This window comes from Pseudophryne corroboree, chromosome 1 (assembly GCF_028390025.1).
Source record: "Pseudophryne corroboree isolate aPseCor3 chromosome 1, aPseCor3.hap2, whole genome shotgun sequence".
Lineage (NCBI taxonomy): Eukaryota > Metazoa > Chordata > Amphibia > Anura > Myobatrachidae > Pseudophryne > Pseudophryne corroboree.
Window position 1 is genome coordinate 849,784,140 of NC_086444.1, and position 72,089 is coordinate 849,856,228.

The 72,089-nt window shown below is 44.0% G+C and overlaps 2 pseudogenes; one reads left to right on the forward strand and one right to left on the reverse strand.

Moving 5' to 3' along the window:
• Positions 1–18,870: 18,870 nt before the first annotated feature.
• LOC134953689 (5S ribosomal RNA) lies at positions 18,871–18,988 on the reverse strand (annotated as a pseudogene).
• Positions 18,989–23,481: 4,493 nt separating this feature from the next.
• On the forward strand, positions 23,482–23,599 carry LOC134953700 (5S ribosomal RNA; annotated as a pseudogene).
• Positions 23,600–72,089: the final 48,490 nt, after the last annotated feature.

The window sequence follows — 72,089 nt, forward strand, 5'->3', positions numbered from 1 at the left end:
GGAAAGGTCAAACCGGGAAGCTTATCTGCAATAAGCATTCTTGAATTAAGAGCTATTTACAACGGAACATCTTCTTCGCGATCTGCCCGTCTTAATTCTGTCGGACGACTTAACAGCAGTGGCGTAAGTAAGTCGCTAGGGCAGGACAAGGAGAAAAGCGGCAATGGCAGAAGCCGCATAAATTTTCCGCTGGGCAGAAAGGCTTGTAAACGCTCTATTAGCGGTCTTCGTTCCGGGAGTAGACAACGGAGAGGTAAACTTTCTCAGCAGACATGATCTCCATCCAGGAGAGTGGGGCCTTCATCAAAATGTTTTCACAGAAGTGACAAGTCTCTGGGGAATTCCTCAATTAGACATGATGGCATCTCGCCTCAACAGGAAACTTCAGGGATATTGTTCCAGATCAAGGGACACTCAAGCAAAAGCAGTGGACGCCCTCGTGACACCATGGGTGTTTCAGTCGGTCTATGTGTTCCCTCCACTTTCACTCTTTCCGAAGGTGATATACATAAGAAGAACAAAGGTTCCGGCGATCCTCATTGTTCCGGTCTAGCCAAGGAGGGCTTGGTAGCCAGATCTTCAAGACTTACTCATTGAAGATCCCTGGCCTCTTCCTCTACGAGAGGACCTGTTACAGCAAGGACCGGGCATGTATCAAGACTTACCGCGGCTGTGTTTGATGGCATGGCAGTTGAACGCCATATCCTAGCCCGAAAGGGTATTACCGGTGAAGTCATTCCCACATTGCTTCAGGCTAGGAAAGGAGTAACGGCGAAGCTTTTCCACCGTATTTGGAGGAAGTATGTGTCTTGGTGTGAATTCAAGAAGGCTCCTACAGAAGAATTTCAGCTGGGTCGTCTTCTCCATTTTTTGCAAGCAGGAGTGGATGCAGGCCTAAAGTTAGGCTCTATTAAAGTGCAGATTTCGGCCTTATCAGTTTTCTTTCAAAAAAGAATTGGCCACCCTTCCGGAAGTTCAGACTTTCGTGAAAGGAGTGCTGCACATCCAACCTCCATTTGTACCCCAGTGGCACCATGGGACCTTAACGTGGTGTTGCAGTTTCTTATGTCACACTGGTTAGAACCTTACAAAAGGTTGAGTTAAGCTTTCTCACTTGGAAAGTGGTCATACTGTTGGCCTTGGCGTCCGCAAGATGGGTGTCGGAATTAGCGGCTTTGTCTCACAAGAGCCCTATTTGATCTTCCATATCGATAGAGAGGAATTTAAAACTCGGCAACTATTTCTGCCGAAAGTGGTTTCTGCGTTTCACATGAACCAACCTATTGTGATGCCTGTAGCTACAGAAGCTTTGGCTGATTCGAAGTCTCTCAATGTAGTCAGAGCTTTGGATATTTATGTCGCCAGAACGGCTCAGATTGGGGAAACAGAGGCTCTGTTTGTCCTGTATGCTCCCAACCAAATTGGGTTTCCTGTTTCTAAGCAGACTGTTGCACGCTGGATCTGTGATACAATTCGGCATGCTCATTCTACGGCTGGATTGCCGTTACCGAAGTCGGTGAAGGCCCATTCTACCAGGAAGGTGGGCTCTTCTTGGGCGGATGACCGAGGAGTCTCAGCGGTTTAACTTTGCTGAGCAGCTGCTTGGTTGGGTTCAAACACTTTTGCTAAGTGCTACAAGTTTGTTACCCTGGCTGATGAGGACCTAATGTTTGCTCAATCGGTGCTACAGAGTCGTCCGCACTATCCCGCCCGGTCTGGAGCTTTGGTATAAACCCCATGGTCCTTTTGGAGTCCCCAGCATCCTCTAGGACGTATGAGAAAATAGGATTTTAATACCTACCGGTAAATCCTTTTCTCTTAGTCCGTAGAGGATGCTGGGCGCCCGTCCCAGTGCGTACTGTATCTGCAGCTATTGGTGGTTACACTCAGGTGGTGTTTCTTTTCAGTCAAGTCTGTTGCAGAAGTTATTCATACCATGACATGCGGTATGCTATTACTGGTCGTGTTTACACACAGGTTGTGTCACATTTTCGGTCAGCATATTGCTGTATATTTTTCATGCCATCGGCTGGTGTTCTTTTGAATGCCACGTTCTGCGGCATTTTCGAGGTGTGAGCTGGTATGACACTCACCGTGTTTAAACAATAAATTCTTTCCTCGAAATGTTCGTCTCCCTGGGCACAGTTCTCTAACTGGAGTCTGGAGGAGGGGCATAGAGGGAGGAGCCAGTTCACACCCATTCAAAGTCTTATAGTGTGCCCATGTCTCCTGTGGATCCCGTCTATACCCCATGGTCCTTTTGGAGTCCCCAGCATCCTCTACGGACTAAGAGAAAAGGATTTACCGGTAGGTATTAAAATCCTATTATTATTATTAATAATAATAATAATAATAATAATAATAATAATAATATAAATTATTATTTGAATGAAAGATATTGGATATTTGTGACTTTTTACAGAAATATGTGCACCCATTTTATCTACAGCTAAGGTGCTACAAGCTGGTGTTTTATGTTCTGGCCACTGTTTAAATGCACCTGTGTCTTATACTGTATATACTGTAAACAGTTTAGTGATTTTACTACTGTATGTCCATAAAGTCAGAAGCACAGATCCATAAAGTAGTGGGCACACTGGTAACTTGAGTAATTGAGTGGGCTAACTAATTCAAATGCATTTTTGTATAGAGAAGTTGGCCCTTTAAGTTGTTCCAAACCACAAAAACTGTCATAATATATAATAATAATATTTATTTTTATATCTGTCTATAAAGCTATAGTTCCGTTCTTTGAACTGCACCTGGACAATCTGCAGTTAGGTTTGTGGGTATGCAGATCCAATGGGAAATACACATACTGTACTAGAAAAAGAAAAATGTCACTTGGAAGTCATACTTATTAACACTTAGGGACCATCCCCAAGCTGAATTTAGGCCTTTCCATTTTTTACTCCTAGCGGGAGATTCAAATGTTTGAAAAGTCGGTTGGGAGTCTATTTTTTCCTGTCTATTAGAGAGGAAAAAACAGACTCCCAACTGACTTTTCAAACATTTGAATCTCCCCCCTAAAATGCTACCTGTTCTAGTCTTGTTTATGTCCAAAATTAGGAGACTTTATTTCATGTGTTTTACTATGCTTGTCTAAATTGGCCTATAAATGTGAAGTCCCATAAAAGGCAACCATGGACAGAACTGGATGACTTCTGACTACCGGGATACCTGTAAAATTAAACTCCAGTTAAAGAGAGTAAAGTATATATGCCCCACCCCAGTAAAAATGGGAATGTCCGCTAAATATAATTTACATACAGTACAGTACCAAATAAATCTCACCACATAAAATGAAATATCATTTGTGCATATGGGTGCATAAGTAGGGCCATTTGTGCATATAGCCCTTGCACAGCAAGGAACATCCACAGTCCTCCAATCATAAAATGCAAAGTTTAGCATCACAGCAGATGCCGCCAACTTGACCTGCCAGTCCATGCTGTTACAAGGCAGACAGGGGGTAAGAAGGTGATTTGAGGGCCTTGTCTGTACAGTTCCTAGAATGGTGCTGTCTGAGGTGGGATTTTAACCTGGTTTCCTTAGGAACAGCCCTAACTAGAATGGTTAGAATGATACAACTGGTGAGTCAAGTGAGTTAATTGTTACAACAAAGACTTCACCTCTGCATGTAGTCAAAAACTTCCATAAAATTTAGTGGATTCTAAACGATCTGTATGATGGGGATGGTATCCTGACCGGATACCGTCTGCCTTAAATGTCCTCCTTTTACTTTTCTTTCTTTCGCTACAGTAATTGCAGAAGTGAATGCAGTGCGTACTTCCTCCTGCAATCCAGTACATTAGCAAATAGGACTGATAGTGGCAGGGCTGGCTCCAGGCCTACTAGCACCCTGAGCGAGAAAATGTAAAAGCGCCCCCCAACCCCTATGCGCGCGCTTCGGGGAAAGTGGGCGTGGCCTCCTGGGAGAGTGGGTGTGGCCTCGTAACTTCATATTATCAAACTATAAATAAATATATATTTTCACACCCCCTCTATGCACACAATTAGCAGCCTTACGCAGAACAGCCACAGTAGTGTTCCTTACACACAATGTCTCCAGTGTAGTACCAGATACACATAATGTGCAGTGCCAGCTACACATGACATGCCCCGCAGCAGTGCCAGCAACACATGACATGCCCCGCAGCAGTGCCAGCTACACATGACATGCCCCGCAGCAGTGCCAGCTACACATGACATGCCCCGCAGCAGTGCCAGCTACACATGACATGCCCCGCAGCAGTGCCAGCTACACATGACATGCCCCACAACAGTGCCAGCTACACACAATAGGCCCCCCAGCAGTGCCAGCTACACATGATAGTGTTCACGTTTTAGGGCAGGGTGCTGATCACAAGGAGGGCACATTTTTAAGTAAGGAGGGCAAAATGATGTACATACTGTAATGCTTGGTGCTCCTCCACCCACATGCAGAAGCAGGGACAAAAAAAAATAAAAAATTTTAGGGGCGTTGCTTCGTGGGGAAGGTGCATGACCACAGAATAGTGGCAATTCGCATTACACCACATAGTAGTGCAGCTAATGCACATTGCACCAGGTAGAACCTCCTATACACTTTGCGCCAGGCAGAGCACGTTAAACACTTTGCGCCAGGCAGAGCACGTTAGACACTTTGCGCCAGGCAGAGCACGTTAGACACTTTGCGCCAGGCAGAGCACGTTAGACACTTTGCGCCAGGCAGAGCACGTTAGACACTTTGCGCCAGGCAGTGCACGTTAGACACTTTGCGCCAGGCAGCGCACGTTAGACACTTTGCGCCAGGCAGCGCACGTTAGACACATTGCCTAGCCACAGACGCCTAGTAGATACACTACATGATATGCCCCCCAGCAGTGCCAGCTACACGTGACATGCCCCCCAGCAGTGCCAGCTACACGTGACATGCCCCCCAGCAGTGCCAGATACATAAATGGCCACACAGTGCAGATATGCCCCCAGTGCCAGATACATAAATGCCCCCACAAAGCCAGATACATACGTGCCCCCACAGTGCCAGATACATAAGTGCCCCCACAGTGCCAGATACATAAGTGCCCCCACAGTGCCAGATACATAAGTGCCCCCACAGTGCCAGATAAATCAGTGACCCCACAGTGCCAGATACATAAGTGCCAGATACATAAATGCCCCCAGTGCCACAAAATATAAATGCCCCCACAGTGCAGATATGCCCCCACAGTGCCAGATACATAAATGCCCCCCGTGCCACAAAACATAAAAGCCCCCACAGTGCAGATATGCCCCCACAGTGCCAGATACATAAATACCCCCAGTGCCAGAAACATAAATGCCCCCCAGTGCCAGAAACATAAATGCCCCCACAGTGCCAGAAAGTAACATAAATGCCCCCAGTGCCAGAAACATAAATGCCCCCACAGTGCAGATATGCCCCCACAGTGCCAGATACATAAATGCTCCCAGTGCAGATATGCCCCTACAGTGCCAGATACATAAATGCCCCCCGTGCCACAAAACATAAATGCCCCCACAATGCAGATATGCCCCCACAGTGCCAGATACATAAATGCCCCACAGTGCAGATATGCCCCACAATGCCAGAAACATAAATGCCCCCACAGTGCAGATATGCCCCCACAGTGCCAGATACATAAATGCCCCCCGTGCCACAAAACATAAATGCCCCCACAATGCAGATATGCCCCCACAGTGCAGATATGCCCCCACAGTGCCAGAAACATAAATACCCCCACAGTGCAGATATGCCCCCACAGTGCCAGATACATAAATGCCCCCACAGTGCAGATATGCCCCCACAGTGCCAGAAACATAAATGCCCCCACAGTGCAGATATGCCCCCACAGTGCCAGATACATAAATGCCCCCCGTGCCACAAAACATAAATGCCCCAACAATGCAGATATGCCCCCACAGTGCCAGAAACATAAATGCCCCCACAGTGCAGATATGCCCCCACAGTGCCAGAAACATAAATGCCCCCACAGTGCAGATATGCCCCCACAGTGCCAGATACATAAATGCTCCCATTGCAGATATGCCCCTACAGTGCCAGATACATAAATGCCCCCCGTGCCACAAACATAAATGCCCCCACAATGCAGATATGCCCCCACAGTGCCAGAAACATAAATGCCCCCACAGTGCAGGCATGCCCCCACAGTGCCAGAAACATAAATGCCCCCACAGTGCAGATATGCCCCCACAGTGCCAGCTTCATAAATGCCCCCACAGTGCAGATATGCCCCCACAGTGCCAGAAACATAAATGCCCCCACAGTGCAGATATGCCCCCACAGTGCCAGAAACATAAATGCCCCCAGTGCCAGAAACATAAATGCCCCCACAGTGCCAGAAACATAAATGCCCCCAGTGCCAGAAACATAAGTGCCCCCACAGTGCCAGAAACATAAATGCCCCCAGTGCCAGAAACATAAGTGCCCCCACAGTGCAGATATGCCCCCACAGTGCCAGATACATAAATGCTCCCAGTGCAGATATGCCCCTACAGTGCCAGATACATAAATGCCCCCCGTGCCACAAAACATAAATGCCCCCACAATGCAGAAACATAAATGCCCCCACAGTGCAGATATGCCCCCACAGTGCCAGAAACATAAATGCCCCCACAGTGCAGATATGCCCCCACAGTGCCAGATACATAAATGCCCCCCGTGCCACAAAACATAAATGCCCCCACAATGCAGATATGCCCCCACAGTGCCAGAAACATAAATGCCCCCACAGTGCAGATATGCCCCCACAGTGCCAGAAACATAAATGCCCCCACAGTGCAGATATGCCCCCACAGTGCCAGATACATAAATGCTCCCAGTGCAGATATGCCCCTACAGTGCCAGATACATAAATGCCCCCCGTGCCACAAAACATAAATGCCCCCACAATGCAGATATGCCCCCACAGTGCCAGAAACATAAATGCCCCCACAGTGCAGATATGCCCCCACAGTGCCAGATACATAAATGCCCCCCGTGCCACAAAACATAAATGCCCCCACAATGCAGATATGCCCCCACAGTGCCAGAAACATAAATGCCCCCACAGTGCAGATATGCCCCCACAGTGCCAGAAACATAAATGCCCCCACAGTGCAGATATGCCCCCACAGTGCCAGATACATAAATGCTCCCAGTGCAGATATGCCCCTACAGTGCCAGATACATAAATGCCCCCCGTGCCACAAAACATAAATGCCCCCACAATGCAGATATGCCCCCACAGTGCCAGAAACATAAATGCCCCCACAGTGCAGATATACCCCCACAGTGCCAGCTTCATAAATGCCCCCACAGTGCAGATATGCCCCCACAGTGCCAGCTTCATAAATGCCCCCACAGTGCAGATATGCCCCCACAGTGCCAGAAACATAAATGCCCCCACAGTGCAGATATGCCCCCACAGTGTCAGAAACATAAATGCCCCCCACAGTGCAGATATGCCCCCACAGTGCCAGAAACATAAATGCCCCCACAGTGCAGATATGCCCCCACAGTGCCAGAAACATAAATGCCCCCACAGTGCAGATATGCCCCCACAGTGCCAGAAACATAAACGCCCTCACAGTGCAGCTATGACCCCACAGTGCCAGATTTTCACTTACATGTCACTGCGGTGCTGGGAGCCGGGAGGGGGAGTACTGCTGTGGGCGCAGGCGGGTGGGCGGACGGATGAACACTTCTGTATGCGCGCTATGCGTGCTGCGCGGCGCCGGCGTCTAACGTCAGACGCCGGCGCCGCACAGCGCGCTGCATAGTGCGCACACAAGCGGCCGGGACACTGATTGAAGGCTGGCTCCATGCAGGAATATGGCGGCCGCAGCGTGCGGCGCCCTATAAAAGTGGCGCCCCGCGCGGCCGCTCTAGTCGAACATGCCTGGAGCCGGCCCTGGATAGTGGTACGAGAAGCCCCCCCCAGTACCTCTAAAACTGATGCTGGCTCCTTCACCAATAGCGCCATACCTGGGAGACAAATAGAAGGTGACCTGTATTGTTATTTGTTCCCTCATTAAATTAGCATTAGTGACTGAAGAGAAACCAGGAAAAAGGATTATTGGAGTGCTGGGGGCATCAGCTTTTAAGCTGGTATAAATTGAAGTAATTATCCTGTCTGTAAGCAACATGATAAATGTATACATTAATGGCAGTATGAATATTGGTGTTATTACCATTTTGGAATGGAATGACGTCACTGTTGAAAATCTTAGATTTTTGTCTTCAGGGCAGCATGAGGTCAGGACAATAATACACTGGAGTTCTACATGGCCAGCTGTGTTTAGATGACCTGGCATACTTTACGGTGACAGTGACGCTCTGGAAAAAAAACGCTGTTCTGGACAAGCACATATCACATTCAGTGAACAGTATGTCTGATACCAAACCATAAAAACAAATGCGTTTTACATTATTGGAATTATATGAGGTCATGGAACAATCTAAACAGTAATTTAATGACATTGCACTCATAGCTTAGCATTGATTCCGTCTGACCTCAATTGTGTTTGTCTGGAAACTTCTCCTAGTTGATAGTGACAAAGGCAGCCAAATAATTGCAGAGGGAATGCTGTGTGCAGGCAAATGGTGATCTCACTATTCAATATAGGTGTGAATAAAATGTCAGCCTTACATTTTGTGACATTTGTATGAAACTGTGCTTCCATTTGCAAATGACATACAAATATAAGCCAAATTGTTGTACTGTAAGGCTGTTGTGTAATCTACACTATTTTTTACTTTGGGTTTATACATTTTAGCATTGTCCCTTAAGACAGAATTTGACATCACTTCCCTTTACCCACCATGCATCTCTCCGTTTATCAGAACAGAAGCTACATAACCGTAATGATCATGTTTGCGATTGCTTTCAAATATTAGCATCAGGAGAATCAGACAATAATTATTAATGATCTTTAAAACTTACTAAATCATTGTAATCATTTACATTGTAATATGGAACATGCTGTAATTGTGATATTTTATCAGTATTTCAAAAAAGGACATTTATCAAGTTTCACAAAAGGCTCAAAATGATTAAATACATGAAGTATAGGAGCTTGGTGTAAAGTGGTGAGTTAATAAAATTCTGCTATGAAGGCCTTTTAAGCTAATACTCTAAAATTTTCAAGGCAGAAATATGCTTTTAGAATATCTCCTCTTAGCGAGTACTACCAAACATTGACCTGGCTAATCTTGCATGTTTCCATCTTACAGTTCACATAGAAATGTTCTAGTATTCTTGTTTGAGCATTTCAACAGCATGAAACCATTACTGCCTCAGCGGCACTCATCAGAATGAGCATTTGAAAGGACTCCATTCAGCGCTGCACAGAAGTTGTGTTTTGACAGCTGTTAATATTTTGTTCACTTTCAAATCAAAAGGATACTGTTAATTTCCTACAAAATATATATTGCTCTATGCGTTCACATATTGTTAGTCTTCCTTTCTTTCTATCAAGCTGTACAACCAGTAAAACAGTAATCTAATGTTCCTTCTAATGTAATATGTTAAAGAGAGGTCATTGAGATGGAAACTACCTAAGACTGCTCAGGTGGGAGGAAGTCTGAACTCTGCTGTGTTCCAGATGTGAGAGGCCCATGACCACTAAGAACAATTTAGGAAGGTGGAAAATAAGCAAGTCAGACCACCTGTAAAATGCTGAAACTATGTAGCGTACAGTAAGTCATGTAAAATGTTTGTGAAGGGATACAGAATCTGCAAAATGGTTATTGGACTTCGAAATGTGTGCAAGACGGCTTTCACAGACTAAATTCCCAAGGTGTCACCACACCCAGCACAGATATTTAAACAAAAAGATGATAGGGAATTCTACGTCTATATACTGTAAGCTCCATATAATGGAACAAGCATATAAAAATAAAAAATAATGTTACGCTCCTTGAGGGTTTTTCTAGTAGATCTTCTGCTATTCCTTGGTTTTATTCTTTTATTTCGGACAGGTGTCTCTCAATCCCCAATAGATATGTGGAAATAAATTAAACAGACTAAAAATACAATGTGTAGTATTGTTTTATAATATGTATGGCCATTCAAGCACCATATTTCTCCAAATCCAGAATGGAAGAGGGAGAGTTTAGATGTAGAAGTATGTTCGGCACAAAGGGCGTACCCCAACTCACAGGAAAGTCTCCCAGTAAGTGTATATAAAGGTATCTTTTAGTCTTCTAGATCCCATGTGTAGCCTTCACCAAGATAGAATGAATGGTGGGTACCTAACTCACTTTTAACACAAATCAATTAAAAACATAAAGGTATATTTTTCCTTATATAGTAGTTCAATGTTATGCGTACCACACTCACGGGGTTAAAATCATAGAGGGACTCCTATCTGGGTTTCTTTTGAGTCACAATCACCTCCAAATTTCTTTCCCAAAGGTTTGGAAGATATATCTCCCCACCAGTACATGCAAAAATTGAAGACGTAAGTGTGTCAGCCAGACCATGTGTATGATAAAAGAAGTTTATTTTTTACATAAACCCCATAGTTGGGGTATACTTGACAAAGACAAAAAACGTCCAAACAGTAAAAAGGTAAAGGTTTAAAAGTCCACCAAAAATATATAAAAAAAAAAACACATTTATCCAAATAAAAGGTAGCAATGGATTTACCTTAGATCATCAAGTTCACTTAAGAAAGGTGGTGTCACAGTGCCCAGTTTTGTTGACGCATTTCGGCTCAATTGGAGCCTTCCTCATGACATGACCAATATACAATATTAGGAGATTTTTTGCAATGAGCATACTCTGAAACTAAGCGTGCACAAGTAGTGATGCCGAGTGGTACACAGTTCAAGTATTTCTCCACTAATTGCGAAAGATGCGAAATCAGGCTGTACTGAAGCATTCTCATGTATGGAAAGTTCTGTCAGGATGTGTTGATGAAACTAAGGGCCACGCTGTTGGTCTCAAGTGTAAAAACACTTTCAAGGCATATATTTTTGCAAAAAGTAGAGGCTGATGTGCGATGATGATGATGATGAAGATGATGATGAAAAGTAGTAAACCTAACATACAGTACAGATAGGGGATGGGCGCACTACAAGATCCGTACAACTGGGTATATGGGTTAATATACACATTTTTTCTGATACACTCAATGCAGGAGCACATGCACACAATATCTGTCTAACTTAGCATCACGTCCAAAAGACGCACCTTACCTGAGAACTCCTTTCTGAGTCAGGCGGTTGGTGTTATGCCAGTTATCCAAACAATAAAATATATTGATTGCCTTTCAGTTATGCTTACAGTAAATACAATTTAAAAATCAGTAGCATGTGTGCCTCACACAGATCACGGGTAAGAACACAGAGGTCATAACGAGAAATTAAGTTTTATTTTTAAGAATAAGAATAACGTCATAGCTTAAGGTGCATACACACAGTAAGATATTGACTATCTACGATTTTGATTTTGCGATTTCCCCTGAACTCCCTGAATCACCGATATTGACTATCTTTACTTCAGATTTTGACTATATGAGATTTTGACTAAGTGCCAATTTTGTCTATACTGTCCTAGATTGTACACAATATAGTCAAGATTGACTTGCGTGCACAGTCTATCTTTTCTTTTGCAATAACGACCCCCAAGGGGGTGCGAATCGATATCGCAATCGTAACGTTACATCGTACCGTGTGTATGCACCTTAGCATTAACAAAAAAGATAGTTACAAAGTATATCTGATTATATTTAATTATATTTAAAAATACACACAGATTACGACTTCAGAGAGAAATAAAAGGATTAAAGTTTCAGAATTTCCAGAACTTACTAAAAAGACCTTAGGAGCTCCGTTGTGGGAGCTTCACAGAGATAGGACGTATGGTGCGCCCTCAACGCTTGGTTGTCCCCACACTGGATACACTTAAACATTCATATTTTTCTCAGAAGCAATTACTCATGACTCTCCCACCCTTCTAAAGTTTAACCCATGCAAAACCAGAATTGGTTGTATGTGGGTATTTGAATGACTTCCTGGTCAAGTGTGCAGGGTTTTTTTGTTTGTTTTTTTCATAATATTTTTTTTTTTAAAGTTAGGGTTTTTATTGAGATTGATCAATAACCAAAACAATATCGAAGTTGTACAGGTCAAGATATTGAACATGCATATAAAAGATTTTACAGGCTGCATTAGAGTAGAATATACAGTTCCATGACAATACAGGCTATCAAGTAATAGCAGTATGTACCCTGTGTAAATTCAAGCATGTACATGATCAGTCTCATTTTATTTTTCATTTATGGTATAGGACCTATACCAAAACAGAGAAAAAACTTATTAAAAGTAAAAAACAAAAAAGAGAAAGAAGAAGAAATAAAAAACAGGAAAGAGTAAGAAATAGTACAAGAGTAAATGCAAAGACAATAGAAGAGGAAATAGCAGAGGTGTTAGAGGTATTAGCAGAGTCCGGGTATTAATAAAGAACGCGCGAGGTACCATGGGGATCAAATGTTGTGGAATTGGGCCACTGTGTTATTCCTCAGACTGGTAATATATTCCATATTGGCTATATAATTAATCCTAGCCATCAGTAATGCCTTGGAGGGTGGTTTATGGTCCTTCCAACATTTAGCAATCAGAGATTTAGCCGCCATGCAGATTTGTATAGCAAGCTTATCTTGGATTTTGGGTAGTGACGATATGGGGGCATGAAGTAAAGCGATTTCAGGAGAGAGATCCACGTTATGTCCGCAAGTTTGGGCGATGAGCGCTCCAACTGTGTTCCAGAGGGGGCGAATAGAGGGGCAGGTCCACCATACATGGAAAAAGGTGCCTTCCTCTCCACAAAGTCTCCAGCATAAATTCGAGGTTGCGGGGAAAATGGAATGAAGTCTGGAGGGGACTAAATACCATCTGGTATAAACTTTGCAACATGTCTCCCTGATTGCCACACTAATAGAAGCTTTAGCAGTGCGCAATCTAATTTCTTCCCATTGATCATCTTCCAACGGATGGGAGAGATCTGATTCCCAGGCTAGTTCATGGGGTTCACGGGCAGGAGGATCTGGAGTCAAAATAGAGTTGTATATTGTTGAGATATTCCCCTTTTTGCCAATCGAAAGTATACACATATGTTCAAAGGAGGTGGGTGATCTCAAAGGGGTAGTTTTAAGCTGAGATTTAAGAAAGCTAATAATTTGAATGTAATGGTAATAACACGAGGATGGAATACCGAGGCGCTCTTGAAAATCTCCAAAAGAGGTCGGTGCTGCGTGGCCTTTAACATGGATAAATCTCGTGACACCCTGAGATTGCCATGGGGCTGCTATATTTCGTTCGCTGCCTGGGGGGAAGGCAGGGTGACCCCAGATAGGTGACAGAGGTGAGGGGTATGAAGAAAGATTATAAGTGGTGCGGAGTTTGTCCCACAATCCAAGGGTGAATTTAATTTTGGGGACTGAATAGGCCGAGGCTGGTCTGCAGGACCTGGGGAGCCACAGAAGAGAGTCGAGGGGAATACCCTGATATATTGAGTTCTCAATATCGACCCATTTTCTAATCCCTCGGGGGGAATGCCAGGACACTACGTGGTTAAGGTGACAGGCGTTAAAATAAGCCTGAAGATTAGGATATCCCAAGCCGCCAGAAGTTGTACTCTTGGTCAACAAGGTTCGTCTTAATCGAGATTTACGATGAGCCCAAATAAATTTGTTGCACAGGGTCTGCAGGGAAGCCAAAGTCTTTCGGGGCACCATTATCGGAATGGTCTGGAACAGATAAAGAATACGGGGAAGGAAATTCATTTTTAGGGCGTTAATCCGTCCAATCCATGAAATGTATAACCGATCCCATTTATCTAGGTCTTGAGTGAGAGTTTTAATTATAGGAACATAATTAGCCTGATAGAGGCTAGAGTAGGATTTAGTGATAAATATGCCAAGGTATTTGATAGCAGAGGGTCTCCAGAGAAAGGGGAAAGAGGAGGTTAAAATCAAATTAGTATGGGATGAAACATTAAACGCGAGGGCCTCAGATTTGGTATGATTTATTTTATAACCAGAGAGGGAACCATACAAAAGTAGTTCTTTCTGTAAATTAGGAAGAGAGATCAGAGGGTTAGAAAGAGTCAAGAGGACGTCATCCGCAAACAGAGATATTTTATACGAGCTCTGTCCCACAGTAACACCCCTAATATCAGCGTTGAGCCTAATACGGGCTGCGAGAGGTTCAATACATAAAGCAAAAAGTAGGGGTGAGAGAGGGCAGCCCTGTCGAGTGCCATTCTTTAAACTAAACCGAGGTGAGCTTAATCCATTAGTCAGGACCGTAGATGAGGGGTTAGAATAGAGGGCCGCTATTGCAGTGATGAAATGACCATGGAGGCCAAACGTAGATAATGTAGAAAACAAAAAAGGCCAAGAGATGCGATCAAACGCCTTTTCGGCATCAAGCGCCAAGGCAATCGCTGGTGTTTTCGTCGATTTTATATGATGAATTAAGTTAACAATACGTCTGGTGTTGTCCGAGGCCTGGCGGCCGGGAATAAATCCCACTTGATCAGGGTCAATTAATGACGGCAACACAGCATTTAGGCGAGACGCCAGTACTTTGGCAAAAAGCTTGAGATCAGTATTTATCAAAGAGATGGGTCTATAATTTGAGCAATACGAGGGATCCTTTACGGGTTTCGGGATTACTATAATGCGGGAGTTCGTGGAGTCAGTGTGAAAAGGAGTGCCCTGCATTATTTTGTTAAACAAGATGACCATATGAGGAATGAGCTGAGGGGCGAAAGTTTTGTAGTATATCATCGGGTAGCCATCCGGGCCTGGGGCCTTAGAAGGTTTCTGGGTTTTTAGTGCAGCTTCAATTTCTTCAGCAGAAATATTAGCATTGAGAGCAGAGTTAGTTGCCTCGTCTAAACGAGGAAGAGCGCACGAATCTAGATAATGTTGAGCCTGGTCGGCATGTGTCAAGGGGTCGGACGGGGGGTCAAGGTTATAGAGTGCTCTATAATAATCAGAAAAGATACCATTAATTTTCTTGGGGTCATAGGTAACGTTGCCTGAGGGTTCTTTAATAATATGGATGCATTGGTTAGCCTTCTTGGCACGTAAGCGATTAGCCAACAAAGTATGAGCCTTGTTGCTTTTGTCGTAAAACGATTGATTAGCCCATCGAAGTGAGCGCTCAATATTTTCCGCCAAAAGAGATTGTAGATCATCACGAGCCTTAGAAAGTTCGGCTAGTGTTTTCTTAGAGTGTGTGCGTTTGTGTTCCCGATCTAGCGTTGCAATGGTGTCTGTTAACAGAGCAATTTGAGTTTCCTGGCTTCTCTTACGGCGGGACGCAAATTGAATAATGGATCCTCGAACCACCGCCTTATGGGCTTCCCATATCGTAGCTATACTGCAGTCGTCTTCTACATTAATGTCAAAATATTCCTGAAGCTTAGTTTTAATTAAGTCCTGAAACTTAGGGATCTTCAATAGGGTTTCGTTAAGTCTCCATGTCGGTCTACCGTCAGGGTTATCAAATATGTCAAATGTCGCAGCTAAAGCCGCGTGGTCAGTCCAAGTAAGTGGGACTATCGAGGAAGCGCGTGCCGTCCGGGAGAGAGGTGCACAGCTCAAGAACATATCAATGCAGGAGTACACATCATGCGGATTGGAATAAAAAGTGTAGTCCCTGGTGGTCGGATTAAGAAAACGCCATACATCGAACAAACCAGCCTCGGCCATACCCCTGTGTAGTACCGAAGAGTTTGTGGTTCGGCCACTACGTAAGGGACCGGATCTATCCATGTACGTGAGAGCCATATTGAAGTCTCCACCGACAAGTGTCTTACCTCGTCTATATGAATAAAGGTCGTGGAAAAACTTGCGGAAGAATTTAGATTGGGCCGTGTTTGGAGAGTACAGATTAGCCAAAGTAACCTCCTCATGTCCAATTTTTCCTCTCACCATTACATAACGACCTTCAGTGTCGCATTTACAGTCTAGGAACTGGAAAGGAACGGATCCTCTAACTAAGATCGCTACCCCATTTCTTTTTGCAGCATTATTGGAGTACCATGCCATGGGAAATTGTTTAGATGTCAGGGAGGGATGGGAGGCCGATTTTAAATGTGTCTCCTGTAAAAAAATCACGTTGCCTTTTAAAGTTTTAAGAGACCTGTGGAGATGAGAGCGTTTCTGGGGGGTGTTCAGCCCCTTAACATTGATGGACAGGCACGTTAGCGGTATAATTGAAGAACGAAGAAGCTACTAGAAACCGATAGGGCCCCGGACTCTGCTAAAGTGAATGAGAGTGAGGGGAGGGAGAGAGAGAGAAGAGAAAAAATAATAATTTACAATTCAACACACAAACAACAGTATAAAATAAATGGATATATCAAACTGTGAATGCAGATGCGTCAACTTACACTCAAACTGTAGCAAGAATCTAGAAAGGGAGGAGAGTGATAATAAACAAAATGAGAAAAGCAGACGTAGTATCCAAAAGGCAGGATACCGGACTGCTAAGATAAAGCTCTAAAAAAAAGAAAAGGGAAGAGCTCACTGGTGGGACACAAATACAATGGAACAGATGAGGGTGTGGACCCAATATTATTGGTAATATCTCTAATCCCTAGATACTGGGGGAGGAAGTGTCAAGCCAAGGCGCTGACACCCCCCACCCAAAACTAATCTGTAATAAAGAGGGCGGACCTTCGATCAGATAGCAAACAGTATCAAAAAAGTAACATTAATAGATCAAATGGCAAAGTCGCAGAGCAGATCGATAGCCAGAGGCAGGCCCCACGGTGTCGGAGTAGGGATCTATTCCCATGTCCCATCCATAGGGCAGTGCCTCCGAGCCACCGACCAGAACAGCGAGATAAAAACATAGCGATACAAAGAGTACATATATCTGAGGAAAAAAAATAATTAAAATAAAAGTAAAATAAAAAACGGTTCGAAGATAAGGTAAATGGGCTTTCGTATATGAAACAGTATCTATTATAAAGTCAACAGAACATCTGAGCAAGAGTGAGAACAAAATTATTTAAACTAAACGTTGGTAAAAGTTAAATTTTAAACATGGGGAGCTTCACATCTGAGATGTAGCATCGGGGGACAGGTGAAGTTTTCGAAGCAGCTTGTCCCCGTCTTCAGGAGAGCGAATGATATGAACTTTGCCATTAATTTCCACAATGAGGCGAAAAGGAAAACCCCAGCGGTATTTGTAACCACTATTGCGCAGTGTAGAGGTAACAGAGCGCAGGTCACGCCGTTTAGCAATGGTCACTGGCGACAAGTCTTGGTAGATCTGAATCCGGGAATCTTCGAACAGAATGGAAGTCGAATTTCTGCATGCCATTGTAATACTGTTCTTAATCTTGAAAGACAAAAACCGGAGGATAACATCGCGGGGAGGATCAGAGTCCTTTGGTTTAGGCCTCAGGGCACGATGAGCTCTCTCTATCAAGATAGCAGATTCCGAGAGCGACGGGACCAAGTAAAGAAACAGACGTTTGAGGTAAGGTTCCAATTCGGAGGCCGACACAGATTCAGGTACATTGCGAATGCGTAAATTATTCCGCCTCTCGCGATTTTCGCTATCCTCAACCTTATCCTTAAGGAATTCCAATTCGCCGGATAGGTAGCTCATGTCCTCACCCACTTGTTTGCGGAAATCCTGTTGTTTTGCCATTTGTGATTCCAGTGAGCTGGTGCGGGAATCCAGAGCCGCCAGGTCGGATTTCAATTCACCAATCGCTGACTGGAGAGCGGAGGTAAAAGAACTCTTAAGGTCCAAAATCATATTCTGGAGGGATTGAATATCCGCTTTGGTTGAGGGTGACTCCGTCGGATCCATGGTAGGGGTGGACAGCCGAGAGGACGGGGATGGAATTTCAGCTGGCTTTTCCCGGCGTGAGAAGTGTTGTGCAATATCTTGTGAAGTTCCCGTTTTTTTTGCTCGGGTGTTCGCTCTGCTCATAGTATCTGATGAGATAGAAGTGCCCATTTAGGAAGTGATTACAAGAAAGATCCACCAAAATGTTGCGGGCTCATCAGATGATTTGGGTGGGGGGGAAGTCAGGCACTTGTGTGTTTACATCATTCAAGGGGTCAGGGCCCCAATAATCTGTTAAAACAGTGACAGGGATCCACAGGAGAGCGTCCCGGAGTAGGTGAAATGTATAACAAACACCAGCAGGGGGCTCTGAGAGTCAGGTTCTGCAGGGTGCACTGTATATACAGTAAAAAGAGGAGTGAAATAAGAATGTACAGTATAGTGCTGTGCTTGCAGGTAGTTATTTGCGCAGAGCAGATGTGCTAGAGTTATTCGAAAGAACAAAGTTGTGGATCTGCACCAGCTTTACAATTAAGTGTTTGAGATTGTACGAAAAAATGAATGTATGTACCAAAATACTGACTATTATTTTACATTGTAAATAGTACTAAACTTTGGCGGTGCTCCCATGGATTTTGTAGTTAACCTACAGACAACAAACAAGAGAAAGACAAAATAACCTTGTGTGGAAGCACTCATTAATTGGATATAGAAAAGAATGTGAAAGGAGTATATGGTTGAGGAGGTGACCCCTTAGAGTCCTACCTCAAAAAGGATTAAAAATTAGCTTTTATTGATTATCTTATTAAAATTTGCTTGGGTGAACAAAAAGTGAATAATAGTATAACAATTGATTTTATCTAGATTGCCGTTGTACCAAATATGGTTCTAGATATAACAGGTGAAAATGTAGATGTAGATATAATTATGGTATAATTATTTGAAAGAAACAGTATATATGGGTCACAGACCAATCGGAATATCTAGTAAGCTTTGAGAAAACAAGAAGAGAGGATAAGATAGGATTTTCCTGATAGGAAAAAGGCCCACAGCACCTAGTATTCCCTGGAGGTCTCCCATCCACGTACTGACCAGGCCAAACCTGCTTAGCTTCCAAGATCGGACGTGATCGGGCGCATTCAGGATAGTATGGCCGTGGGCCAATTGTATCAGGAATTTAAGTATTTGTTGGGTTACTTTGAAAATTAAATAATCCACTAAGGAGTTCCAATCAATAGGACTGGTGTGATAATTGCTTAATGACTGTGGATAAATAAATAAATAAATTGAAACCTGAAGGGTTGGGGGTTGCCACTTTGAGAGTGTCCACTGTAAATAGGCAATGAACTTTGATTGGGTTGCACAAACTTGATGACAAACGTTCTCTTTTCTCTAATTAGAGATAATTACAAATGATCATGCAATTCCTAATTGGTGGTAACCGTGGGTACTGGATTTGTCAAGTCCCACAACATAAAGGTATAAGTGTCCTTTTTTAATACTGACAAGGTTAATAAAATTTCTACCTCCTGTGTGAGTTTTGCATCCTGTAAGCTTGCTGAAATAAATACAAAGTGGCAAACATTAAATGCGAACAGCAAAAATTGTTGCCTTTGTCCCCATGTGGGAATAATGATTGCAATGTTGGTATTGGCAACTTACAATTTAAATCCTTATGAAAAAATACGTAAAAAATGAAAAAAATGAAAAAATAATAATGAAAAAGAATTGAAAAAGATGGAAAAAATTAGAAAAATGAGAAGGTATAAATGAAAGTCTTATTTTTCCATGTGCTTACAATGTTATTCCTTAATTAGAAATTAATAGGTTCATTCCTAAATATACATGTGGAGCAGGCATTTAGAGTAATTAGACCCAAATTAAAGGTCTTTAGCGCTACTGAAGTACAGATGTAGCATATACAGTACATATGGAGCAGGCATTAGAGTAATTAGACCAAATTGAAAGTCTGTAGCGCTACTGAAGTACAAATGTAGCATATACAGTTACCGCTTCCGGAGATGTGAGTGTCCCGGCAGCCGATCGGTGTAACCTGCTAAACGAAGCTGACCGTGCTCCGAGGTCTGAGACCGTGCGGCCGCCCGTTCCGGAGAGGGCGAAGCCGCAGAGACGTCACTGTCTGGACGTCCTTGTTCTGACGTACGTTTCACCTGTGGAACAGGCTTGTTCACAGAAGCCCTGTGTGGTCCGTAGCCCTGGTTTCCTTTATGTTGAATATGCGGACCAATAGACTGCTTGGGAATTGATGATCAGTAAATGTTGCTCAGCTGGACTGGAATCATTAACGGGATTGATAACAGAAATTTGTTTAATAAAGATGATGAATAGATAATGAATAAATAATGAATGGATTCACTAGCAATATAAGGAAAGAATGTGGTATTGCGGACATGCCAGTATATTAGGTGTCCTGAGCAATTGGGATGAGAAAGATAAAATGAAATTAGGAATAAGAATAGAGGTAAACTTGGAATCTAAATTAAATATGAATGATTGACTGAGAAAATCATATATTGATATAAACATATGATTGGAATGATAATGAAAATAAATATAAATATAAAATGAATAATTGAATGTATATGAATGTATAAATAAAAAATAAATATAAAAATAAAAATAAATATAAAAATAAAAATAAAAATAAAAAATAAATAATAAAAATAAAAATAAAAATGTATATGGATATGAGATTGAGTGTATGATTTTGTTCTGGACCTTTGACAGTATTGGGATTTATGAATTAGTGGGAATTGATGTATGATGATGGTAAAAATATATAATATTGTGAAAGTTATATAGATTTGTGAAAATAAAGTTGTGAAAATAAAGTGGTAGGAGTGATGCTCAGTTGTGTGACCGTTGGTGAAGTGCAGATTTTGTAGATGATGAGGAGTGAAGGGTATAGGTGTGGTTGTGAGGAAGGGAAAAATAATGATTGGTTGGAGATTAGGGTGGGGTGGCAGGGAGAGAGAGGGAGAGGGGAAATGGATGTGGGGGGGTGCCAGAGTGAAGTGAAAGGGTGTTGTGGTGTAAGGTAGGGAGGTGGATGTGTGGCTGTCTGGGGAAGGAAATATTTTTTGTGAATGTGGAAGATGAGGAGGAAAGGAAGAGAAATGAAAATGAGATGAAGTAAATTTGAGTAAAATGGAGATTAGTGTGAAAAAGAGAAAGAAAAAGAAGAAGAAGAAAGAGAGAGTGATTTGGGTGAGAGATGATTGGTTGCAAAAGAATGGATGTTGGAAAAAAGAGAAAATAAGGGAAAGAAAGAGGGAGGAAACATTTTATGAGAATTAGGGGATGATGATTATATTGTGGGTGATGAAAGGACGTACCATGGGTGATAGCTAAGGAAGGTGACTCTGTGCTGCGGAAACCCCCCCCTTTTCCCTCTCTCACTCCAGGTTTCCGCAGCACAGAGTCACCTTCCTTAGCTATCACCCATGGTACGTCCTTTCATCACCCACAATATAATCATCATCCCCTAATTCTCATAAAATGTTTCCTCCCTCTTTCTTTCCCTTTTTTTCTCTTTTTTCCAACATCCATTCTTTTGCAACCAATCATCTCTCACCCAAATCACTCTCTCTTTCTTCTTCTTCTTTTTCTTTCTCTTTTTCACACTAATCTCCATTTTACTCAAATTTACTTCATCTCATTTTCATTTCTCTTCCTTTCCTCCTCATCTTCCACATTCACAAAAAATATTTCCTTCCCCAGACAGCCACACATTCACCTCCCTACCTTACACCACAACACCCTTTCACTTCACTCTGGCACCCCCCCACATCCATTTCCCCTCTCCCTCCCTGCCACCCCACCCTAATCTCCAACCAATCATTATTTTTCCCTTCCTCACAACCACACCTATACCCTTCACTCCTCATCATCTACAAAATCTGCACTTCACCAACGGTCACACAACTGAGCATCACTCCTACCACTTTATTTTCACAACTTTATTTTCACAAATCTATATAACTTTCACAATATTATATATTTTTACCATCATCATTATCATACATCAATTCCCACTAATTCATAAATCCCAATACTGTCAAAGGTCCAGAACAAAATCATACACTCAATCTCATATCCATATACATTTTTATTTTTATTATTTATTTTTTATTTTTATTTTTATTTTTATATTTATTTTTATATTTATTTTTTATTTATACATTCATATACATTCAATTCTTCATTTTATATTTATATTTATTTTCATTATCATTCCAATCATATGTTTATATCAATATATGATTTTCTCAGTCAATCATTCATATTTAATTTAGATTCCAAGTTTACCTCTATTCTTATTCCTAATTTCATTTTATCTTTCTCATTCCAATTGCTCAGGACACCTAATATACTGGCATGTCCGCAATACCACATTCTTTCCTTATATTGCTAGTGAATCCATTCATTATTTATTCATTATCTATTCATCATCTTTATTAAACAAATTTCTGTTATCAATCCCGTTAATGATTCCAGTCCAGCTGAGCAACATTTACTGATCATCAATTCCCAAGCAGTCTATTGGTCCGCATATTCAACATAAAGGAAACCAGGGCTACGGACCACACAGGGCTTCTGTGAACAAGCCTGTTCCACAGGTGAAACGTACGTCAGAACAAGGACGTCCAGACAGTGACGTCTCTGCGGCTTCGCCCTCTCCGGAACGGGCGGCCGCACGGTCTCAGACCTCGGAGCACGGTCAGCTTCGTTTAGCAGGTTACACCGATCGGCTGCCGGGACACTCACATCTCCGGAAGCGGTAACTGTATATGCTACATTTGTACTTCAGTAGCGCTACAGACTTTCAATTTGGTCTAATTACTCTAATGCCTGCTCCATATGTACTGTATATGCTACATCTGTACTTCAGTAGCGCTAAAGACCTTTAATTTGGGTCTAATTACTCTAAATGCCTGCTCCACATGTATATTTAGGAATGAACCTATTAATTTCTAATTAAGGAATAACATTGTAAGCACATGGAAAAATAAGACTTTCATTTATACCTTCTCATTTTTCTAATTTTTTCCATCTTTTTCAATTCTTTTTCATTATTATTTTTTCATTTTTTTCATTTTTTACGTATTTTTTCATAAGGATTTAAATTGTAAGTTGCCAATACCAACATTGCAATCATTATTCCCACATGGGGACAAAGGCAACAATTTTTGCTGTTCGCATTTAATGTTTGCCACTTTGTATTTATTTCAGCAAGCTTACAGGATGCAAAACTCACACAGGAGGTAGAAATTTTATTAACCTTGTCAGTATTAAAAAAGGACACTTATACCTTTATGTTGTGGGACTTGACAAATCCAGTACCCACGGTTACCACCAATTAGGAATTGCATGATCATTTGTAATTATCTCTAATTAGAGAAAAGAGAACGTTTGTCATCAAGTTTGTGCAACCCAATCAAAGTTCATTGCCTATTTACAGTGGACACTCTCAAAGTGGCAACCCCCAACCCTTCAGGTTTCAATTTATTTATTTATTTATTTATCCACAGTCATTAAGCAATTATCACACCAGTCCTATTGATTGGAACTCCTTAGTGGATTATTTAATTTTCAAAGTAACCCAACAAATACTTAAATTCCTGATACAATTGGCCCACGGCCATACTATCCTGAATGCGCCCGATCACGTCCGATCTTGGAAGCTAAGCAGGTTTGGCCTGGTCAGTACGTGGATGGGAGACCTCCAGGGAATACTAGGTGCTGTGGGCCTTTTTCCTATCAGGAAAATCCTATCTTATCCTCTCTTCTTGTTTTCTCAAAGCTTACTAGATATTCCGATTGGTCTGTGACCCATATATACTGTTTCTTTCAAATAATTATACCATAATTATATCTACATCTACATTTTCACCTGTTATATCTAGAACCATATTTGGTACAACGGCAATCTAGATAAAATCAATTGTTATACTATTATTCACTTTTTGTTCACCCAAGCGAATTTTAATAAGATAATCAATAAAAGCTAATTTTTAATCCTTTTTGAGGTAGGACTCTAAGGGGTCACCTCCTCAACCATATACTCCTTTCACATTCTTTTCTATATCCAATTAATGAGTGCTTCCACACAAGGTTATTTTGTCTTTCTCTTGTTTGTTGTGCTAGAGTTATTCCCTGCTGAAATAGAGAACTGTTTCCTTTAAAAGCACAAAAGGGACAGCACAGTATAGGGAAGCTGCTTTGCCTCCTCCAAGATGGCCGCCGTCAGTAAAATTTAGTATGTCCCTTCAGTGGATTATTTTATAATATTCGTTGGCAGGGGTAGGGACCAGCCGTCACCCCCACTGTCTTCAGTAAGACCCCCCTGGTGTGTGTGTGCGTCGGGCGGGCCGCTCGTATAAGCGCAGCGCTCGCGCTGCACTCACTGCCTCACCCAAGATGGCCGCCGCCACCGGACCTCCGCCGCTCGGTTCAGCGCCGGACTCGCAGCTCCAGGGGCTCTTCTCGCCGCTTCCACTGCTCGGCGGGGACCCCCAGGTAGGAGAGGTGCAGTGGGGCAAGCCGTGCAGCGGCTCGTGACGGCCGGTTTTCGTCCGATCTCAGGCGGGGGGAGGGTTCCAAATCGAGGCCCCGGCTGCAGCACGAGGGGAAGGCCGCAACCTGCAAGCACAGGACAAGCCTGTGCTCCGGCTCCGCAGCTCACCCCCAATGTACACAAAGCAGCAAGGGCTGCAATAGGAAGCTGCAGGAGGGGGACAAACAAGGGCAGGACAGCCAAAAGGGGGTAAAAGGGTTTAATCTCTTTTCATAATATTTTATTAGAGAACTGTACATGTATATAACAAAACACATATGTTACAAGTGAAGATGTAACAAGATCCAAACAATATAGCATAGATTAATGTACTGTAGAATGCATTGTGGATGTCAAAATTCACGTCATGTAAAACAAAACAAGGAGATCACACACATAATAGAGCATGAGTAGCAATATATATTAGCACGAGGGATACTCGTTTAGAAAGGAGGACTACCAGATGCAAGTATTTCAAGGTTATACCAAGAGGTCAATGAAACTGCTGTTCTTAACGAATCTTTGATTTACAAAGGCAAAGAGTGAACATGGGGCAGCCAGACATTAAAAAACTTTTCAGCCTGCTTCCCTTTATTAAGAGACATCTCGAGCCAATCCATTAAAAAGAGGTATGACACCCTAGGCAAGAATAAAGATAATGTGCAGGGTTTTTAAAATCTCTTTATTTGTGGAAAGTAGAAGTGTACAACACAAGTGGTCAACATAAAGCAATGGCAAAATACAATTTGATGCACCATGACACTTAAAACAATAAAGCACATTCCAAATGCAACCAACGCTGTCAAATCCACTTATTTTTAATTTTTATTTTTTTAGGGGGGGGGGGGGAATAGCAAAACGAATCTACAGTATAGCAACAACTATATAAGGGAACTAGAAGGGGAAATGGGAATGGAGGGGGTGGGGAGAGGGGGGAACAATACTGCTGCATGCCACGCTGCTGAGGGTAGAGCAAAGTAAATGGGGGTAAGGAGAGCATGCGCATGGGTTTTTAATTATTTGCTTCAGTCTGTTTGAAGCCTTTGGATCTGGAATGTTATGGCTTTGGTCAGGAAGGACTGACCAAATGCCCTTATTAAGATATTCCTGTTGTCTTACTTCAATAGCATTTAACACCTCAGTGGACAGCCAGGAGAGTACACGTACATTTCCCTTAACAATTAAAAGGTCTCCAGACTCAGCTCATCAGCTGGAGTTTACTACAGAATAGCACTTTGGCACACAGTTACAAATGACATGTTCCATATGGAATATACTTACCTTGATACAACATGCAATTTGAATAATACAATTTTTTGGGGATCAGATCCATGATGGATCATGATGCCCCATCTTTACTCTCTCAAGTAATATCATACTGTGGGGGATATTCAATTACCCGCACTCACTGATCGGGTATAAAAGTATCACCGGGGAGCTATTAAAATAGCCCTGATAAGCCGGCACGTGCCACGTCTTTTCTGGGAAAACGGGGCTGATTCTACAGAAAACACACAGGTTTCGCTGAAACTGCTTGTTTTCGGGTGAAAAGGATGCTTTATTCGGGTGAAAAAACATCAGGAAATATCACCCGAAGCGTCATCGACGGTAATTGAATATCCCCCTGTATATCAGATGTGTCAGTCCACCTCCAAACTCAGTTATAATCATACTCCAGATCTGACAGACCCGTTCCTCTCTTAATTAAAATTATACCACACCTTACTCAAAATCTCCATTTAAAATCAGACTTCTATGCCAGTGACCCAATACATTTATTCAGCCCTTCAGGTACAGTCGATCTGTCTCTCTCCCAGCTCTCTTGCAGCTTTTTTTGGTCGACTGAGAGACCGCTCCAGACATCCACAAAACAGTGGGCCTAATTCAGACCTGATTGCAGCAGCAAAATTGTTTTCTAATGGGTAAAACCATGTGCACTGCAAGTGGGGTATTGACTCTGCACAGAAACAATATAACCCACCCAAATCTAACTCTCTCTACACATGTTATATCTGCCTCCCCTGCAGTGCACATGGTTTTGCCCATTAGAGAACAAATTTGCTGCTGCAATCAGGTCTGAATTAGGCCCTGTGTTTCGATACTTACAAGAAGAGGTAATTCATTTTGTTCTGATAAGCTAAGAAACTGTACAAAATCTGCTATATTTTCTGTGTAAATGTAATGTAATGTAGAGAATAGTGTAGTCTGGAGTTGCTTTCCAGGAAGGAAGTCATCCAGTTGCAATAACTGTTTCTTCTTTCGCAGTCACATTGGTTGTGTTTTTGGTGAGGAAACGGTTTTACTGTGAAACATATTGCAGATTGATTTAAAGTTAGGCTACAGTATGTATATTTTTTACCTTGACTACAGTACATTTTTGCTGAGTCTTCACTTTATTTAAGATAAGTTCAACTTCTCATGAACTGCCATTAGAGTATCTGCTTTCTTTGTGTGTGTGCATGGGTGTAGATAAAGAGGTACAGTATATTAGGGGATCGATGCTTAGACTAGTAATTAAATTAAATAGATGCTTTATGAGGAATAATAAAATCCATGGCTGGAATAAATAAAGGAGGTGATTATTGTGAAAGTAAGGAGAGATAGTTGAAGGAACAGTAAGAGAAAGACAGGAAACATTCCAGGTAAAGATGGAGAGAAGTAACAGTGAGAAAGCAGGAAAAAAGGACAGGGCGACAAAGAAAAGAGAGATAAAGAAGGGAAGTTTCCTTAGAATGAAAAACACAATAAAATATATGCATATTAAACTACTGCTCAACATCACCCAGTGTCATTTTAAGAGGACTTGTTGGGCTCAGGATGCGGTCAGGATCCCGACAGTCAGAATTCCCATGTATCCCTATGGTAAGTACTAGGGTTAGGGTTAGGCACTAGTGGGAGGGTTAGGGATAAGCTGCAGGGTGGGGGACATTTAGGGTTAGGCTGTGGGAGTTGGTGGTTAGGGGTAGGAGTAAGGTTAAAATACTTACTGGGATCCATCAAGATTCTGAACATAGGGATGCCGCTGTTGGCATTCTGACTGTCAGGATCCTCACCACCAGGACTACGATACCATCCTGTTGGGATCATCAAGGGATCAATCACAGCTGCGATATAGTGCATACATACTTCAGTGGATAGGATCACAAAATGGCTAATTTATCCAAACCTTAGTAAACATAGAGGGATGCGTTTAGCAGCCCGGCTATCGAGATGCTGGCGGTCATGTGACCGATGCCGGAATCCCGACAACACTCAGGAGACCGGCACCGGAACACTGACAGCCAACATCCCGAAGGTAGCAGGCTTAGGGTTAGGGCCTGGGTGGAGGGTTAGATTGTCTGATTTATGGGATTTTTTGGGGTTATTTTTTTTCTATAATGGGGCAAACATTAACAGGGCCAGGGTAGATAGTGCTGGTGAGGGTTATAGAATATATGTGGAGAAGGGGAATAATAGCCATTTCTATAACCTCATTTATTTATTTACTATAATAAGAACGGAATTTGTCTAGCACCTACTGAAGATAATCTTGCCTCATTTTTACTGTTCCATGAGTCTACATGGATCCATGGGCCAAATTGTTAGGATCTCCTGCTCTGTGCTGCCACGTCGAAATGGCAACCGGGAGGCAAGTGTTAGCGAAGTAACCTGAGCGCAGCTGATACTCCGGTCCGGGTTTTTACTGTGTAGTGGTTACAGGCTCTGTGCACGGCAGGGAATCCGGCGCTGGTTTTGTGCTCACAGTCTGTGAGGTCTGAGTGGGGCGTGGACAGCACCTGCTATATAAACCATCCTCTCAGGCTAGGCAAATGCTGCTGAATCTTTGTTTGTTAGTCAGTTCCAGAGAGTTAGCTAGTACTGTTTGACTTTGTATTTACTTGTTGCTTACTGCGAATAGGCCTTGGGATTCGGTACTTCATTCTGCCAATCCGGACCTAGCAGTAAGACTGGAGTCAGTTGTTTGACCTGCTGGGGTTCTTTTGCTATTCTGTGAACCCAGCAGGTTTGCGGCTGTACTCTCAGACCTGCTTGCTTAATCCTCCCTCACTGTGCAGGGCGTCCAGGTGTCAGTTTAGTGGCAGTAAGCTGAACCTGTGCCCTGCAAGTGGGGGTTAGGATTGTGGATACTCTCCTTGTGTCTATATTTCTATCTCTGACCAAGGAGTTTATTCCCACACCCGTTGGTAACCCTTTGGGGTTTTTTCTGTTGCTCTTAGCAACATCATTTCAGGTGCTCCACATGTTAAATCACTACACCTCGCTTCATTGTCCGCTCTATTCCATCTGAGCATTCCTGACACTAGGGAGACACCCAATTCCTGAGCCTTTGGGCTTCTCCGTTCACTTTGTGTTTATTAGTTATTGCATTACCTCCTGTGTATGTAATGTTATACTGTCTGTGAGTTCGTTTGCTTCGCTTCCCTCTCTGTTCATACACCGGTATACTCCTGTTAGCACTGGTGTGCGTAACATATTCAGCAGCCTTACTCCTGTTGAAATTTTGTGGGAATATGGAGCATACCCCTCAAAATACTTTGCAACAGGTGGTCGATCAGGTGCAGGTCCTGACTCGACAATTTAATGAGATGGCCATTAAAATGAACACCCCGCAGGCCGCTAGCGGAGCTCCCGCAGCAGCAGCGGCAAGTTCAGGGGTTAAGGAGCCGAAAAGTAAATCTCCCGGATCGTTTTTCTGGAGATCGCTCGCAGTTCTTTTGTTTCAAGGAGAGCTGTAAGCTATATTTCAGGCTTAGGCCCCAGTCTTCTGGGTCGGAGGTTCAGCGGGTGGGCATGGTGATTTCCTTGCTACAAGGAGACCCACAGGTCTGGGCATATGGGTTACAGCCTGACTGTCCGTCGCTTAAAAGTGTTGATGCTTTTTTTACGGCACTGGGCATTTTGTATGATGACCCTGACAAGATGGCTTCAGCCGAGGCTCAGATTACAGTTCTTAAGCAAGGGCGACGGCCAGCTGAGGTTTATAGTACGGAGTTTTGGAGGTTGGCTCATGATACCCAGTGGAATGACCCAGCCCTGAGAAACCAGTACCGAAGGGGCCTTTCTGACCAGATAAAGGACCAACTGGTACAATATCCCTCGCCTGATAGCTTAGATCAGCTCATGCAGTTATCCATCCGGGTGGATTGACGGCTGAGAGAGCGTAGGCTTGAAAGGGAGACCGCAGTTTCCTTTTTTCCCAAGGGAACCTCAGACTCTGAGGAATATTCCGAGGAGCCTATGCAGATTGGGGCTACCCGCCTCTCCTCGCGTGAGAAGACGCGGAGGAGACAGCAGGGTTTGTGTTTGTACTGTGGGAATAAAGGTCATGTTGTAGTATCATGCCCAGAAAAAACGGAAAACTTCAGGGCCTGAGGGTGATGGGAAATATCCTGTCAGGCCAGAAGTCAGAATTTCCCAAAAAGACTTTTCTCATTCCGGTGACTTTGGAGATCCTCGGTCAAACTGTCAAGACTGAGGCCTTTGTTGACAGTGGGGCCGATGGGGTTTTCATGGACCGTCAATTCGCCCTGGAACACTCTGTTCCCTCAGTACCTTTGGCATCAGAGATTGAGATCTGTGGGTTAAACGGGGAACCATTGTCCCAGGGTAAAATTACCTCCTGCACCAGCCAAATTCCTTTGTTTATTGGAGCCACACACTCTGAAAAATTGTCTTTTTATGTGACTGTCTGTTCTTTTGCCCTATTGGTTTTGGGGTTACCCTGGTTAAGGGCCCATAACCCTCAATTTGACTGGGTCTCTGGGGAGATTCTTAGTTGGGGTAGTGATTGTTTCAGGAGTTGCTTGAGCCTTCCAGTCAGGCTCTCGCAGCTAAGTTTGCCAGGATTGCCAGGATGTTATGCAGATTTTGCGGATGTGTTCTCCAAAAAAGTTGCGGAGGTACTACCTCCCCATCGCCCCTATGACTGTGCCATTGATTTGTTGCCGGATGCTAAGCTTCCCAAGAGAAGGTTGTACTCCCTGTCACGTCCTGAGACTCAGGCTATGGCAGAGTACATTCAGGAGAACTTGGCTAAGGGATTTATCAGACCCTCACAGTCCCCAGTTGGGTCAGGGTTCTTCTTCGTGGGTAAAAAGGACGGTTCATTGCGACCCTGCATCGACTTCAGGGAATTGAACCGTATCACGATTAAAAACTCGTACCCACTGCCTCTCATTTCGGTATTGTTTGACCAGCTTCGTACTGCCACAATTTTTTCTAAGATTGACCTACGCGGTGCTTACAATCTAATCCGAATAAGAGAGGGGGATGAATGGAAGACTGCCTTTAATACCCACTCAGGGCATTATGAATATTTGGTGATGCCTTTTGGGCTCTCTAATGCCCCGGCTGTCTTCCAGGAATTCATGAACGATGTGCTCAGGGAATATTTGGATAGATTCTTAGTTGTTTATCTAGATGACATCCTAATCTTCTCTCATTCCCTGGAGGAACATCGGAAGCATGTACGCTTAGTCCTCCAGAAACTCAGAGACCACCAGCTTGGGGCGAAGCTGGAGAAGTGCGAGTTTGAAGTCCAGCAAATCGCATTTCTAGGGTATATTATCTCCTCAGAAGGTTTCCAAATGGAGGGTTCTAAGGTACAGGCAGTCCTGGCTTGGGTGCAGCCCACTAGTTTGAAGGCGCTTCAGCGTTTTCTGGGCTTTGCAAATTTTTATAGACGGTTTATCGCTGGATTTTCGTCTATAGTGGCCCCCTTGGTGGCACTCACTAAGAAAGGGGCGGATGTTGCTCACTGGTCTTGTGAGGCCAAAGCGGCCTTTGCCCGTCTCAAAAGGGCATTTGTCTCGGCCAAGGTGCTGCGACACCCAGATCCAGAGCGTCCTTTTGTGGTAGATGATCGCCTTCATCCCTGTGCTTACTTTTCCCGTAAATTTTCGTCTGCCGAGATGAATTATGATGTGGGTAACCGGGAATTGTTGGCTATAAAGGATGCACTCGGGGAGTGGAGACACTGGCTTGAGGGGGCTAAGTTTGTGGTCTCAATTCTCACGACCATAAGAATCTGGCATATTTAGAGTCAGCTAAGCGGCTCAATGCCAGGCAGGCATGATGGGCTTTGTTTTTTGCTTGCTTTAATTTTTTGATAACATATCACCCTGGGTCAAAAAACATCAAGGCTGATGCGCTCTCGCGGAGTTTTGCTCCAGTTCAAGAGACCACCGAGGAGCCATTGCCCATTGTGTCCCCATCATGTATTAAAGTGGGCATTACCCAGGACCTCTTGTCATTAGTCCTTAGAGCACAGGAGCAGGCTCCTCAAGACCTTCCGGTAGGTCTCTTGTTTGTGCCTCCTAGGTTAAGACAGCGAGTGTTCCTGGAATTCCATGCCAAGAGGTCGGCAGGACATCTGGGTATTGCCAGAACTCGGGAGTTGTTGTCTAGGGCGGTGTGGTGGCCCTCGGTGGCTAGGGATGTGGATCAGTGGGTTCGGGCATGTGACGTTTGTGCCCGAAATAAAACTCCTAGAGGGGTTCCTGTCGGCCCATTACATCCACTCTCTATTCCGTCTAAGCCATGGACCCACATTTCCATGGATTTTGTGGTGGACTTGCCCAAATCCTCGGGGATGACAGCCATTTGGGTTGTCGTTGACAGGTTTTCGAAGATGGCGCATTTCGTTCCACTGGTTGGGTTGCCATCGGCCAGACGCCTGTCTGAGTTATTTATGCAGCATGTTGTGCGCCTCCACGGGTTGCCACTTGATGTGGTCTCTGACCGTGGATCCCAGTTTGTGGCCAAATTCTGGAGGGCATTTTGCTCTGATCTCCAGATTTCTGTGAGCTTGTCGTCAGGCTACCATCCACAGTCTAATGGGCAGACTGAGAGGGTGAACCAGTCCTTGGAGCAGTTCCTCAGGTGTTATGTCTCCAAGTGTCATACTGACTGGGTTGCTCATCTGTCCATGGCGGAGTTTGCCTATAACAACGCGGCTCACTCTGCTACAGGGATCTCTCCCTTCCTTTGTGTGTATGGGCATCATCCTAAGGCCAATTCTTTTGACCCCCTGGATTCCACGCCTGGTGGTTCCTCTGTCGTTTCGGTCCTTAGGGGTATTTGGAGGAAAGTGAAGAAAGCCCTTGTGTCTGTGTCATTAGTGACCAAAAGGGTTTTTGATAAGCGGAGAAGACCCTGCAGCTTCAAATTAGGAGACTTCGTCTGGTTGTCCACCAAGAATTTGAAGTTGAGACAGCCATCTCATAAGTTAGGCCCACGGTTCATCGGCCCTTATAAGATCACCAGGGTTATCAATCCGGTGGCATTTCAGTTAGATCTGCCCCGTTCATTGGGTATCAATAAAACATTTCATTGTTCCCTTTTAAAACTGGCGGTTAGTAATCCTTCTTCCAGTGGAAGACCTTCTCCTCTTCTGATACGGGGTCAGAGGGAGTTTGTGGTTGAAAGGGTTCTTGACTCCAAGATGGTTCGGGGTCGGCTGTCATTTTTGGTGCACTGGAAGGGGTATGGCCCGGAGGAGCGGTCGTGGGTGCGCAGTTGTGATCTTCATGCCCCCAGACTGATACGCTCTTTCTTCTCGCAGTTCCCCAATAAACCCGGTGGCAGGGGTTCTTTGACCCCTCGTCAGAGGGGGGGTACTGTTAGGATCTCCTGCTCTATGCTACCACATCGCCATGGCAACCGGGAGGCAAGTGTTAGCGAAGTAACCTGAGCGCAGCTGATACTCCGGTCCGGGTTTTTACTGTGTAGTGGTTACAGGCTCTGTGCACGGCAGGGAATCCGGCGCTGGTTTTGTGCTCACAGTCTGTGAGGGCTGAGTGGGGCGTGGACAGCACCTGCTATATAAACCATCCTCTCAGGCTAGGCAAATGCTGCTGAATCTTTGTTTGTTAGTCAGTTCCAGAGAGTTAGCTAGTACTGTTTGACTTTGTATTTACTTGTTGCTTACTGCGAATAGGCCTTGGGATTCGGTACTTCATTCTGCCAATCCGGACCTAGCAGTAAGACTGGAGTCAGTTGTTTGACCTGCTGGGGTTCTATTGCTATTCTGTGAACCCAGCAGGTTTGCGGCTGTACTCTCAGACCTGCTTGCTTAATCCTCCCTCACTGTGCAGGGCGTCCAGGTGTCAGTTTAGTGGCAGTAAGCTGAACCTGTGCCCTGCAAGTGGGGGTTAGGATTGTGGATACTCTCCTTGTGTCTATATTTCTATCTCTGACCAAGGAGTTTATTCCCACACCCGTTGGTAACCCTTTGGGGTTTTTTCTGTTGCTCTTAGCAACATCATTTCAGGTGCTCCACATGTTAAATCACTACACCTCGCTTCATTGTCCGCTCTATTCCATCTGAGCATTCCTGACACTAGGGAGAAACCCAATTCCTGAGCCTTTGGGCTTCTCCGTTCACTTTGTGTTTATTAGTTATTCCATTACCTCCTGTGTATGTTATGTTATACTGTCTGTGAGTTCGTTTGCTTCGCTTCCCTCTCTGTTCATACACCGGTATACTCCTGTTAGCACTGGTGTGCGTAACACAGATGTACTAACGTGCGGGATGCCGGCCAAACTCAGATGCCTTTTTAAAGGGGCTATCACTTACAAGGCCTGGTTTTGCCTGCATGGCTGCCGAACTGAGGCGATATTATATCTGGCCCTAAACCTGTTCTAGAGGCTACCAGCCTTGCAACAAAAAGTGCTTGACTCTTTTAGACACCCATGTTCAGAGGGTGTCTGTGTAATAAATTATTCTGAACACAGGGATGCCAACTTTACTATCACTGATGTGTGAATAAGCATTTTTTTATTTATAGCATTATTATTATTTATATTATTTTGTTGGTTTAGTTCCACGTTACATATTTACCTGGTTTCATTTATTATAGTTGGTAGTAATTTGCTATTACTTCACAATGTAAAATAGTTCACATTTCTAAAGTCAGAGCTGAGCCTAAACTATTTATTTGAGTACAGTTTTGAGAATCAGTGATTTATTAATGTAAGCTGATGCTATATTCACTTGACTAAAAGTTACAGAGCATGTGGGAAATCACTGCTAATGGCTGATACTTAAGTTAGGTACATATGGGAAGAATACAGTATATGGAAACTGCCCAGGATTTATGTACCTCTGCACCCACCCATGAGGACAAGAGTAAGAAAAGCACTTATTGAGTGCAAGGCTTAAGGGAACTGTATAGAAAGTTAAACTCTATGCTTTTAAGACAAAGGTCAGAGGTGAATCCGGGATTGTTGAAGTTAGATTCCAAATGTTACAGAATATAAATCATACATGGCATCACAAGGAGTGCAGCACGACTTGGCATACTGGAACCATTACCGCTGTCAGGTCACACTGCAGTAGTTTGTAAGCAGACTTGACTGTATTACATTGTCACCTTAGCCTGCCTGCACATACCAGGCATTTCAGTGCCCTTTGAATTGTCAAAGTGGGCACTGCTTTGCATTAATAATATAACTATGAATATCCATGAGCAATATAACTGCATTTGATGTTCCAATCCGTGCTAATATATAATATAATATATAACAAAAAGATGGCTTAACAAAAAGATTAAGGAACTTATGGGCAAGAAAAGGCGAGCATTTAAAAAATACAAATCTGACGGGGAAGCAGATTCATTTCAGCACTATAAGGAATGTAACAAAATTTGCAAAAAGGAAATAAGAGCGGCTAAAGTAGAAACTGAAAAACTAGCAGCAAAGGAAAGCAAAGCGAATCCCAAAAAATTATTTAAATACATTAATAGCAAGAGATTAAAGAAGGAGAGTATAGGCCCTTTAAAAGACAAGTTGGGAGTCTTAAGCAAAAATGATAATGACATAGCGGACACACTAAGTAAGTTTTTTTCAACAGTATTCACTAGAGAGGACCCAATTCAGGGACTGACACACAATCTCAATAATGAGAATATCCCACTGATAGGTACTTATTTAAGCGAGGAAGTAGTCTGTGACCGATTAAAACATTTAAAGATTAATAAATCACCAGGGCCCGATGGTATTCACCCAAGGGTTCTAATGGAGCTTCACTCTGAACTGGCAAAACCGCTATCTTTGATCTTTAAGGATTCAGTTATATCAGGTATGGTTCCCAAAGACTGGCGTATAGCGGAAGTAGTGCCTATATTCAAAAAGGGAAGTAAAGCTGAACCAGGTAATTATAGACCAGTTAGTCTTACATCTATAGTGGGGAAAGTATTGGAAGGTATTCTAAGAGATAGTATTCAGAAGTTCCTTGAAGTCAATAAGGTCATTAAAAGGAATCAACATGGGTTTATGAAGGACAGATCCTGTCAAACCAACTTACTTGGCTTTTATGAAACAGTAAGCGCAAACCTAGATCAGGGTAAAGACGTGGATGTAATCTTTTTAGACTTTGCCAAAGCATCCGATACTGTACCACACATAAGACTTATCTACAAGCTACAAGAATCAGGGCTAGGAAGCACAATATGCACTTGGGTCAAAAACTGGTTGGATAATAGGGAGCAGCGCGTTGTGGTTAATGGATCTTTTTCAACTTGGACTGAAGTGCTAAGTGGTGTGCCGCAAGGCTCAGTATTAGGACCGCTATTGTTCAATATTTTCATTAACGATCTAACAGAAGGTCTAGAGAGCATGGTGTCAATTTTTGCAGATGATACCAAATTGTGTAAGGCTATAAATACAGAGGAGGATGCCGAGTCTCTTCAGAACGACTTAGTTAAATTAGAAGCATGGGCAGCCAAATGGAGAATGCGCTTCAACACAGACAAGTGTGAGGTAATGCACTGTGGTAACAAGAACAAAAATTACACCTACCTACTAAATGGGGTAAAATTAGGGGATTCTGTACTGGAAAAGGACTTAGGTGTCCTCATAGATAGCAAACTAAGCAGTAGTACCCAAAGTAGGACTGCAGCAAAGAAGGCTAATAAGATATTAGCATGCATAAAACGGGGTATTGATGCTAGGGACGAGAGTATTATACTCCCGTTATATAAATCACTAGTGAGGCCACACCTTGAATACTGTGTACAATTCTGGGCACCGTACTACAAAAAGGATATCCTGGAGCTAGAAAAGGTTCAGAGGAGGACGACCAAACTAATTAAGGGCATGGAGACGATGGAATACAATGAAAGGCTTGAAAGACTAGGCATGTTTACATTGGAAAAGCAGAGACTAAGAGGGGATATGATCAACATCTACAAATATATAAGGGGACAGTACACAGAGCTTGCGCGGGACCTGTTTTTGGTTAGATCAACACAGAGGACTCGTGGACACTCGCTCAGGTTAGAGGAAAGGAGATTCCGCACAATACGGCGTAAAGGCTTTTTCACGGTAAGGACAATACGTGTTTGGAATTCCTTGCCTGAGGGAGTTGTAATGGCGGAATCTGTCAACACCTTTAAGAATGGGTTAGATAAATTCCTAATGGATAAGGATATCCAGGGGTATGGTGCATAGTCATGCATTATAGTTACTATAAATAGGGATAAAATGCAACGGCTGACAGCAGCATCAGTCAGAAATTTTAGTCAAATCATCATGCATAGGAGACCACAAATAGGTTGAACTCGATGGACAATTGTCTTTTTTCAACCTCAGATACTATGTTACTATAACGTTGCAACTTTTGTTGATGTGCAAGCCACACCCATTTGAAAACCTATTAAATAGTTACTTGCATTTATCCTTGCTTTTTATAAAAGATGACATACAGCTATAAATATAGTGGCGAAGTCACAATTAATGCAATAAAAATGAATACCCAAAATATTATGCCTATTGCAAAAATTTGCCCTGCTCCAAACGGCCTGTAAAAAAATTAGAGATGTGCACCGGAAATTTTTCGGGTTTTGGGTTCGGTTCCGTGGCCGTGTTTTGGGTTCGAACGCGTTTTGGCAAAACCTCACCGAATTTTTTTTGTCGGATTCGGGTGTGTTCTGGATTCGGGTGTTTATTTAAAAAAACCCTAAAAAACAGCTTAAATCATAGAATTTGGGGGTCATTTTGATCCCAAAGTATTATTAACCTCAATAACCATAATTTCCACTCATTTTCAGTCTATTCTGAACACCTCACACCTCACAATATTATTTTTAGTCCTAAAATTTGCACCGAGGTCGCTGGATGACTAAGCTCAGCGACCCAAGTGGCCGACACAAACACCTGGCCCATCTAGGAGTGTCACTGCAGTGTCACCCAGGATGGCCCTTCCAAAAAACACCCCCCAAACAGCACATGACGCAAAGAAAAAAAGAGGCGCAATGAGGTAGCTGTGTGAGTAAGCTAAGCGACCCTAGTGGCCGACACAAACACCTGGCCCATCTAGGAGTGGCACTGCAGTGTCAGGCCGGATGGCCCTTCCAAAAAATACTCCCCAAACAGCACATGACGCAAAGAAGAAAAAAAAGAGGCGCAATGAGGTAGCTGTGTGACTAAGATAAGTGACCCTAGTGGCCGACACAAACACCTGGCCCATCTAGGAGTGGCACTGCAGTGTCACGCAGGATGGCCCTTCCAAACAATACTCCCCAAACAGCACATGACGCAAAGAAGAAAAAAAAAGAGGCGCAATGAGGTAGCTGTGTGACTAAGATAAGCGACCCTAGTGGCCGACACAAACACCTGGCCCATCTAGGAGTGGCACTGCAGTGTCACGCAGGATGGCCCTTCCAAAAAACACTCCCCAAACAGCACATGACGCAAAGAAAAATGAAAGAAAAAAGAGGTGCAAGATGGAATTGTCCTTGGGCCCTCCCACCCACCCTTATGTTGTATAAACAGGACATGCACACTTTAACCAACCCATCATTTCAGTGACAGGGTCTGCCACACGACTGTGACTGAAATGACGGGTTGGTTTGGACCCCCACCAAAAAAGAAGCAATTAATCTCTCCTTGCACAAACTGGCTCTACAGAGGCAAGATGTCCACCTCATCATCATCCTCCGATTCATCACCGTGTACATCCCCCTCCTCACAGATTATCAATTCGTCCCCACTGGAATCCACCATCACAGCTCCCTGTGTACTTTGTGGAGGCAATTGCTGCTGGTGAATGTCATCTTCTCCACATTTTCTGGAAGTAACCTCGTACGCCGATTGCTGACAAGGTGAGCGGCGGCACTTAACACTCTTTCGGAGTACACACTTGTGGGAGGGCAACTTAGGTAGAATAAAGCCAGTTTGTGCAAGGGCCTCCAAATTGCCTCTTTTTCCTGCCAGTATACGTACGGACTGTCTGACGTGCCTACTTGGATGCGGTCACTCATATAATCCTCCACCATTCTTTCAATGGTGAGAGAATCATATGCAGTGACAGTAGACGACATGTCCGTAATCGTTGGCAGGTCCTTCAGTCCGGACCAGATGTCAGCATCAGCAGTCGCTCCAGACTGCCCTGCATCACCGCCAGCGGGTGGGCTCGGAATTCTGAGCCTTTTCCTCGCACCCCCAGTTGCGGGAGAATGTGAAGGAGGAGATGTTGACAGGTCACGTTCCGCTTGACTTGACAATTTTCTCACCAGCAGTTCTTTGAACCCCTGCAGACTTGTGTCTGCCGGAAAGAGAGATACAACGTAGGTTTTAAATCTAGGATCGAGCACGGTGGCCAAAATGTAGTGCTCTGATTTCAACAGATTGACCACCCGTGAATCCTTGTTAAGCGAATTAAGGGCTCCATCCACAAGTCCCACATGCCTAGCGGAATCGCTCTGTGTTAGCTCCTCCTTCAATGTCTCCAGCTTCTTCTGCAAAAGCCTGATGAGGGGACTGACCTGACTCAGGCTGGCAGTGTCTGAACTGACTTCACGTGTGGCAAGTTCAAAAGGTTGCAGAACTTTGCACAACGTTGAAATCATTCTCCACTGCGCTTGAGACAGGTGCATTCCACCTCCTATATCGTGCTCAGTTGTATAGGCTTGAATGGCCTTTTGCTGCTCCTCCAACCTCTGAAGCATATAGAGGGTTGAATTCCACCTCGTTACCACTTCTTGCTTCAGATGATGGCAGGGCAGGTTCAGGCGTTTTTGGTGTTGCTCCAGTCTTCTGTACGTGGTGCCTGTACGCCGAAAGTGTCCCGCAATTCTTCTGGCCACCGACAGCATCTCTTGCACGCCCCTGTCGTTTTTTAAATAATTCTGCACCACCAAATTCAAGGTATGTGCAAAACATGGGACGTGCTGGAATTTGCCCAGATTTAATGCTGGCGTTGTCCGATGCCACAAATCCACAGGAGAGTCCAATTGGGGTAAGCCATTCTGCGATGATCTTCCTCAGTTGCCGTAAGAGGTTTTCAGCTGTGTGCGTATTCTGGAAAGCGGTGATACAAAGCGTAGCCTGCCTAGGAAAGAGTTGGCGTTTGCGAGATGCTGCTACTGGTGCCGCCGCTGCTGTTCTTGCGGCGGGAGTCAATACATCTACCCAGTGGGCTGTCACAGTCATATAGTCCTGAGTCTGCCCTGCTCCACTTGTCCACATGTCCGTGGTTAAGTGGACATTGGGTACAACTGCATTTTTTAGGACACTGGTGAGTCTTTTTCTGAGGTCTGTGTACATTTTCGGTATCGCCTGCCTAGAGAAATGGAACCTAGATGGTATTTGGTACCGGGGACACAGTACCTCAAACAAGTCTATAGTTGGCTCTGCAGTAATGATGGATACCGGAACCACGTTTCTCACCGCCCAGGATGCCAAGGCCTCAGTTATCCGCTTTGCAGCAGGATGACTGCTGTGATATTTCATCTTCCTCGCAAAGGACTGTTGGACAGTCAATTGCTTGGTGGAAGTAGTAAAAGTGGTCTTATGACTTCCCCTCTGGGATGACCATCGACTCCCAGCAGCAACCACAGCAGCGCCAGCAGCAGTAGGCGTTACACTCAAGGATGCATCAGAGGAATCCCAGGCAGGAGAGGACTCGTCAGAATTGCCAGTGACATGGCCTTCAGGACTATTGGCATTCCTGGGGAAGGAGGAAATTGACACTGAGGGAGTTGGTGGGGTGGTTTGCGTGAGCTTGGTTACAAGAGGAAGGGATTTACTGGTCAGTGGACTGCTTCCGCTGTCGCCCAAAGTTTTTGAACTTGTCACTGACTTATGATGAATGCGCTGCAGGTGACGTATAAGGGAGGATGTTCCGAGGTGGTTAACGTCCTTACCCCTACTTATTACAGCTTGACAAAGGCAACACACGGCTTGACACCTGTTGTCCGCATTTCTGTTGAAATACTTCCACACCGAAGAGCTGATTTTTTTGGTATTTTCACCAGGCATGTCAATGGCCATATTCCTCCCACGGACAACAGGTGTCTCCCCGGGTGCCTGACTTAAACAAACCACCTCACCATCAGAATCCTCCTTGTCAATTTCCTCCCCAGCGCCAGCAACACCCATATCCTCCTCATCCTGGTGTACTTCAACAGTGACATCTTCAATCTGACTATCAGGAACTGGACTGCGGGTGCTCCTTCCAGCACTTGCAGGGGGCGTGCAAATGGTTGAAGGCGCATGCTCTTCACGTCCAGTGTTGGGAAGGTCAGGCATCGCAACCGACACAATTGGACTCTCCTTGTGGATTTGTGATTTCGAAGAACGCACAGTTCTTTGCTGTGCTTTTGCCAGCTTAAGTCTTTTCATTTTTCTAGCGAGAGGCTGAGTGCTTCCATCCTCTTGTGAAGCTGAACCACTAGCCATGAACATAGGCCAGGGCCTCAGCCGTTCCTTGCCACTCCGTGTGGTAAATGGCATATTGGCAAGTTTACGCTTCTCCTCCGACGATTTTATTTTAGATTTTTGAGTCCTTTTTTTACTGATATTTTGTGTTTTGGATTTTACATGCTCTGTACTATGACATTGGGCATCGGCCTTGGCAGACGACGTTGATGGAATTTCATCGTCTCGGCCATGACTAGTGGCAGCAGCTTCAGCACGAGGTGGAAGTGGATCTTGATCTTTCCCTATTTTTGGTACCTCACCATTTTTGTTCTCCATATTTTAATAGGCACAACTAAAAGGCACCTCAGGTAAACAATGGAGATGGATGGATACTAGTATACTTATGGATGACGAGTGACTGACGACACAGAGGTAGCTACAGCCGTGGACTACCGTACTGCGTCTGCTAGTATAGAGATGATAATGATATAAAAAATATATATATATATCACTACTGCAGGTATATATAATATAATGACGGACCTGCTGGACACTGTCAGCAGACTCCTACTACTAGTATGAAGAAGATAGAAAAAAAAACCCCACCACAGGTAGGTATACAATTATGGACGAGCACTGACGACACAGAGGTAGCTACAGCCATGGACTACCGTACTGCGTCTGCTAGTATAGAGATGATAATGATATAAAAAATATATATATATCACTACTGCAGGTATATATAATATAATGACGGACCTGCTGGACACTGTCAGCAGACTCCTAAACTACTAGTATGAAGAAGATAGAAAAAAAACCCCACCACAGGTAGGTATACAATTATGGACGAGCACTGACGACACAGAGGTAGCTACAGCCGTGGACTACCGTACTGCGTCTGCTAGTATAGAGATGATAATGATATAAAAAATATATATATATCACTACTGCAGGTATATATAATATAATGACGGACCTGCTGGACACTGTCAGCAGACTCCTAAACTACTAGTATGAAGAAGATAGAAAAAAAAACCCCACCACAGGTAGGTATACAATTATGGACGAGCACTGACGACACAGAGGTAGCCACAGCCGTGGACTACCGTACTGCGTCTGCTAATATAGAGATGATAAAGATGATAGAGATGAACAAAAAAAATATAACACTACTGCAGGTAAATATTTATATAATATAATGAATGACGGACCTGCTGGACACTGTCAGCAGAATGCGTTTATAGAATAAAAAAAAAAAACACCACAGGAGTGTTTAACTTTTTCAGGCAGACAATATACTGGTGGTCACTGGTCAGTCACACTGGCAGCAAAAGTGTGCACTGTACTCCTGCTATAACTGCACCCCAGTCTCCCCCACAATTCAGCTGTGTGAGCAGTGAGCACTCAGCACAGTCAGATATACATAGATGATATTATCATGCAGCACACTGAGGCTGAGCACAGATATGGTATGTGACTGTGTATCGTTTTTTTTCAGGCAGAGAACGGATTATATTAAATAATAAATAAAACTGGTGGTGGTCACTAGTAACTATCAGCAAAACTCTGCACTCTGAGTGCTCCTAATGCTCCCCAAAATTACTAAGTTAGTAGTAAATCAACTCAAGTGTCTCTATCTATTCTAACGGAGAGGACGCCAGCCACGTCCTCTCCCTATCAATCTCAATGCACGTGTGAAAATGGCGGCGACGCGCGGCTCCTTATATAGAATCCGAGTCTCGCGATAGAATCCAAGCCTCGCGAGAATCCGACAGCGGGATGATGACGTTCGGGCGCGCTCGGGTTAACCGAGCAAGGCGGGAAGATCCGAGTCTGCCTCGGACCCGTGTAAAAAGGCTGAAGTTCGGGGGGGTTCGGATTCCGAGGAACCGAACCCGCTCATCTCTAAAAAAAATGTATGTAGAATTATAAAAACCTTGGACACAAAGAGACTTACTGACCAGGGCATTGATTTCAGGAGGGTTGTAGTTACCCATATCCTCAAGCAATTGAATCCTGTCCTGGCATATTACATCACATAATAAATGCTGGGCAGATTTGGAGAATTAATTGATTGGTGAGAATTTGTTAGAATTTATACAGTGGCTTCAAAAGGGCTTATAATAATGGTCTCCACATGTCCAACTGCCCTTTGACATTAATACAGAATGGGCACACCTTCTTTTTACCCCTGATCTGGATGATGATATGGCATCTGAGCTGAGAAGCCGCTATGATCACACACTTTCAACACATAATTAGAAGGTATGCTCCTTGGTCCTTTGCAGAAATCCAGCAAAGATATTTAGCAGTTTCTTCAGATACGCCTTTTTGTCTGCACTTCCCTTTACGTGGCTCCATTGCTACAACTTACCTAAATTGAGCAGACTTGCATGTACAGCCCTGCAAGGGCACCATCTCTTTCCTTTATCAGGCTATCTTGCACCATGACAGTGTGATGCTGACCCTCAAGTTTTGGCCTGGGCACAGACATAGGAGATACCATCAAGGAGCAGAACTTGGGACAAGATACAATTCAGAGTCTCTAAAGACTCCATTAATATAACTATAAAAGAGAATGTGGTCCATGAGCACCGCCCACCCTCCACACATCTACTCTGCCACATCTAACCTGTGTTGCAATAATTGTAGTCATGTAGGCAGCTTTGTATATATCTGGGAGTCTTGTCCAGGGATTTCTCTTTTTTTTGGAGTATGCCCTGATAGCATAGGGCAATTTTGTTTTAAACAAAACACAAAAGAAATATGCCTATGCTCGGTTTTACCCATATTATAAAAGGTTAGTTGGGTGTAGCTCACAAACCTGCCCTTGTATAGATATTTCCTTCAGTATCTGGGATGTGAGCACATTTAACTGCAATGTAATGGTGTGCTGGGTATATTTGCATAGGGGCTTGCAAAAAATGTACATTCCGTGGCGATGGGCTGCAAGCTTAAATGTTTTGATCAAACCGAATATTCAAAATGACCATCCTGGATGGTAAATGCTATTTCATAATCATCTCCTTGTCTATTTCTGATAATATTATACAACCAGCCATAAATGCAAATTTGTGAAAATCCTGGCCTTCATGCCCCAATCTGAAAGCTCTGAATTTACTAGCAGAATTTAGTAATTCTTGATAATTGTAATTGCGTTTAATCCCTGGTACTAAATTCAGGGTATTAATCCCCCATCCATCTTTTTGACAAAGAAACAAACTCGCACCAGCAGGCGAGTGAGAGTTGCAAATGAACTAACGTTCCAAATTCTCAAAGACACAGCCTGGATTTCGGGCATGGTAAAAGGGAAAACACTTTCACAAGGAGGTACACCCCTGGGCAGTAAATTGATTGAATAGTCCCTTTCATGATGGGAAGGAAGCTCTTAGGCTACATAGTACTCAGTCAGTGCCAGGCAGTGGTGCAAGTAGAAAAAAATGTCTTACACGCGCAAAAATGGGTGTGGCCAAATGCCACATGGGGCGTGACCAATGAAAATAGGGGCATGCTACACATATGGGGGGAGGGGCAGATACACGTATGACCCCAATAGTGCCAGACATACACTGCCCCACAGAGACAGATATACATTGCCCCACAGTGCCAGATACACATTGCCTCACTGTGCCAGATACACAAATGCCCCCAGAGTGGCAGATACACAAATGTCCCCAGAGTGCCAGATGCACATTGCCTCACAGTGCCAGATACACAAATGCCCCCAGAGTGCCAGATACACAAATGCCCCCAGAGTGCCAGATACACATTACCTTACAGTGCCAGATACACAAATGCCCCCAGAGTGCCAGATACACATTGCCTCACAGTGCCAGATACACATTGCCTCACAGTGCCAGATACACAAATGCCCCCACAGTGCCAGATACACAAATGCCCCCAGAGTGCCAGATATACATTGCCTCACAGTGTCAGATACACCCTGCCCCACAGTGCCAGATACACAAATGCCCCCACTGTGTCAGATATACATTGCCCCCCAGTGCCAGATACAGAAATGCCCCCACAGTGCCAGATATGCCCCCAGTGCCAGATACAGAAATGCCCCCAGTGCCAGATACACAAGTATGCCCCCAGTGCCAGATATGCCCACAGTGCCAGATATGCCCCCAGTGCCAGATACAGAAATGCCCCCAGTGCCAGATACACAAGTATGCCCCCATTGCCAGATATGCCCTCAGTGTCAGATATGCCCCAGTGCCAGATACACATGTCCCCCCAATGCCAGATATGCCCCCAGTGCCAGATATGCCCCCAGTGCCAGATACACATGTCCTTCCAGTGCCAGATATGCCCCCAGTGCCAGATATCCCCCAGTGCCAGGTACACAAGTCCCCCCCCAGTGCCAGATATGCTCCCAGTGCCAGGTATACATGCCCCCCAGTGCCAGGTATACATGCCCCCCAGTGCCAGATATCCCCCAGTGCCAGGTATACATGCCCCCCCCAGTGCCAGATATCCCCCAGTGCCAAGTATACATGCCCCCCCAATGCCAGGTATACATGCCCCCCCAGTGCCAGATATCCCCCAGTGCCAGGTATACATGCCCCCCCCCCCAGTGCCAGGTATAACATGCCCCCCCAGTGCCAGATATCCCCCAGTGCCAGATATGCCCCAATGCCAGGTATACATGCCCCCCCCAGTGCCAGATATCCCCCAGTGCCAGGTATAACATGCCCCCCCAGTGCCAGATATCCCCCAGTGTCAGGTATATATGTGTCCCCCCCTCCTCCCCTGCTCACTGCTGCCGCTGCCGTCCTGTCTGTGTGAGGGGAGGAGAGCGCAGCCTACGCCTCTCCTTCCCCTCAGTCTCTGATTGGCTCACGGATCGGCGCTGAATTAAACTGAGACACCCGCCGGAGACTGAGGGGAAGGAGAGGTGCAGGCTGCGCTCTCCTTTCCTCATATCAGCGGCGGTGCGGCGGGGACGGCGGGGAACGGCGGGTTCGGCGGGGAGCAGCAGAGGGAGGGAGGGAAGAGGAACGGCGGCCCGTCGGTGTGGGTACGGCGTACCCACGGCTAAATTCTTATGGGTACGCCGTACCCACCCGTACCCACACACTTGCACCACTGGTGCCAGGCCAGCTCAGCAGGATGGAGTGAGTGTACCCTGTGTGTGAGGTTAGAGAGAGAAGAGGGAGGCACCATATAGTCTGTCTGTGACTGTATTTATATGTGTGTGTGACTATGTATGTATGTATGTATGTATGTAAGTATGTCTGTGTGTGTGTGTGTATATATGTGTCTGACTGTACGTGTATATATAAGTATCTGATGTGTGTTTATTAGTGTATGCATGTGTGTAACTATGTATGTATGTATGTATGTATGTATGTATGTGACTGTATACTGTGCATGTGTGTATCTATGCATTTGTACATATGTATGACTGTATATTTTATGAATGTGTTTTTGCGTTTGACAATATCTATGTACTGTATGTGTATATGTGTGTTACTATAGGTGGGACGTACTAACAACAAAATGCGGTTTGCCGCATTCCCTATTTGTATCTAGCTCTGAAAAGCAAAACTTTCTTGAACTTGCACCTGATAGTCAACGCTTTGTATAGATGGAATTGCCTATAGAAGCCTGTGGGCTTCTTTCCGCATATATCTCCAAAAGGTGTCCAATAGGATCCCTCCCAGTGTCCCCCGCGGTCGCACATGTGCAGTAGGACTTTCAGGTCATAAACCTGGAAGTCCTCAAACCACAAAGGACAGCTTCTTTGCATGAATAATTGCAAATCTTTATGCATACGGCGTTAATAAATGCCACTATGCATACAGTAAGTGGCGGGATGTATCGCATACTAAATGCGCTGTTTGATACATCTCACCCTATGTAAATGCATACCCTATCAACCACCACAATTTTGGTGGTGCTGTCCTGCATTTTAGGGGGAAAGGTAGGAAGGGAATTCTCCTGCCATGTGAGGCTGCGTAAGTGACTTACACCCCCCTTGCCCCAGTGTGACATGAAATGGGGGCATAATGTGTGGCCGTGCTCCTCTAGTTTAGTGTGCACCAAAGGCTTGCACACAAGAACCCAATCCTTGTGCCCCAAATTATGTTCTTTAGGGTCCCCAGTTTTAAATTACACTGGGCCCCTCAAAGCCTTAATACAGCTCTGGTTCTGTTAACTAATGTTAACTAAAGGTTGTTTTTTGTTTGTTTTTTTTTGGGGGGGGTTGTGTTTTTTTAATAGAGTTCTTAAAAAACACAGACTTCTCATTGTACAGGGAAAGGAACTTGGTGGGTTATTTCACACAATAAACCCTAAATCCTAATGTTCACAAGGTTCTTATTTTTGTTCTAAGATCATTACTTTATATATACTTTTCTTTCATCTTAAAATAGATAATAAATATTTAACAAAAATGTAATTAATTTCGGATGCATACACTTTTCATTAAATGGTCCATAAATAACTTTTTTTTTTTTTTTTATAATGCTAGCCCAAAGGTTTACCCAATTCTCCTACTTTGTTTCTGTCTATTAGCCAAAAAGGATTTGTATGTTTGGACTATACAACTCTGAAAGAAGTAAACTAAAAAAACAACTCACAATAATTTATTTTTATTGAAATGTAAAATGATTTACTTACTGTGATTAAGCTATATGAGTTATTACTGCAACAGTTTTGGTATATCACAAATAAAAGTAACTTTGAAGATATTATTTAAATTCATATCACTAGTTTGGCATCTATTTATAGTGGTTATGTTCACTTGCATATTTTTGCTGTTCATTGTTGATCCTGTTTGACACAGTGGTATTTTCATTAGGGTTCAGTATGGCACAGTGGCGTAAGTTCATCCCAGTTGCCCAGGTGCCTCCACTATATTTAGATGAATATATGTATGTATGTATGTATGTATGTATGTATGTATGTATGTGTGTGTGTATATATATATATATATATATATATATATATATATCGTCAATATATATATATATATATATATATATATATATATATATACATGTATGGAGTGTTCTGAAAAACAAAAAAATTATATACTGTATATATACATTTCATTGTCCTTTATTTTAAATCACACATTTCTTAGCAATAATACCCAGGATTAGAACCCATGACCTGTTACACTGACAGCAGAAACTTTACTGAGGGAGCTATTTGCTCCTGTACAGTAAGCATGAGAATTCGAACTATATGAAGTTACGTGTAATTGTCAGAGAAGTAACTTTAGTTACAATTCTCATATTTCCTATACTGGAGCAAACAGTGCTTCCAGTGTAATAGGTTGTGGTTTCTAATCCTGGGTATGACACTTGTAAATGTGTATCTACAGTATAATAAAAAGGGTGTGATTTGTAAGGTGCAGGGACCAGTGAGAAAGTTGGCCACTGAAGAGACAGTGCAGCAATCAATTAACTTAATTCAATGGTGTCACAGAATGGGAGGAGAGGTGCCCCCCTTCAGAGCAGGAGCCCGGCTGCAGATGACTACCTTGCCTCCCAGAGTTACTCCTCTGGTATGGCATCTTAAAAATAGTTCCATACATAATAGCCATCTGCAATGATTCCACTGTGTCCCCGTTTAACTTTTATGTTCATTGATATATTATTATTATTATTATTTATTTTTAAGGTCGCCACAAAGTTATCGTTGTGCCACTTAGGGTAAATATAACTTTATTAATAGTAGCATATTCAGTGAAAAATAAAACTGATTTTCTAAATGGTATTTTTCGCCATTGTATATGTAAACTTTATAATATATTATTTGTAATGGTATGGCATGTGGTGTCAACAGGAAATTTATTTTGGGAACCCATCCTTGATGGAGAATTACATTTAGCACATACCTTATTTGCGCTAAACACTCAAGTATACTGTATAAAAATAATTTCAAATACTAGATTTTCAGATTAAAAGTATTTTTCCTGTTTCTTATTTGTCTGTTTAATGAATGAATGAATGAATTAATTAATTAATTAATTAATGCTCTTAATGGCCTACTGATGTTTAAGGTAAAGCATTAGAATCACTGATACCTCATTAGATGCCTCTATACTAATCTATCAAGTTAAATAATTATAATTTTACTTATAGGTGTGCTTCTTCTATATACTACCTCTTAGTGGTGGAAATTGTGAGCGGTGGTCCCAGGTGCAAAAATATGATTTGGGCCACTCCAAGATCACAATATACGGCAATGAGTGACAGAGATAGGGTGATGGGGAGATGGTGACAAGAAGTGGATGACAGGGAGAAGCAATGGGTGACATGGAGAGAGTGGCACGGAGAGGTAGAGGGTGATGAGAAGAGGGTGACAAGCAGAGAGTGACAAGGAGAAGCAGTGGGTGACAGGGCGAGGGTGTCACAGAGAGGCAGAGGGTCATGGAGAGAGGCAGAAGCAGTGGGTGGTAGAGGGTGTCACGGAGAAGCACAGGGTGCCGGGGAGAGGGTGACAAGCAGAGGATGACAGGTAGAACCGTGGGTGACAGGAAGAGGCCGAGAGTGATGGAGAGTGAGTGATAGGCAGAGGCAGTGGTTGACAGGGAGAGGGTCATTTAGAGACAGAGGGTGATGGAGAGTGAGTAATGGGGAGAAGCAGTGGTTGACGGGGAGAGGGGGACAGGGAGAAACAAAGGGTGATGGGGAGAGGGTATGTGAGGTCTCTGTAGGAGAGAGTAAAGGGGAGTAAATTGGGTTGAAAGGGTTCACTTGGACATGAATGGAAAATATGGTGAAAGAGAGGGGGTAGAGAGAGATAGAGAGGGAGGGGTTGAGAAAGAGGGAGAGAAGGGGAGAGATAGAGAGAGAGAGAGAGAGAGAGAGAGAGAGCTTGCTGATGAACTAACCTTTCACCCACTCCATTGTACAGGATAAGTCATAAACTTAAAAACAATACAGAAAAAACAAATGATACAATCTTACTTGGGCTTCAGAAAGTTCCATTACTGGAAGTTTTTGAAGCGCAAGTGAGATTGTATAATTTCTTTTTACCGCCCGAAATATACCGCCAATACTGAATGATAAATATGCCGCTGAGTGAGTTGACCTGGTCATCTGAACTGCCCTATAGGCCTAATTCAGCATGGATCGCTATTCAGAGAAATTGTAGTTGTCTGTGAGTTGAAAGGCACTGCCCCGACAGAAAGAAAAAATGCCCTGTGCAAAACTGCGAATGCATTACAGAGCGCTATCCACTCACAGATGCATACGCAGTTCCCGACACATCGAAGAAAGTTTGCCGTCGGAGTAAATGTGAGTACGGGAACGGTGGCTCGCTTCGCTCACAACAGGTTCTAATCTCCCTCTATGGGTGTCCGGGACACCCACAGAGGGAGTATCACCTACATCATTGGTATTCCAGTGGCGGATTTGAACCCCTTTCAGGATTACGGCGTCGGTGTTATGACTGCCATGATCCCGTCGGGCGCTATTTTAAATGCATACCATTACAACTGATTAGGGCTGCCAGTGTGCAACAGCACTAGATATGTGCAGAAATCTGTAGTATACAGTTTAAGTAGTTACTTTATATGTTTTGTTTAATTTGCTCAGTTAATCTATTAGGCAAATGTTATATTGAGAGGAGATTTATTTCCAATAACAATTTTCCGGCACGCACAACTGTTTTCTGTCAGTTCAATTTTAAACAGTGGAGAATGTATCCACAATCTATATTAAGAACAGGAATTGAACATAATAATGCATTGTTATACATGAATTCAATTATATAGAAAAGTAGAGCAAACTGAAAAATGATGCAATCAAAATGTAATTGCTCAGATTATGTTAATTACATTTTTGTAGGAAGGACAGGAAGGAATATTCATACTGGTTCACATATTTTAAAAATAAGTAAAATTTTAGTCTCAAATTATATGTTTTCAGAGCCGTCCCAAACCAATTTGGTGCCCTAGGCGTGATTTTAACTGATGCCTCCTAGCAGATAATGCCACCACCAAGCACCCATTACCCCTCACCCAGCACCGCTCCCCCAGCACAGGTCACAGCACAGCTTCCATCAATACTCAACCAGCACACCTCTCCCAGCACAGCAGCCATCACCACTCACCCAGCACAGCACCCCTCGCCTAGCACACCACCCCTCATCCAGCACAGCACCCATCACCCCACTCCAAGCACAGCATCAGGGCCGAATCTAGACCTTGCGGCGCCCCAGGCGGAAAAATAGGGGCGTGGCTTCATGGAGAAGGGACGTGGTCAGTTATGCCCCCTGTAGCTTTGCCCACACTAGTATTGCCCCCAGTACTGTGCCCCCAGTAGTATTGCCCCCAGTAGTGTGCCCTCTGTAGAGTAGAAAATAAAAGATAACTAAAAAAATTAACACTTACAATCCCCGCTCCTGCTTCCCGACCGCTGCTGCCCTCCGTCTCCGCCCACCGGCGCCGCTCCTTGGATCTATGGGAGAGACGGCATGAGATCTCTCCCATAGCACCGCAAAGACACTAGAGGTCAATTATGACCTCTAGCGTCTATGTGCCACTCACACAATGCAGTGCGGTGCGCGATGACCTCATGCGCACCGCACAGCATCGGGCAGCACCAGCAGCAGATCTTGCCACCGTTGTGGCGCCCTCTGGAAGGCGGCGCCCCGGGCAAAAATCCTGCTTGCCCGTACCAAGATCCGCTACTGCACAGCATGACAGCACTCTCCACATAGAAAACCTCTCCCAGCAAAGTATGTCACCATCCCTAACCCAGCACTCCTCTCCAGGGGCGAACTGGGATGGGAAACCAGCCCGGGAAATTTCTTTAAGCAGCCCTAATTGGTTCGGGTCTGGTGAGGGGTTGGAGCCTGTGGATGGGGCGGGATCACACTTCATAGGGCCTGATTCTGAGTTAGTCGCATTTGCGACCTTTCCTGCATCTTTTGCTGTAGTTGCATCATGCTAATGAAGCTACATTGCCCTTCCCTGGTGTACATCCATGCATCCCAATATACAAGGATTGAGTCGCCCACTGTCAGTGTTTACAGACACAGCAATCATGATTTGTGCGTCTTTAGATGCCACCATCAGTCCCACCATTGAAACTTTCACCAGCGCTATGCTAGGTACAGATCATTAATCAGAGTATGGCCTCCAGTGTGACTGATAAAGTGTCTCTATATGCAACCACTATCCGCAACACGTTCTGTGTCACTCCAATAACATATACTACAGATGGAGCCACGCTAGTCGTGACTCTGTCTGTGACGAGGCACGCCCCTATCACCAAGAGCGTCCCTGTCCCGCTGGGCGCACGTGCCAGCGACGGAGATATGCCCCATTCACTTGAATGGAGAGCGTCTCCGTCCGCGCGCCTGGACAGAGATGCTCTGAATGGGAGCGTCTCTGTGCACTCCCGGCGTGACTAAGCGGACGGATCGCCTAGTCACGCCGGGAGTGCACGCCTGCGCCTCGGTCAGGTGAAATGACTCAGGCTCCATCTGTATGTTACATCTGCACCTGATTAGCCAACCCCCTGCAACAGCACTAATAAGCCAAACACATGTCTAATACATTTCCTAATGCGTGCGTCTGACCCTGTACTGCATCTCTTTATGAACACCAGTGGCATGTATGCATGTGCAGACAAGAAACATTACTTCACTATGTCCAACATCACCACTGCACACAAGCCTGTTAGAGCAGCGGTGGCCAACCCGCGGCTCTCGAGCCGCATGTGGCTCTTTCATCTGCCGCATGCGGCTCGGTCAGCTCCTGGCCACCGCTGCTCCCAGCCCGAGACACACACACGCCTCTCCGGCGGCGGTGTCTCTCTTCATATGGCGCCAGCCCGTGAGCCAATCAAAGCTCACGGACTGGCAGCTAAGGCTCCTGATTGGCTGCCGGACCGTGAGCTTTGATTGGCTCACGGACTGGCGCTTAATTCAAGAGAGACACCGCCGCCAGAGAGTTAGCACTGAGCAGCAGCAGCGCGGTGAGCGGGGCGCGGGGGCTGGTGAGTGCTGTATGGACGTGTATCTGCACTGGGGGCATAGCTGGCACTGGGGACAAAGCAGGCACTGTGGGGACATATGTATCTGCACTGGGGGCATATCTGGCACTGGGGTCATAACACGCACTGTGGGGACATGTGTATCTAGCACTGGGGGCATATCTGGCACTGTGGGGACATATGTATCTGCATTGAGGACATATATGTATCTGGCACTGTGGGGACATATATGCCCCCAAAGTGCCAGATACACATATGCCCCCACAGTACCAGATACACATACAGTATGTATCTGGCACTGTGGAGGCACCCATTTTTTGTTTGTTTTTTAATATGTGTTCTGGGGCACTATATGTATGTGGCACTGAATGAAAAAATTAACTGGAACACACTAGTGTAGTGATTATTATAGATGATTGTCTTATAGTTTTCTATTGATTATATCTGGTCCTGAATATTTCTGATCAATTTATGTTTATATATGTCTATTATCTTATGCTGTTTGTTTGTCCTTTTGATGTATTGTTTTATGTGTTTTTTACGTTTATGTGTCTGCTATTCTGTTTTTTTCCCTTTAGCCCTTCCTCCTCCCGTAGACCTAAGGCCCGTCCCTTCCTGATCCTGGAACGCAAATGGAGCCTAGGTGGAACGCACTAACGGGTTCCCTAGACAACGGCTGACGTCAGGAGCGGAAGTGTGAAAGAAGCTAATAGATCCGGAAGTGAGACACGGGCGTGGATGCGGCGGATAGCAACACTGAATGATTTTAAGGTATTTAAGGGGGTAAATGTGTCTATGTTGGTTGTTACACTGTTGTGATTTGTCCTGACGACGGAGCGTTGTGCTCCGAAACGATCGTAGACTTCTAATACACGCTTTTGACCTGCTGTTGTCTCTGAGTGCCGTTCCTGTATTGAACCTATATATATATATATATATATATATATATATACATACAGTAGACTTTATATAAATAAAGCATGTATTATAATATTTCCCACCAGATTCAAAAATCCCTGTGAGATATGTTGAATTCTAACAGATCACGCTTATATTACAAATATTCCGAGTGGGATTTATCATATCTTAAAACTTTTGGGTTAGTACCAATTATTATAATTCCAACTTTTTAGATATGTCTTTTTACAAATAAAGTGTCTAATATAGTATTTTTCTAATTAGATTCATATGCAATACACTGGAATCCAGTAGATTACGTTCGCATTACAAAGCATTTCTTACGGAATTTTTCATATTACAATTTTAGGTAGGTACTAATACTATATCATACCTTTATTTTGAATGGAATTTACTCATATATTTTTCTATTTCCCTAAGCCATTTTTTCACCCAGACATATTTTACCCCTGAAGAAGTCCGAGCGGACGAAACGCGTAGGGTTTATCAATTATTGCAGATATACAGAAATGGGTTCTCTGCGCACTGAGGTGTTAATCTGAGGCGGGGTGTGCTGCTGGTAATGAGGGGTGTCCCACCCCCCCTTAAATGGTAAGTATACAGATTTGGATAAATCCACAGGGAACCAGCGCTCAAACCCTATTTGTAGTGGTGAATGATACAGTTATAGAGTGAAACTAAAATCTACCCATCTATACTACATTGGAATGAGGACGAATGTTCACTGCAAAGAAGGACAGTACTGCTAATCCTTTCCGCAAACCATCCGGTCACGTGATCCGGAGTTCCGGAAGCAACCGGTTGCCAGGCGACGGAAGAAGCCCGAGACAGCGTAGAGTGGAAGGCGGAGGGGAAGGGAGAAGGTAAGTCCCTGTAGGAGGAGGAGAGGCGCGGCCAGACGCTCGGAGAGCTCCGGCCGGGTCCACTTTGCCTCCGTGACAGGCGCACACCCCAGGTCAGCGGCCCCGCAGAGCGGGGCTGATTCGGGCACTCTACTGTGGGACGTGCTGCAGGAGGAATAGCGCCAGTCCAGGGTCCTTATTCTCCACTCTAACCAAAGCATACACTACTGCTGTCAACTGTTCATCACTTCACAAGAGAATCCTTCACTTCAGAGCACAGATTAGTGGGACGCCACAGTCTGTATAGACTTGTAAACCGTTTGGACTTTAGTACATATTATCATTATTATTTTTTTGTGGCATTTTTCTTTTTCTTTTTTTCGACTTTACAAAGATAACAGCATTTGTTCTTTCAACTGAACCTTGCACTTCAGAATTTAAGCTCAAACCAGGAGCGTGCCCCAATCACTGATTGACTTTTAAACCGAATTTATACCTTTTGGAAAAGAAAGTATCTCAGCATCTTAGAATAAACAACCTTAAGTATATTACCTGCTTTTTCATTATTGATTTTAGTTTCACTCTATAACCGTATCATTCACCACTACAAATAGGGTTTGAGCGCTGGTTCCCTGTGGATTTATCCACATCTGTATATTTATCAATTATTGTACACTATCCCTTTTATTCCTCCGAGAGCTCATACCGTTAAGGTGAGGGGGATTATCTTGTAACATCTAAAGCATTTTGGTGTGTGTCAAAATAATTGTTATTTTATCATGTTTTACATTATGTCAATCTTATGACTATGGATTAAAGATCATTTTACATAAAGAATTTCTGTAACTAAACTGTGAATTTTTGTCGGGTGATTTCTTTGGTGAGAGGGTTTCTCTATAGGCCCCAATCAGGAATTCACTAAGGGGATAAGAACTCAAGAGAAGTCCCGCCCTTGAATCTGGAATTGATCAATTCTCAACCAGTTGGAATATTTGCGCACTCTGTATCTGCTTGTAATATATATATGTATATATAGAACGATGGAGGAGGTACTCAGTGTAAATGATCAACAAAACGCAGGTAGGTGCAACAACATTTCAGAGTCTTTTTATCCACTCCGTCCTGAAATTGAAAACATACAAACAAACACAAACCTTTTATCCCCTTTACACCATGTGCTGCTCCGGCGTGGGTCCAGTGCGGCGATGCCCACTGATGACGTCAACACCCCACACCACGTTACGGGGACAACTAACAAAATACAATACATACAACAAAGCATTGTAAAAGTTTTGTGTAACCTATAGAAAAAAGCTAAAATGCAGTATCATAGTTAAAAATACTGCATCACCGTGAGCAACCATACTATATGCCCTCATAATGCAGTAACAAATTGCATATAAAAGCAAATAATAAAAACATGAAGACTGGACATAAATATCAAATAGCCAGGACAACTACAATGATGCATTCACTACTTGTGATGAGCCAATATTATAGTTCACCCTGTAAAGTAACCTCTTATACAGATATAAGAAAACCAACACATAGTATATACAGAGATAGGCATAGGACCTACAGAAAGCAATGGAGTCCCAGACTCTAATTCAGTCCATGAGGTGCCAATGTCCACAATTCATGTATCCATCTGGATTCCCTACGTAAAAGTCTCAAAGACGTATCAACGCCATGTAAACGCGCCGGTTCATGGTCTATTATGATGTATTTCAAACAAGACAAATTGTGGCCAACCTTTAAGAAATGCCGTGCAACGGGCTGATCATTGCACCCGGTCGCCAAGGCATTTCTAATAGAAAGCTTGTGGTTGGCAATACGCTCCCGTAACATATTGACCAACCGTTAGTGCTTTCGGGTGAAAGCTATCAGAATGGAGCAATGTATTCCTGTCCGTTGGTTTATGATATACCTCGGTCACCAGGTGTTTCAAAACACTCAATAAATTTGTCTTGTGTACCATTCCAAACTATAAATAAGTCGTCTGTGTACCTAACAAAAAACAGGATTGACCCAGCAAATGACCCTTGATCAAAGAAGATTTACTGCTTCGCTCTAAACATATATGCGTTAGCGTACAATGAGGCCACATTGGACTCCATCACACACCCAGACGTTTGCAGGTAAAACCTGCCATCGAAAAGGAAATAATTATACGTCAATACCATTCCCAGTCTATATCAAGGCCAGTATATAGAGGATTGTTGGTGATCAATTTGCGGACAGCAGCCAATCCCTGCCCATTGGGGATTACAGTATATAGGCTAGATATATCAACACTACATATAACACTCCCCACAGGTATCTTTCCCAACTCACGCAATTTGTGTAGGAATGCTGTAGTATCGAACAAGTATTTCTCATGTTTCACAATGCATGGCTGTAATAATGCATCAAGGTATGTGGATACTCTCTGGAAGAGTCTATCTCGTGCCGGTATAATGCAACGCCCCGGAGGGCATTCCAGCGACTTCGGCAGTGAGTATAACACCGGTACTACCAGATGTTCTATGAATAAAGCATTCAAGAGCGTACTGGAGAAAACATCAGCGTCCACAGCAACTTGTAATTTAGTTTTCAGCACTCTAGAAAATGCCTGGTTAGGGTCTCCTTGTAGTGGTTTATGGCCCTCATTCCGAGTTGATCACTCGCTAGCTACTTTTAGCAGTCGTGCAAACGCATAGTTGCCGCCCACAGGGGAGTGTATTTTTGCTTTGCAGGAACGCATGTGCATCCGAGCGGCAGCAAACATATTTTGTGATGAACAAGACCAGCCCTGTAGATACTTATCCTGTGCGATGATTGCTACGACGAAGGACCCGGAATTGACGTCAGATACCCGCCCAGCAAATGCCTGGCCACGCCTGCGTTTTTCCAAACACTCCCAGAAAACGGTCAGTTGCCACCCAGAAACTCCCACTTCCTGTCAATCTCCTTGCGTTCGACTGTGCGACTGAAAGCGTCGCTAGAACCTGTGCAAAACCACAAAGCTCTTTGTACTTGTACGACGCACCTGCGCATTGCGGTGCATACGCACGCGCAGATTAGCTCCGTTCTGCCATAATCGCTGCACTGCGAAAATCCATAGCGATCGATCAACTCGGAATGACCCCCTATATACGGAGCCATCACTCAATTGACGTAATAGCTCGGCCCTATAACCCTCCAAATTCTGTACCATCGTACCCCTGCCTTTGTCGGCAGGGAGTATCGTGATATCTATATACCCAGACAGATCCTTTAGTGAAAAAAATGTATCTTTTCTCAGATTATTACGAACATTCATACTTGAATTAGACAACACTTCACAAGAAACTGTATTGTTCAACATGCAGCTATAGGTTTTAATTATCGCACTGTTGGATATATATATGTTATGCCAGAGACAGCACAGATCTGACATGGATTTAGAATTGCAGCATTGTGGCTAATGGGAATACTGGTCAAGTGTTACTGTTGTTCATAGTTAAAAAGCAGTTGATCACAGGCACCTGAAAGAGTGTGTTAAAAGTAGTGATGAGCGGGTTCGGTTTCTCAGAAACCGAACCCCCCCGAACTTCACCCTTTTACACGGGTCCGAGGCATACTCGGATTCTCCCGTATGGCTCGGTTAACCCGAGCGCGCCCGAACGTCATCATCCCGCTGTTGGATTCTCGCGAGATTCGGATTCTATATAAGCAGCCGCACGTCGCCGCCATTTTCACTCGTGCATTGGAAATGTTAGGGAGAGGACGTGGCTGGCGTCCTCTCCGTGTATTGTTGATGCAAATATTTGTGCTTGCTTTACTTATTGCTTAATTGTGGGGACTGGGGAGCAGCTGTATATTAATATAGGAGGAGTACAGTGCAGAGTTTTGCTGATCAGTGACCACCAGTTTTATCCGTTCTCTGCATGCAAAAAACGCTCCTTATCTGTGCTCAGTGTGCTGCATATATCTGTGCTCACACTGCTTAATTGTGGGGACTGGGGAGCAGCTGTATTATATAGCAGGAGTACAGTGCAGAGTTTTGCTGACAGTGACCACCAGTATACGTTGTCTGCCTGAAAAACACTCCATATCTGTGCTCAGTGTGCTGCTTTATTGTGGGGACTGGGGACCACCAGTATAATATTATATAGGAGGAGTACAGTGCAGAGTTTTGCTGACCAGTGACCACCAGTATACGTTGTCTGCCTGAAAAACACTCCATATCTGTGCTGCATTGTAGACAGTATATAGTAGGAGTACAGTGCATAATTTTTCTGACCACCAGTAAATAATATATAGGAGTACGGTACAGAAGGCCACTGCTGTACCTACCTCTGTGTCGTCAAGTATACTATCCATCCATACCTGTGGTGCATTTCAGTTTTGCACAGTTTGCTGACCACCAGTATATAATATATAGCATTACGGTACAGTAGGCCACTGCTGTACCTACCTGTGTCATCAAGTATACTATCCATCTACATTCTATACCTGTGGTGCATTTCAGTTGTGCAGTTTGCTGACACAGTGACCACCAGTATATATAGCAGTACGGTACGGAAGGCCACTGCTGTACCTACCTCTGTGTCGTCAAGTATACTATCCATCTACATTCTATACCTGTGGTGCATTTCAGTTGTGCAGTTTGCTGACACAGTGACCACCAGTATATATATCAGTACGGTACGGAAGGCCACTGCTGTACCTACCTCTGTGTCGTCAAGTATACTATCCATCTACATTCTATACCTGTGGTGCATTTTAGTTTTGCAGTTTGCTGACGCAGTGACCACCAGTATATATAGCAGTACGGTACGGAAGGCCACTGCTGTACCTACCTCTGTGTCGTCAAGTATACTATCCATCTACATTCTATACCTGTGGTGCATTTTAGTTTTGCAGTTTGCTGACACAGTGACCACCAGTATATATAGCAGTATGGTACGGAAGGCCACTGCTGTACCTACCTCTGTGTCGTCAAGTATACTATCCATCTACATTCTATACCTGTGGTGCATTTGAGTTTTGCAGTTTGCTGACACAGTGACCACCAGTATATATAGCAGTACGGTACGGAAGGCCACTGCTGTACCTACCTCTGTGTCGTCAAGTATACTATCCATCTACATTCTATACCTGTGGTGCACTTTAGTTTTGCAGTTTGCTGACACAGTGACCACCAGTATATATAGCAGTACGGTACGGAAGGCCACTGCTGTACCTACCTCTGTGTCGTCAAGTATACTATCCATCTACATTCTATACCTGTGGTGCATTTCAGTTTTGCAGTTTGCTGACAGTGACCACCAGTATATATAGCAGTACGGTACGGAAGGCCACTGCTCTACCTACCTCTGTGTCGTCAAGTATACTATCCATCTACATTCTATACCTGTGGTGCATTTTAGTTTTGCAGTTTGCTGACACAGTGACCACCAGTATATATAGCAGTACGGTACGGAAGGCCACTGCTGTACCTACCTCTGTGTCGTCAAGTATACTATCCATCTACATTCTATATCTGTGGTGCATTTTAGTTTTGCAGTTTGCTGACACAGTGACCACCAGTATATATAGCAGTACGGTACGGAAGGCCACTGCTGTACCTACCTCTGTGTCGTCAAGTATACTATCCATCTACATTCTATACCTGTGGTGCATTTCAGTTTTGCAGTTTGCTGACAGTGACCACCAGTATATATAGCAGTACGGTACGGAAGGCCACTGCTCTACCTACCTCTGTGTCGTCAAGTATACTATCCATCTAGATTCTATACCTGTGGTGCATTTTAGTTTTGCAGTTTGCTGACAGTGACCACCAGTATATATAGCAGTACGGTACGGAAGGCCACTGCTGTACCTACCTCTGTGTCGTCAAGTATACTATCCATCTACATTCTATACCTGTGGTGCATTTTAGTTTTGCAGTTTGCTGACACAGTGACCACCAGTATATATAGCAGTATGGTACGGAAGGCCACTGCTGTACCTACCTCTGTGTCATCAAGTATACTATCCATCTACATTCTATACCTGTGGTGCATTTTAGTTTTGCAGTTTGCTGACACAGTGACCACCAGTATATATAGCAGTACGGTACGGAAGGCCACTGCTGTACCTACCTCTGTGTCGTCAAGTATACTATCCATCTACATTCTATACCTGTGGTGCATTTTAGTTTTGCAGTTTGCTGACACAGTGACCACCAGTATATATAGCAGTACTGTACGGAAGGCCACTGCTGTACCTACCTCTGTGTCGTCAAGTATACTATCCATCTACATTCTATACCTGTGGTGCATTTTAGGTTTGCAGTTTGCTGACACAGTGACCACCAGTATATATAGCAGTATGGTATGGAAGGCCACTGCTGTACCTACCTCTGTGTCGTCAAGTATACTATCCATCTACATTCTATACCTGTGGTGCATTTTAGTTTTGCAGTTTGCTGAGACAGTGACCACCAGTATATATAGCAGTATGGTACGGAAGGCCACTGCTGTACCTACCTCTGTGTCGTCAAGTATACTATCCATCTACATTCTATACCTGTGGTGCATTTCAGTTTTGCAGTTTGCTGACAGTGACCACCAGTATATATAGCAGTACGGTACGGAAGGCCACTGCTCTACCTACCTCTGTGTCGTCAAGTATACTATCCATCTACATTCTATACCTGTGGTGCATTTTAGTTTTGCAGTTTGCTGACACAGTGACCACCAGTATATATAGCAGTACGGTACGGAAGGCCACTGCTGTACCTACCTCTGTGCCGTCAAGTATACTATCCATCTACATTCTATATCTGTGGTGCATTTTAGTTTTGCAGTTTGCTGACACAGTGACCACCAGTATATATAGCAGTACGGTACGGAAGGCCACTGCTGTACCTACCTCTGTGTCGTCAAGTATACTATCCATCTACATTCTATACCTGTGGTGCATTTTAGTTTTGCAGTTTGCTGACACAGTGACCACCAGTATATATAGCAGTATGGTACGGAAGGCCACTGCTGTACCTACCTCTGTGTCGTCAAGTATACTATCCATCTACATTCTATACCTGTGGTGCATTTTAGTTTTGCAGTTTGCTGACACAGTGACCACCAGTATATATAGCAGTACGGTACGGAAGGCCACTGCTGTACCTACCTCTGTGTCGTCAAGTATACTATCCATCTACATTCTATACCTGTGGTGCATTTTAGTTTTGCAGTTTGCTGACACAGTGACCACCAGTATATATAGCAGTACGGTACGGAAGGCCACTGCTGTACCTACCTCTGTGTCGTCAAGTATACTATCCATCTACATTCTATACCTGTGGTGCATTTTAGTTTTGCAGTTTGCTGACACAGTGACCACCAGTATATATAGCAGTATGGTACGGAAGGCCACTGCTGTACCTACCTCTGTGTCATCAAGTATACTATCCATCTACATTCTATACCTGTGGTGCATTTTAGTTTTGCAGTTTGCTGACACAGTGACCACCAGTATATATAGCAGTATGGTACGGAAGGCCACTGCTGTACCTACCTCTGTGTCATCAAGTATACTATCCATCTACATTCTATACCTGTGGTGCATTTTAGTTTTGCAGTTTGCTGACACAGTGACCACCAGTATATATAGCAGTACGGTACGGAAGGCCACTGCTGTACCTACCTCTGTGTCGTCAAGTATACTATCCATCTACATTCTATACCTGTGGTGCATTTTAGTTTTGCAGTTTGCTGACACAGTGACCACCAGTATATATAGCAGTACTGTACGGAAGGCCACTGCTGTACCTACCTCTGTGTCGTCAAGTATACTATCCATCTACATTCTATACCTGTGGTGCATTTTAGGTTTGCAGTTTGCTGACACAGTGACCACCAGTATATATAGCAGTATGGTATGGAAGGCCACTGCTGTACCTACCTCTGTGTCGTCAAGTATACTATCCATCTACATTCTATACCTGTGGTGCATTTTAGTTTTGCAGTTTGCTGAGACGGTGACCACCAGTATATATAGCAGTATGGTACGGAAGGCCACTGCTGTACCTACCTCTGTGTCGTCAAGTATACTATCCATCTACATTCTATACCTGTGGTGCATTTCAGTTTTGCAGTTTGCTGACAGTGACCACCAGTATATATAGCAGTACGGTACGGAAGGCCACTGCTCTACCTACCTCTGTGTCGTCAAGTATACTATCCATCTACATTCTATACCTGTGGTGCATTTTAGTTTTGCAGTTTGCTGACACAGTGACCACCAGTATATATAGCAGTACGGTACGGAAGGCCACTGCTGTACCTACCTCTGTGTCGTCAAGTATACTATCCATCTACATTCTATATCTGTGGTGCATTTTAGTTTTGCAGTTTGCTGACACAGTGACCACCAGTATATATAGCAGTACGGTACGGAAGGCCACTGCTGTACCTACCTCTGTGTCGTCAAGTATACTATCCATCTACATTCTATACCTGTGGTGCATTTCAGTTTTGCAGTTTGCTGACAGTGACCACCAGTATATATAGCAGTACGGTACGGAAGGCCACTGCTCTACCTACCTCTGTGTCGTCAAGTATACTATCCATCTAGATTCTATACCTGTGGTGCATTTTAGTTTTGCAGTTTGCTGACAGTGACCACCAGTATATATAGCAGTACGGTACGGTAGGCCACTGCTGTACCTACCTCTGTGTCGTCAAGTATACTATCCATCTACATTCTATACCTGTGGTGCATTTTAGTTTTGCAGTTTGCTGACACAGTGACCACCAGTATATATAGCAGTATGGTACGGAAGGCCACTGCTGTACCTACCTCTGTGTCATCAAGTATACTATCCATCTACATTCTATACCTGTGGTGCATTTTAGTTTTGCAGTTTGCTGACACAGTGACCACCAGTATATATAGCAGTACGGTACGGAAGGCCACTGCTGTACCTACCTCTGTGTCGTCAAGTATACTATCCATCTACATTCTATACCTGTGGTGCATTTTAGTTTTGCAGTTTGCTGACACAGTGACCACCAGTATATATAGCAGTACTGTACGGAAGGCCACTGCTGTACCTACCTCTGTGTCGTCAAGTATACTATCCATCTACATTCTATACCTGTGGTGCATTTTAGGTTTGCAGTTTGCTGACACAGTGACCACCAGTATATATAGCAGTATGGTATGGAAGGCCACTGCTGTACCTACCTCTGTGTCGTCAAGTATACTATCCATCTACATTCTATACCTGTGGTGCATTTTAGTTTTGCAGTTTGCTGAGACAGTGACCACCAGTATATATAGCAGTATGGTACGGAAGGCCACTGCTGTACCTACCTCTGTGTCGTCAAGTATACTATCCATCTACATTCTATACCTGTGGTGCATTTCAGTTTTGCAGTTTGCTGACAGTGACCACCAGTATATATAGCAGTACGGTACGGAAGGCCACTGCTCTACCTACCTCTGTGTCGTCAAGTATACTATCCATCTAGATTCTATACCTGTGGTGCATTTTAGTTTTGCAGTTTGCTGACAGTGACCACCAGTATATATAGCAGTACGGTACGGTAGGCCACTGCTGTACCTACCTCTGTGTCGTCAAGTATACTATCCATCTACATTCTATACCTGTGGTGCATTTTAGTTTTGCAGTTTGCTGACACAGTGACCACCAGTATATATAGCAGTACGGTACGGAAGGCCACTGCTCTACCTACCTCTGTGTCGTCAAGTATACTATCCATCTACATTCTATACCTGTGGTGCATTTTAGTTTTGCAGTTTGCTGACAGTGACCACGAGTATATATATATCAGTACGGTACGGAAGGCCATTGCTGTACCTACCTCTGTGTCGTCAAGTATACTATCCATCTAGATTCTATACCCGTGGTGCATTTTAGTTTTGCAGTTTGCTGACAGTGACCACCAGTATATTTAGCAGTACGGTATGGTAGGCCACTGCTGTACCTACCTCTGTGTCGTCAAGTATACTATCCATCTAGATTCTATACCTGTGGTGCATTTCAGTTGTGCAGTTTGCTGACACAGTGACCACCAGTATATATAGCAGTACAGTACAGAAGGCCACTGCTGTACCTACCTCTGTGTCGTCAAGTATACTATCCATCTAGATTCTATACCTGTGGTGCATTTTAGTTTTGCAGTTTGCTGACAGTGACGACCAGTATATATAGCAGTACGGTACGGTAGGCCACTGCTGTACCTACCTCTGTATCGTCAAGTATACTATCCATCTAGATTCTATACCTGTGGTGCATTTCAGTTGTGCAGTTTGCTGACACAGTGACCACCAGTATATATAGCAGTACGGTACGGAAGGCCACTGCTCTACCTACCTCTGTGTCGTCAAGTATACTATCCATCTAGATTCTATACCTGTGGTGCATTTTAGGTTTGCAGTTTGCTGACACAGTGACCACCAGTATATATAGCAGTATGGTATGGAAGGCCACTGCTGTACCTACCTCTGTGTCGTCAAGTATACTATCCATCTACATTCTATACCTGTGGTGCATTTTAGTTTTGCAGTTTGCTGAGACAGTGACCACCAGTATATATAGCAGTATGGTACGGAAGGCCACTGCTGTACCTACCTCTGTGTCGTCAAGTATACTATCCATCTACATTCTATACCTGTGGTGCATTTCAGTTTTGCAGTTTGCTGACAGTGACCACCAGTATATATAGCAGTACGGTACGGAAGGCCACTGCTCTACCTACCTCTGTGTCGTCAAGTATACTATCCATCTACATTCTATACCTGTGGTGCATTTTAGTTTTGCAGTTTGCTGACACAGTGACCACCAGTATATATAGCAGTACGGTACGGAAGGCCACTGCTGTACCTACCTCTGTGTCGTCAAGTATACTATCCATCTACATTCTATATCTGTGGTGCATTTTAGTTTTGCAGTTTGCTGACACAGTGACCACCAGTATATATAGCAGTACGGTACGGAAGGCCACTGCTGTACCTACCTCTGTGTCGTCAAGTATACTATCCATCTACATTCTATACCTGTGGTGCATTTTAGTTTTGCAGTTTGCTGACACAGTGACCACCAGTATATATAGCAGTATGGTACGGAAGGCCACTGCTGTACCTACCTCTGTGTCGTCAAGTATACTATCCATCTACATTCTATACCTGTGGTGCATTTTAGTTTTGCAGTTTGCTGACACAGTGACCACCAGTATATATAGCAGTACGGTACGGAAGGCCACTGCTGTACCTACCTCTGTGTCGTCAAGTATACTATCCATCTACATTCTATACCTGTGGTGCATTTTAGTTTTGCAGTTTGCTGACACAGTGACCACCAGTATATATAGCAGTACGGTACGGAAGGCCACTGCTGTACCTACCTCTGTGTCGTCAAGTATACTATCCATCTACATTCTATACCTGTGGTGCATTTTAGTTTTGCAGTTTGCTGACACAGTGACCACCAGTATATATAGCAGTATGGTACGGAAGGCCACTGCTGTACCTACCTCTGTGTCATCAAGTATACTATCCATCTACATTCTATACCTGTGGTGCATTTTAGTTTTGCAGTTTGCTGACACAGTGACCACCAGTATATATAGCAGTATGGTACGGAAGGCCACTGCTGTACCTACCTCTGTGTCATCAAGTATACTATCCATCTACATTCTATACCTGTGGTGCATTTTAGTTTTGCAGTTTGCTGACACAGTGACCACCAGTATATATAGCAGTACGGTACGGAAGGCCACTGCTGTACCTACCTCTGTGTCGTCAAGTATACTATCCATCTACATTCTATACCTGTGGTGCATTTTAGTTTTGCAGTTTGCTGACACAGTGACCACCAGTATATATAGCAGTACTGTACGGAAGGCCACTGCTGTACCTACCTCTGTGTCGTCAAGTATACTATCCATCTACATTCTATACCTGTGGTGCATTTTAGGTTTGCAGTTTGCTGACACAGTGACCACCAGTATATATAGCAGTATGGTATGGAAGGCCACTGCTGTACCTACCTCTGTGTCGTCAAGTATACTATCCATCTACATTCTATACCTGTGGTGCATTTTAGTTTTGCAGTTTGCTGAGACAGTGACCACCAGTATATATAGCAGTATGGTACGGAAGGCCACTGCTGTACCTACCTCTGTGTCGTCAAGTATACTATCCATCTACATTCTATACCTGTGGTGCATTTCAGTTTTGCAGTTTGCTGATAGTGACCACCAGTATATATAGCAGTACGGTACGGAAGGCCACTGCTCTACCTACCTCTGTGTCGTCAAGTATACTATCCATCTACATTCTATACCTGTGGTGCATTTTAGTTTTGCAGTTTGCTGACACAGTGACCACCAGTATATATAGCAGTACGGTACGGAAGGCCACTGCTGTACCTACCTCTGTGTCGTCAAGTATACTATCCATCTACATTCTATATCTGTGGTGCATTTTAGTTTTGCAGTTTGCTGACACAGTGACCACCAGTATATATAGCAGTACGGTACGGAAGGCCACTGCTGTACCTACCTCTGTGTCGTCAAGTATACTATCCATCTACATTCTATACCTGTGGTGCATTTCAGTTTTGCAGTTTGCTGACAGTGACCACCAGTATATATAGCAGTACGGTACGGAAGGCCACTGCTCTACCTACCTCTGTGTCGTCAAGTATACTATCCATCTAGATTCTATACCTGTGGTGCATTTTAGTTTTGCAGTTTGCTGACAGTGACCACCAGTATATATAGCAGTACGGTACGGTAGGCCACTGCTGTACCTACCTCTGTGTCGTCAAGTATACTATCCATCTACATTCTATACCTGTGGTGCATTTTAGTTTTGCAGTTTGCTGACACAGTGACCACCAGTATATATAGCAGTATGGTACGGAAGGCCACTGCTGTACCTACCTCTGTGTCATCAAGTATACTATCCATCTACATTCTATACCTGTGGTGCATTTTAGTTTTGCAGTTTGCTGACACAGTGACCACCAGTATATATAGCAGTACGGTACGGAAGGCCACTGCTGTACCTACCTCTGTGTCGTCAAGTATACTATCCATCTACATTCTATACCTGTGGTGCATTTTAGTTTTGCAGTTTGCTGACACAGTGACCACCAGTATATATAGCAGTACTGTACGGAAGGCCACTGCTGTACCTACCTCTGTGTCGTCAAGTATACTATCCATCTACATTCTATACCTGTGGTGCATTTTAGGTTTGCAGTTTGCTGACACAGTGACCACCAGTATATATAGCAGTATGGTATGGAAGGCCACTGCTGTACCTACCTCTGTGTCGTCAAGTATACTATCCATCTACATTCTATACCTGTGGTGCATTTTAGTTTTGCAGTTTGCTGAGACAGTGACCACCAGTATATATAGCAGTATGGTACGGAAGGCCACTGCTGTACCTACCTCTGTGTCGTCAAGTATACTATCCATCTACATTCTATACCTGTGGTGCATTTCAGTTTTGCAGTTTGCTGACAGTGACCACCAGTATATATAGCAGTACGGTACGGAAGGCCACTGCTCTACCTACCTCTGTGTCGTCAAGTATACTATCCATCTAGATTCTATACCTGTGGTGCATTTTAGTTTTGCAGTTTGCTGACAGTGACCACCAGTATATATAGCAGTACAGTACGGTAGGCCACTGCTGTACCTACCTCTGTGTCGTCAAGTATACTATCCATCTACATTCTATACCTGTGGTGCATTTTAGTTTTGCAGTTTGCTGACACAGTGACCACCAGTATATATAGCAGTACGGTACGGAAGGCCACTGCTCTACCTACCTCTGTGTCGTCAAGTATACTATCCATCTACATTCTATACCTGTGGTGCATTTTAGTTTTGCAGTTTGCTGACAGTGACCACCAGTATATATATATCAGTACGGTACGGAAGGCCACTGCTGTACCTACCTCTGTGTCGTCAAGTATACTATCCATCTAGATTCTATACCCGTGGTGCATTTTAGTTTTGCAGTTTGCTGACAGTGACCACCAGTATATTTAGCAGTACGGTATGGTAGGCCACTGCTGTACCTACCTCTGTGTCGTCAAGTATACTATCCATCTAGATTCTATACCTGTGGTGCATTTCAGTTGTGCAGTTTGCTGACACAGTGACCACCAGTATATATAGCAGTACAGTACAGAAGGCCACTGCTGTACCTACCTCTGTGTCGTCAAGTATACTATCCATCTAGATTCTATACCTGTGGTGCATTTTAGTTTTGCAGTTTGCTGACAGTGACGACCAGTATATATAGCAGTACGGTACGGTAGGCCACTGCTGTACCTACCTCTGTATCGTCAAGTATACTATCCATCTAGATTCTATACCTGTGGTGCATTTCAGTTGTGCAGTTTGCTGACACAGTGACCACCAGTATATATAGCAGTACGGTACGGAAGGCCACTGCTCTACCTACCTCTGTGTCGTCAAGTATACTATCCATCTAGATTCTATACCTGTGGTGCATTTTAGTTTTGCAGTTTGCTGACAGTGACCACCAGTATATATAGCAGTATGGTATGGAAGGCCACTGCTCTACCTACCTCTGTGTCGTCAAGTATACTATCCATCTAGATTCTATACCCGTGGTGCATTTTAGTTTTGCAGTTTGCTGACAGTGACCACCAGTATATTTAGCAGTACGGTACGGTAGGCCACTGCTGTACCTACCTCTGTGTCGTCAAGTATACTATCCATCTACATTCTATACCTGTGGTGCATTTCAGTTGTGCAGTTTGCTGACACAGTGTCCACCAGTATATATAGCAGTACGGTACGGAAGGCCACTGCTCTACCTACCTCTGTGTCGTCAAGTATACTATCCATCTACATTCTATACCTGTGGTGCATAATAGTTTTGCAGTTTGCTGACAGTGACCACCAGTATATATAGCAGTACGGTACGGTAGGCCACTGCTGTACCTACCTCTGTGTCGTCAAGTATACTATCCATCTACATTCTATACCTGTGGTGCATTTCAGTTGTGCGCAATATATATTGTAGTAGGCCATTGCATTGATACTGGCATATAATTCCACACATTAAAAAATGGAGAACAAAAATGTGGAGGTTAAAATAGGGAAAGATCAAGATCCACTTCCACCTCGTGCTGAAGCTGCTGCCACTAGTCATGGCCGAGACGATGAAATGCCATCAACGTCGTCTGCCAAGGCCGATGCCCAATGTCATAGTAGAGAGCATGTAAAATCCAAAAAACAAAAGTTCAGTAAAATGACCCAAAAATCAAAATTGAAAGCGTCTGATGAGAAGCGTAAACTTTCCAATATGCCATTTACGACACGGAGTGGCAAGGAACGGCTGAGGCCCTGGCCTATGTTCATGGCTAGTGGTTCAGATTCACATGAGGATGGAAGCACTCATCCTCCCGCTAGAAAAATGAAAAGACTTAAGCTGGCAAAAGCACAGCAAAGAACTGTGCGTTCTTCTAAATCACAAATCCCCAAGGAGAGTCCAATTGTGTCGGTTGCGATGCCTGACCTTCCCAACACTGGACGGGAAGAGCTTGCGCCTTCCACCATTTGCACGCCCCCTGCAAGTGCTGGAAGGAGCACCCGCAGTCCAGTTCCTGATAGTCAAATTGAAGATGTCAGTACACCAGGATGAGGATATGGGTGTTGCTGGCGCTGGGGAGGAAATTGACAAGGAGGATTCTGATGGTGAGGTGGTTTGTTTAAGTCAGGCACCCGGGGAGACACCTGTTGTCCATGGGACGAATATGGCCATTGACATGCCTGGTCAAAATACAAAAAAAATCAGCTCTTCGGTGTGGAATTATTTCAACACAAATGCGGACAACAGGTGTCAAGCCGTGTGTTGCCTTTGTCAAGCTGTAATAAGTAGGGGTAAGGACGTTAACCACCTCGGAACATCCTCCCTTATACGTCACCTGCAGCGCATTCATCATAAGTCAGTGACAAGTTCAAAAACTTTGGATGACAGCGGAAGCAGTCCACTGACCACTAAATCCCTTCCTCTTGTAACCAAGCTCCTGCAAACCACACCACCAACTTCCTCAGTGTCAATTTCCTCCTTACCCAGGAAAGCCAATAGTCCTGCAGGCCATGTCACTGGCAAGTCTGACGAGTCCTCTCCTGCCTGGGATTCCTCCGATGCATCCTTGAGTGTAACGCCTACTGTTGCTGGCGCTGCTGTTGTTGCTGCTGGGAGTCGATCGTCATCCCAGAGGGGAAGTCGGAAGACCACTTGTACTACTTCCAGTAAGCAATTGACTGTCCAACAGTCCTTTGCGAGGAAGATGAAATATCACAGCAGTCATCCTGCTGCAAAGCAGATAACTCAGGCCTTGGCAGCCTGGGCGGTGAGAAACGTGGTTCCGGTATCCACCGTTAATTCAGAGGCAACTAGAGACTTGATTGAGGTACTGTGTCCCTGGTACCAAATACCATCTAGGTTCCATTTCTCTAGGCAGGCGATACCGAAAATGTACACAGACCTCAGAAAAAGAGTCACCAGTGTCCTATTGGTGCGCCTCTTTTTTTCTTTGCATCATGTGCTGTTTGGGGACAATTTTTTTGAAGGGCCATCCTGCCTGACACTGCAGTGCCACTCCTAGATGGGCCAGGTGTTTGTGTCGGTCACTTGTGTCGCTTAGCTTAGTCACACAGCGACCTTGGTGCCCCTCTTTTTTTCTTTGCATCATGTGCTGTTTGGGGACTATTTTTTTGAAGTGCCATCCTGCCTGACACTGCAGTGCCACTCCTAGATGGGCCAGGTGTTTGTGTCGGCCACTTGTGTCGCTTAGCTTAGTCACACAGCGACCTTGGTGCGCCTCTTTTTTTCTTTGCATCATGTGCTGTTTGGGGACTATTTTTTTGAAGTGCCATCCTGTCTGACACTGCTATGCCACTCCTAGATGGGCCAGGTGTTTGTGTCGGCCACTTGGGTCGCTTAGCTTAGTCACACAGCTACCTCATTGCGCCTCTTTTTTTCTTTGCATCATGTGCTGTTTGGGGACAATTTTTTTAAGCTGCCATTATGTCTGACACCTGGCACACTCCTAGATGGGCCAGGTGTTTGTGTCGGCCACTTGGGTCGCTTAGCTTAGTCACACAGCTACCTCATTGCGCCTCTTTTTTTCTTTGCATCATGTGCTGTTTTTTTAATCTGCCATCCTGCCTGACACTGCAGTGCCACTCCTAGATGGGCCAGGTGTTTGTGTTTTGGATTCGGACGCGTTTTGGCAAAACCTCACCGAAATTTTTTTGTCGGATTCGGGTGTTTTTTTTCAAAAAAAA